The sequence below is a fragment of the Primulina tabacum genome, chromosome 9 (assembly GCF_025594145.1).
Source record: "Primulina tabacum isolate GXHZ01 chromosome 9, ASM2559414v2, whole genome shotgun sequence".
Classification (NCBI taxonomy): domain Eukaryota; kingdom Viridiplantae; phylum Streptophyta; class Magnoliopsida; order Lamiales; family Gesneriaceae; genus Primulina; species Primulina tabacum.
In genome coordinates this window covers 6,905,746-6,977,834 of record NC_134558.1, presented here as the reverse complement: position 1 = coordinate 6,977,834, position 72,089 = coordinate 6,905,746, and the positions used below count along the sequence as shown (strand labels likewise).

At 36.0% G+C, this 72,089-nt stretch overlaps 1 protein-coding gene across 3 annotated transcripts; it reads right to left on the bottom strand.

Moving 5' to 3' along the window:
* Window positions 1-51,890: 51,890 nt before the first annotated feature.
* On the bottom strand, window positions 51,891-59,537 carry LOC142504554 (uncharacterized). 3 transcript variants are annotated; one of them, XM_075617401.1, is made up of 11 exons: window positions 58,819-59,537; window positions 57,367-57,631; window positions 56,994-57,165; window positions 56,128-56,869; window positions 55,536-55,962; window positions 55,237-55,418; window positions 54,544-54,703; window positions 54,057-54,281; window positions 53,610-53,960; window positions 53,013-53,114; window positions 51,891-52,467 (listed from the first exon to the last, which is right to left on the bottom strand). In XM_075617401.1, exons 1-11 carry the CDS (start codon window positions 59,328-59,330, stop codon window positions 52,252-52,254), a joined length of 3,354 nt encoding a protein of 1,117 aa, XP_075473516.1. In that variant the 5' UTR covers window positions 59,331-59,537; the 3' UTR covers window positions 51,891-52,251. The 3 variants fall into 3 exon arrangements, with proteins under 3 accessions (XP_075473516.1, XP_075473517.1, XP_075473518.1); XM_075617402.1 differs by having other exon boundaries at window positions 56,994-57,156; XM_075617403.1 differs by having other exon boundaries at window positions 57,027-57,165; window positions 58,819-59,536.
* Window positions 59,538-72,089: the final 12,552 nt, after the last annotated feature.

The following is a 72,089-nucleotide window of genomic DNA, read 5'->3' as shown; positions in this document are numbered from 1 at the left end:
GTCGAGCTCCCACTGGGACCAACACCCTCACGACATCGCCATCATTAACGAATTAGTCACAATCACTTCACTTCCTTCAATATTTTTCATTCACATTACTTTATAAAATCGTGCATAACATATAGTTTTATTTTTGAAACCCAGCATGCAACATGTCTTTTAAGTGTCAACCTTAAATCATAAAAATACCATAGACATTTAAAAATCATAATTTAATCATGAACATTTCATAACCATTTAAAATGACATTTTAACCTCAAATTATTTACAATAACATTTAGACATATTAAATCATAAACACATAAAATTACCTAAACATTTAAAATATCATTTTAACATATAAAATCCCATAAATATTTAAAATATCATTTTAACATAAAAAATTCCATAAACATCCATAACTATAAAAAATAAACATATTAGAACATAAAACAGCATTCAGGGCACTGCCATGACGTTTACTAATTTTTAGGATGTAAAAAGACCGTTTTACCCCTAGACGTAAAATTTCCCGTTTTTGACATTTTCTTGAATCCATTGACTCTAACATGTCCCAAATAATTATTTAAGCCTAAATTAAAATTGCCATATTTTTATTTAGCTTAAAAACTAGGCTTTTTAAATTAATCCTTAATTAATCGTTTTGACGATGTTTTAATCTCGAAAAATCTCAAACTTTAATATAAAATTCCCAAATTAAAATCTTAGACTTCTAATAATTATTTAAGATTAAATCTAATTTTCTATAATTTTATAAAGCTTAAAACTAGGTGTTTCAATTAATTCGTTAATTAGCGTTCCGTGAGGCGATAAAATCCCGATTAAATCTAAAACTCATTATTTTGATCCCAAATTTTAAACATAGCATTTTTATTATTTATTCTATCATTCCACGTCATGAGCCACACCCAGTGGACCCTTGGATCTATTTTTAGCCTTATAATTTTCGAAATTGACACCCTAACGAACCACCCGAGCCATCTCCCAATTTACTCGAGCCACGCCCGAGCCACCTTGAGCCAAAACCTATCCAACCCACCTAGGGACCCTACTGACTAAGCCCAGCCCAAAAACCAACTCTGTCCCTATGAGGCCCGGGGCCGAAGAGGGCGGGGGGTGATCGCCGATGCCATCAGTTGCACGGACAATGAGCTGGCTCCTGGCAGGCTTCTAGGTGGAGGGAACATGAATGAACCGACCCACACCGGAATGAGAGGGATTCCGAGACTGTTCAATGTAATGGACTGCACAGTTGAAGAGGGCTTAAAAGATTTTATTTGTACTACTCATATCACGAAGGTGCATCTTCTTTTCGGTAGCTCATCACATAAGAACTCCAAAGTTAAGTGTGCTTGACTCGGGGTAATTTTGGGATGGGTGACATCCTGGGAACTTTCCCATGGTGCGTGTGAGTGAGGACATAAGCACGCTGGAAAGACTCGTCGTGGTACAGTGAGGACAGTCGTCGAATCTAGGGCGTTACAGTTGGTATCATAGCCGACCTCTCATAGTAAGGTGTGGTTCAGGGACGAACCAAGCGGAAGCTAGTGGGCATGTGAGGCCCGGGGCCGAAGAGGGCGGGGGGTGATCGCCGGTGCCATCAGTTGCACGGACAATGAGCGGCTCCTTGCAGGCTTCTAGGTGGAGAGAACATGAATGAACCGACCCACACCGGAATGAGAGGAGTCCGAGACTGTTCAATGTAATGGACTGCACAGTTAAGAGGGCTTAAAAGATTTGATTTGTACTACTCATATCACGAAGGTGCATCTTCTTTTCGGTAGCTCATCACATAAGAACTCCAAAGTTAAGCGTACTTGACTTGGGGCAATTTTGGGATGGGTGACCTCCTGGGAACTTTCCCATGGTGCGTGTGAGTGAGGACATAAGCACGCTGGAAAGACTCGTCATGGTACAGTGATGACAGTCGTCGAATCTGAAGCGTTACAGGCCATCTCCCAAAACATCCTGGAACTCTACCTAAAATTCTGCACGTGTGTGTTTGTAGTGTTCTTGTTGAAGTGGGTTCCCTAGTTGCCTAGGACTCTTCCAGCCACCTAACCACCGACCCCTCATGAGCCTAATTGACCCTAGACCAGTCCCAGATCCGAGCCACCCCAAGCCCGAGCCCCTGAACCAAGCAGCAAGGTGTTGTACATAGACAGCACCTGCGCATCCCCTTATTTGCGAGAGTCCTACTTGCAGTGGGACTCTTTGCAGCAGCCACCAACGAGCCCTAGCCTCCCTGACCCACTTTGGACCACCCTGAGCCATCACCCGGACCACCCTAGCCTTCGCCAGAACCCGCGCACCAACCTAGGCGCTTGCACCAGCAGCACGCCACTTTCTTCTTCAAGTGGGTCTCGCGCATCTCCCCTACGTGCAGCAGTGCCCAGCCGCCCTTAGGGCTCCTCCTATCCTCTCAACACGACCCTAGCCAAGCCCCTACCAGCCCTGGCCGAGCCCAGCTGTGACCCAAGCTAGGCCAAGCATCGATATTCCCTTAAACCGAGCCCCATGATCAAAACGTTTCGATTTCGGTCCCGACTTGTTTTTATTATCAGTTGCGGCTTGTTTCTTTGGTGATTGCCGTGAGTCTAGTGAGTGTTTTAGGACCTTAAATCATGCATAAACACTACTAGTTCATACCTAATACCATGGCAGCCCCTTTACATGATAAAAACATGAGTTTGCATAAAAAATCTTAAGTTTTCCCCCATGTGCATGTCATATTCCGAAAATACAGAAAAATAAATCATGTTCTTCATGCATACAATATTTAAACAATATTATGATATGATGGATGAGAAAAGGAGATGTATGGCGTGCCTTTGCGTTATATACGCTCGAATATACGTTGACGACGAAGAACGGGAGACGACTTTGGCTTGTTCTTGCTAACTACCTTCGAAAACTCTTCCCAAAATCCTTCAAAGTGATGTGTATGTGTGCTGCCGTGTGTGGTGGGGGTTGGGGAGAGTTTTCATAATTGCAAAGTGGGTGGCCAATTTTGTGATGCTAGGTGTAGGGTTTTTTAACATATTATATACTACATAATTCAACTAATTAAGGCTTAGGCCTATTAAGCCTTCTAATTAAGCCCATTAGTTTAATTAGGATTTAAATAAAATATAAACAAAGTTTTTGTTTAAATAAAGTTGTGAATTTATTAGCCGGGTTGCCAAAAAGCTCGTATTTTTTGTTGAAAATCCAACACCGATAAAAATTACGTCCCGGCGTATAAAATCACCTCAAAATCTCTTATTTTCAAAAATATTAAAGAGCATCACCCATATTTTAAATAATTAAAAACAATTGTTGAATAAAAACATTTTCTATTTTTTTCAGCTCTCGATCTCCGTTCCTCGATTGCAACCTGATTAACTTATAAAAATACATTTTAATGCAACAATGTCGAAAAAATATTTTACACATGCAAATATTCACAACATAAATAATTAATAAAATCAAAATAATTAATTAAAATACAAAATAATTTAATAATTGCATGCATGTGGTTTGCGTGGACCTTTAAATTTTCGGGACGTTACAATCTCCCCCCCTTAAATTGAATTTCGTTCCTCGAAATTCGCTTATCCTTAATAACCCAAAGTTTAGACTTAGTTCTTAGTATCCCAAAAATCCACGCTTCCGCTGCGCTACTCTGATAAAATTTAAATTCTAGAATGTCCTTACGTCTCCTTGATCCCAATTAATTTTCCTTCTAAATCCTTATTTTTGAATTGCAACTTAAGGAAACCCATAATGACTTAATGCTGTTACTATTATAACCTCGAATTTCAACTTTTCTTACAATTCTCAATATTAAAAGATGGATGACCATACTTATCGTATATTACTTTCCTTATTTTATACCCAAAATATTCATCAACTTATCATATTTTAACCTTAAAATCCCAAACGCATCCGTTAACGCTTAGATTTTTCAAGCTTAGTATTGATTCATCCTTAAAAACCCATAATCAACATTCCTTATAACACTATAACCAAGATATCCCAAGATTCCAAATATTCTTAAAAGTCTAAATCCTCAAAATTCTTATCATTTAAACCATTTAATTATCGCTTATTGCTAAACTAGTCCCCAAATTCCTTAGCAATTGCAAAATAAATTCTTAAGTTCCTCAAAAATTATCTTAATTGGTCCTTAATTTCGAAAATCCTACGATTAACCCATAAGTTTTTATCATTCTTAATTTCCTTCTACGGGTTTCACATAACATAATTTCGATAAATTTAAACTTATTTATCCAAAAATCAATTCCTATAACTAATATTACATTTCATCAAAACTTAAAATCCCAAATTATACATTTTCTTAGAAAATCTACGTGTCCCAAAACATTCATAATATTAATGATTAACTTATAGCCCAAAAAGTAGAACGTCAATACTAAAACCCAAAAATTAACATCGTCCAATTCCACCACAAAGCCAACATGCGTTGAAATCAAATAATTTCTTATTTCATATCATATCACGTATAAAAATTCTAAAGCATATAAAACATATATTATCATAAAACTATTAAACATTAGACGTAAACATATAAGTCATGTACTTATGTAGGTAACATCATAAAATCATCTAAAGCATGTAAACTTACAAATTGAAGCTTGACGACTGATCTTCCCGGCGCTGATGGTGGCACAACCCTTTACAGGACCTTTGCTCTGATACCAACTGAAACGTTTGCCTTTTTTATTGCTTTAAAAGTATTAGAAATTTTTTTATTTTTTAGCACTCAATTTTTGGCCATGACAAATAACACATGAAAATATTAAAATATTTTCCCCTTTAAAATAAAATATCAACCAACTAGCATTTTAAAAATCAAGTGCAATAGTCATAAAATGAAATCGTCACCTGTTTTACCCAACCTAAATAAAGCAATAAGTTTGAAAAGTATAGCCCATACTAAACCTCTCAAAAATCTCTCCAAAAAGCATAAATAAATGGTCTTAAAATCTTTAACATAAATCATGAGTCATAAATCATAATGCGGAAAAAATAGAAGCGCTGGTCCTCGGGTTGTGTGCGCCTTCAGTCCAGTCAAATCATCCGTCAAGTCCTCCCTCAAACTCACCTGCATCCATCACACCTAGTGAGTCTAAAGACTCAACACACCATCATCTTTATAGCAAGTAATACGTAATACAGTCAACATATAACAATGAAAAATATTTGTACTTAAAATATCATTTTCATGAAGATGCATAAACTTCAAATATGAATATTTTCGTAAATTTTTTATGATGCATGAACTTTAAATAGAAACAATTTCATAATGATGCATCAACCTTAAGCATAAACATTTTCATGACATGTATAACATAAATCTTAACCTTTTCCTTTTTCCTCAACATGACATGACATAAAACCTTTTTAACATGATCATAAACATTTTTCATTTTCCTTTTCTTTTTCCTTTGTTGAATTCAGATCGTTAATTGTGACTTTCCTCAACATGACATGACATGAAAATCGATGGATCCATCTACATGAAACCGCAGTACTGGGCGGCGGGGACATCAGCGACACTCTCACCGGTCAACTGAGCCTTGGCCTATCATGATCGAATAGAAATACGATCGTCGGGGCTCCCTCTGGGGCTTCTCCCATAAATGGGCTCCCTCTGGGGCCTTCTCCCCTCACGATATTCTCATTCTTCCTCAAACCTGATAACCTCATAACCTCATATTCGCAATAATGGAGACACGATCGTCGGGCTCCTACTGGAACCAACACCCTCACGACATCGCCATCATTAACGAATTAGTCACAATCACTTCACTTCCTTCAACATTTTTCATTCACATCACTTTATAAATCGTGCATAACATATATTTTTATTTTTGAAACCAAGCATGCAACATATCTTTTAAGTGTCAACCTTAAATCATAAAAATCCCATAGACATTTAAAAATCATAATTTAATTATGAACATTTCATAACCATTTAAAATAACATTTTAACCTCAAAACATTTACAATAACATTTAGACATATTAAATCATAAACATATAAAATTCCCTAAAGATTTAAAATATCATTTTAACATATAAAATCCCATAAACATTTAAAATATCATTTTAACATAAAAAAATTACATAAACATCCATAACTATAGAAAATAATCATATTAGCACATAAAACAGCATTCAGGGCACTGCCATGACGTTTACTAATTTTTAGGTGTAAAAAGACTGTTTTACCCCTAGACGTAAAATTTTCCGTTTTTGACATTTTCTCGAATTCATTGACTCTAACATGTCCCAAATAATTATTTAAGCCTAAATTAAAATTTCCATAATTTTATTTAGCTTAAAAACTAGGCTTTTTAAATTAATCCTTAATTAATCGTTTTGACGGTGTTTTAATCTCGAAAAATCTCAAACTTTAATATAAAATTTCCAAATTAAAAACTTAGACTTCTAATAATTATTTAAGCTTAAATCTAATTTTATATAATTTTATAAAGCTTAAAACTATGCGTTTCAATTAATTCGTTAATTAGCGTTCCGTGAGGCGATAAAATCCCGATTAAATCTAAAACTCATTATTTTGATCCCAAATTTTAAACATAGCATTTTTATTATTTATTCTACCCTTCCACATCATGAGCCACACCCGTGGACCCTTGGATCTATTTTTAGCCTTATAATTTTTGAAATTGACACCCTAACGAACCACCCGAGCCATCTCCCAATTTACTCGAGCCACGCCCGAGCCACCTTGAGCCAAAACCTAGCCAACCCACCTAGGGACCCTACTGACAAAGCCCAGCCCAAAAACCAGCCTTGGCCCGCTCCCAAAACATCCTGGAACTCTACCTAAAATTCTGCACGTGTGTGTTTGTAGTGTTCTTGTTGAAGTGGGTTCCCTAGTTGCCTAGGACTCTTCCAGCCACCTAACTACCGACCCCTCATGAGCCTAACTGACCCTAGACCAGTCCCAGACCCGAGCCACCCAAAGCCCGAGCTCCTGAACAAAGCAGCAAGGTGCTGTACATAGACAGCACCTGCGCATCCCCTTATTTGCGAGAGTCCTACTTGCGTGGGACTCTTTGCAGCAGCCACCAACGAGCCCTAGCCTCCCTGACCCACTTTGGACCACCCTGAGCCATCACCTGGACCACCCTAGCCTTCGCCTGAACCCGCGCACCAGCCTAGGCGCTTGCACCAGCAGCACGCCACTTTCTTCTTCAACTGGGTCTCGCGCATCTCCCTTCTCCCCTACGTGCAGCAGTGCCCAACCGCCCTAGGGCTCCTCCTATCCTCTCAACACGACCCTAGCCAAGCCCCTACCAGCCCTGGCCGAGCCCAGCTGTGACCCAAGCTAGGCCAAGCATCGATATTCCCTTAAATCGAGCCCCATGATCAAAACGTTTCGATTTTGGTCCCGACTTGTTTTTATTATCAGTTGCGGATTGTTTCTTTGGTGATTGCCGTGAGTCTAGTGAGTGTTTTAGGACCTTAAATCATGCATAAACACTACTAGTTCATACCTAAGACCATGGCAGCCCCTTTACATGATAAAAACATGAGTTTGCATCAAAAATCTTAAGTTTTCCCCCATGTGCATGTCAAATTCCGAAAATACAGAAAAATAAATCATGTTCTTCATGCATACAATATTTAAACAATATTATGATATGATGGATGAGAAAAGGAGATGTATGGCGTGCCTTTGCGTTATATACGCTCGAATATACGTTGACGACGAAGAACGAGAGACGACTTTGGCTTGTTCTTGCTAACTACCTTCGAAAACCCTTCCCAAAATCCTTCAAAGTGATGTGTATGTGTGCTGCCGTGTGTAGTGGGGGTTGGGGACAGTTTTCAGAATTGCAAAGTGGGTGGCCGATTTTGTGATGCTAGGTGTAGGGTTTTTTAACATATTATATACTACATAATTCAACTAATTAAGGCTTAGGCCTATTAAGCCTTCTAATTAAGCCCTTTAATTAAGATTTAAATAAAATATAAACAAAGTTTTTGTTTAAATAAATTTGTGAATTTATTATCCGGGTTGCCAAAAAGCTCGTATTTTTTGTTGAAAATCCAACACCGATAAAAATTACGTCCCGGCGTATAAAATCACCTCAAAATATCTTATTTTCAAAAATATTAAAAAGCATCACACATATTTTAAATAATTAAAAACAATTGTTGAATAAAAACATTTTCTATTTTTTTCAGCCCTCGGTCTCCGTTCCTCGATCGCAACCTGAATAACTTTTAAAAATACATTTTAATTGCAACAATGTCGAAAAATATATTTTACACATGCAAATATTCACAACATAAATAATTAATGCAATCAAAATAATTAATTAAAATACAAAAGAATTTAATAATTGCATGCATGTGGTTTGCGTGGACCTTTAAATTTTCGGGGCGTTACATATTGTGTTGAGATACTAAGAGTTTCAGTAGAAAAAGGATAAGCCCTGCTGAAGTGGGTGTGTACAAGTGTGTACTATAAAATCCAAAGTCTTTTAGTGATACCTTTCAGAAACAGAAGAAGGGGAGACGTAGAAGATTTCATTTTCGAACTTCCATAAACAACCATTGTGTACTGTCTACTGTTTTACTATTTTCACCTTACTCCATCGGATCGTTTCCGCATTTATTATTGTGATCTGCTGAACTTACATTCGAACAAGATTAGCTACAATCTCTAACATGATTCTAGCACCCTTTGCAAAAACTATTAGTAAAGGAAAAAGTTTATTCACCCCCCTCTAAACTCTATATCGATCACCAACATGATCGAAGGCTGAGGGATATTTCAAATAAAGCATTTAGTCTCCGTGATCCAATGTCAAACGAAAGACTGGTCAGCAAGGTCTTAAGATCTCTGCCAGAACGATTCAACATAAAGATCTGTGAAATTGATGAGTCTAAAGACACTTCCACGCTCAGTCTGGAGGATTTCATAAGCTTTCTTAGAACATTTGAGATGAATCTGGATTTACAGAAGAAAGACAAAGGGAAAAAATTGCATTTCAAGTTTCTGATGATTCATATAACGATTTGTTTCAACTGTCTCAGGAAGTCAACGAGTCTGATTTATGTGAAGACTCCATCTCGTTGATTATATTATGAAGAAATTTGGTGATTATCTAAAGAGGATATGAGACAAAAAAAATCAGTACAACCTCCAAAATTGCCAACTTTGGTGTTCCTGAGAAAAATAAAAGGTGTACACTTACTCAAGGACAATTTAGACCAAAGAATGAATTGATGATTCAAACATAAGTAAAAAAATTAGAATCGATTCAATACAGAGAATGTTCTGGATTTGATCATTATGCCAATGAATGTGCAAACAGACTCTAAAGGAACAAAAGTATGACAGTCTCCTTATGTGACGAAGATTATGAAAAAGAGCATGAACAATTAAATGATAAGATCACACCTCTTTTTCTGCTGTTTTGAAAGAAAAAAGATGGCTGCAAGTCAATCCGCTAGGTTTTGTCTATGGTGTTGCAAAACCGGGTCGCAACATCTGTTAAAAATCAGTATACCTCAATGCAAAAACTATATGTGATTCAAGTAATCTAGAAGTCCAGGAAGTTGATCAAGATGAACTCACTCTAAAGAATAGGCTGACAATTTATGAAGAATTGTACGAGGAATGGATCAAAAGAAACAAGCTAAATTCGACCTTCTTAAAAGAAAATTCTGATTTGAAAGAATGTGTGTCACCATTTGAAGTTCTCTTGAGTAAGACGGACCTTGAATTGTGCAAAGTCAAGGATGATCTTGAAAAGGCTACAATAACTCTTTCCAAATTTAACTCGAGTTCGGAAAAACTTTAATCAATGTAGATTATGGGAAAAGACAACAAAGCTGGTCTTAGATACATCAACAACGTGTTTGAGTATAAAGAATCTTCTACTTTGGATCACAATCAACTGTTTTTGTGAAGAAAATTAAGTTACTTCAAACTCTGCAAGAACAACTCCTTTTGTCAAAACATTACCGACCAAGAAACAAGTTTTACTCAAAGACCAAAGCAAAGAAAGCGAAATTTCATTTGCCACTACTGCTGAAAGCCACGGCACATCAAGCCTTTATGCTTTAAGCTGAGAGATGATTTTAAGTGCTGGAAAGCAGACCGGAAGTTGCACAAGGTGTTGCCCAACGCTAAGCGCAACACTATCAATAGGAAACCTCCAACACTAAGGGCGAAATTCGATTCTATGTTATTTATACATCCTTGAAAACTAACATAGCGGGTAGTTTATATTTCGATAGTGGGCGCTCACGACACATGAAAGGGTCAAAAGATCACCTCATTGACTACGTTGAAATAAAAAGTGGACATGTGACCTATGGAGGTGGTGCAAAATAGAGAATTGTTAGTAAATGGACCTTAAATGTGGATGGACTATCAGAACTCCACAATGTGTTACATGTTGAGGGACTCAACTCAAACTAATAAGCATTAGTCAACTTTATGACGATGATATGCATGTTAAGTTTGATAAGAATAATTGTGAATTTTTTGACAAAGATAATGTTTTTGTCATGTCAGGTACAATATCTGCAGATAATTGGTACCAAATGGATGAAGATCATGCTTGCAGACATACCAAAGTAAGTGAACTGAATTTATGACATAAAAAACTAGGACATGCGAACTTCAAGACATTGAAGAACCTTTGTAAATATGATGTTATACGAAATATGCCAAATTTAAGCTCATGAACTGCATATGTTTGTGGATCGTTCCAGAAAGGTAAGAAAACCTGTGTTCCACACCAAGTGAAGCAACACTTTGGGACAACACGGTGTCTAGAATTTTTACACATGGATCTTATTGGCCAATGAAAGTAGAAAGCCTGGATGGTAAAAATATTCATTTGTTTGTGTTGATGATTTATCACGTTTTACATGGGTAAGCTTTCTTAGAGAGAAATCAGGCACACCTGATGTTTTTAAGAGACTATATGCTATGATTACTAATCTGCATAACTTGAGGGTTGGTAAGATCAGAACCGACCGTGGTAAGGAGTTTGAGAATTCACTTTTTGCATCTCCGTGTGATAAAAAAAAGGCATAATTAATGAATTTTCAGCTCCAAAAACTCCTCAACATAATGGAATAGCCGAGAGAAAGAATCAAACCATGCAAGATATGGCTCGGGTCATGTGAAGTTCTAAAAATATTATAAAATGAATTTGGGGTCAGGCCTTAAACACAACATGTTATATCTCAAATCATGTGTATTGAAGGAGTATTTCCATTATGACCTCTTATGAGATTCTCATGAGAAAGAAACCAAACCTTAAGTATTTTCATGTCTTTGGGTGTGTGTGCTATGTGTTGAACGACCGAGATCATCTTGCTAAGTTTTATTCTGAAAGTGACAAATGTCTGTTTCTTGGATATTCTACCAATAGTCGTGCTTATCAAATATTTAATTTAAGAACTAGGATGACTATGGAATCCATTAATGTTGTGTTTGATGATCTTGCAGATCTAGCTGGTAAGACAATCGAGGATGACATAGATGGATTGCTGGATATATTTGAGTCACTGGGCAGAACATATGTTGAGTCGGATGTTGCAACATCCAGCTCAACACTGCATCTGATTGAGACAGAAATAGAGGAAGATGAACAAGATGATGATATTGTGATCAGTCATGGGAAATATATCCCCATTAAAATTCAGAAGAATCATCCATAATCACAGATCATTCGAGAAGTACATGAGGACATGCAAAATAGAAGAAAGGAGAAAGTTGACTTCTGAAAAATTATTGGTTTAGTATGTATGAGTTCCGTATACTGTCAGGTAAGACACTCTTGCTTTATGTTACACATTGAACCAAAAAAATATTAATGATGTATTAAAAGATGCATTTTGAGTCAATGCTATGCATGAAGAACTTGAGAAGTTTTTCTGCAATGATGTGTGAGATTTAGTTCAAAAACATGAATGTAATTGGAACTAAATGAATTTTTAAGAACAAAACTGATGAATCAAGGAATGTAGTTAGAAACAAAGCACGGTTGGTTGCTCAAGGGTATACATTGAGAGGGTGGATTTTGATAAAACTTTTTCTCATGTAGCCTGAATTGAGTCTGTCTGACTGTTACTTGCCATTGCATATCATATGAGAATTAGATTGTATCAAATGAACATGAAGAATGCATTTTTAAATGGAATTTTGAATGAAAAAGCTTATGTAAGTCAACCAAAAAGATTTGAGGATCCACATCACTTGGACCATGTTTACAAGTTGAATAAAGCATTGTATGGACTGAAACAGGCTGCACGGGCATGCTATGACATGTTGTCAGAATACTTGCTTAATATTGGCTTCAAAAGAGGTGTGGTTGATAAAACCCTTTTTATTCAAAGGTCAAAACAAGATATTCTAATTTTTCAAGTCTATGTGGATGACATAATCTCTTGGTGTTTCTTCAATGAACATGCTAGGCGAATAAGTTTCTTTCTTGGATTGCAAATAAAACAATTGCATGATGGTATCTTTCTATGTCAATCGAAGTATGCAAAGAAATTGGTCAAGAAATTTTCAAGTGAGAACACTGAGCACATGAAAACTCCCATGAGGTCTAGTGAAAAACTGTCCATAGATGATGTTGCCGAAGGTGTTGACAACACTCTGTATCGCAACATCATTGGTAGTCTTCTAAACATAAGTGCTAGAGGCCCTGATGTAATGTTCAGTATATGTTTATGTGCTAGATATCAGCGAATCATAAGATCACTCATATAAAGTTTCTCAAGCGAATTCTAAGATATATTGCAGGGACCATTGAACTAGGTTTATGGTACACCAAAGAAACAAATACCAATTTGGTGAGATTTAGTGACGCTGACTGGGCTAGTGACCTAGATGATGGGGAAGAGTACAAGTGTGGGTTGTTTCTACCTAGGAAATAATCTGGTGTTGTGGTACAGCAGAAAAAAAAATTGTGTCCTTATCTACTACTGAATATGAATATGTTGCAGCTGGTAGTTGTTTTTCACAACGTTTATGGATGATTACGAGTTTTTTTTGGAAGTCTTGATTCACTCCTTTACTGCACAAAAAGAGGAGATTGAAATAAATATTTTATTCTTTAATAAATTCTTTCCTTGTTGATAATATTGATATATTTAAATATGAAATTTTGTCTTTTTAAACTGATTAGTTTTTCCTTAATTGTTTGTTCTTGCTCGATAATATTGTGATGATATTATTGATGTTAATGATAAGTTCTCTGGATATTTTATTACAATTCAAAAGAATATTTTCCTAATGAAATTCTTTGTTTCCTAATTGTGTAGGACTCTACACAAGTATGGATGGCAATGGGGTGGGGCTAGGGCGGGTTTGCCGTCCTAATCTCCATCTCCGTCCCCGAATTCCATCCACAACCACATACCCGTCCGATCCCCGCTTTTTCCCGAACCCACTATCGTCTTGCCATATTAATATTTTTGGGATATGGATGGGGGTAGGAATGGGAAGTTTATCCCTGAAGTTTTGACCTCGGGGTCGAAAGTTCGAGGTTCAACCGAGGTCGAAACTTCGAGGATCAACTTCCCATCCCCATTCCAAAAATATTATTATTGCAAGACGATAGCGGGTTCGGATATTTTCTCAAACCAAAACTTATTATTATCTATTATTATTAATCATAATATTATATTAATATTATTTTAAAAAATAATAATAATATTATATTATTAATACTAAAAATACTATTATTTTATTATTGATATTATTTTCGGGGCAGGTTCGAGGATGAGGATAGTAATCTCATACCCGTCCTGAATAAGAACCCAAACCCGAAAAATTTGGGGATCCCCATCCCCGTTTCGGGTTTTTTTTCGCGGGCCCCAAATTCGTGGGGAAAGTTTCCATCCTTATACACAAGGAATTAAATCTAGGGAAAATGTGAAATATATAAGAGAGAACAACAGTGCAGTTGAGGGAGACACAGATAGATAGAGAAAGATGTGCGTAACTTTCTTTATTGATTGTCGAAGCGTTCAGAGAAAATGAGAAGTAAAGATTTCGCATGATTAACTCACACTGGTTTTGTTGAGTTGCCGTAAAGTGTCGAAGACACTCACCGGAAACATTCGTGCAATGTGTTGGTCGAAGAGTTACGTGTGGCTCCGAGTTTTCGACAATACAATCAGTGTATAGGTGGTTTTGTAATTGTTTATTTGGGATGCACTTTACTTCCTTGACCTGTTAAGGTATATTGTTTTCCATAGTTTCATTAGTATTAGTTTTGTAAACTATTTATAATTTTCTAAAGAATATTTTGTCATGAAACACCGCACAAGTTTTATATTTATGCATAATTTATTCTGTCTTGTTTTAATCTTAAAACTTTATTTTTATGATTAACTAATTTATTTTGTTGTATGCTATGGATATGTGTTACAACATCGACATACAACACCTAAAATCTAATACACACAATCTATTTAGTTTATGCACTTTTATATTAAACAAATTAACAATCAATTCTTATCTATCTTTGTATAATCTTTAGCGGAAAAATCGATGGCGGTTATGTCCAATTTAATTCATTCCATTTAAGTCAAATTTAATTATTTCACGTAGTTTGCACATTAGTTAAATAATAATGTGATTTGATGCAGACGTCAATGCTGAAAATGACATATGAGCTTTAATTTATTTTTTACAATTAATTATGAAATTTAATTATTTCTCATAGCTACAACTAGGATAGCAGGTGCAATCAAGATTTATGCTAGTGAGCCTCCCTAGAATAATTGTTGCTTTAAAGTTCCTACAAAAAAAAAATTTTGATTAATTCGGCTGCCATCTTTTATTACAAGAGCTATTTTTCATATCTTACTGTTTATATACGAGTTTTTTCAATGTGTTTATGTACTTATTAAAACATACTTTAAAAAACTCAAGAAGACAATCATCTCAGAATTACCGCAAGTCAAACAAACAAACTTTGTACGTAGTTCTTATATGATGAACTCCGAAAAAAAAAATGCATCTTCTTGATATTGAATAGTACATATCAAATTTTTTAAACACTTACGTTCTGCACATTTTTTACTGGTTTTAGATCATTGCATTCATATTCCTTCATCTAGGAGCATTCTAGGTCAATTAACCTCATAACACTAGCGATCACCTCCGTCCTCTTTGACTCTGAGCGTCACAAGTATTGAATCATATCTAACTTAAAACAAATAAAATTTTGAGAAATAATTTAATATCTACGAAAAAATTGATTACATAACGTTAGATCGGGTGTTATTAGACAGATATATATAATCGAAAATAAGAATGAATGCGTTCTCGCGTATAAGTTGATCAGAAATTAGTCGATAAATTGTTCAGACCTTAACTTCCTGAAAGAAGTCGTGTGGTTCGCTGAATCAGAGATTTATTGGTTTTTTTGTCAGCAAAATTGTTGCAAAAAACGAGTTCGACCATGTAAACTATTTCATACCTCCAATAAATCGTAGAGTAACAAGTTGAGCTGCCCGTTGGTCCCTCAATTTATAAATATTGACATTTTTGCAAGGGCGGCCAAATTAGTCTTCGTTTGCTGCCTCCAAAATGGAAGCATTTAATAATATTATAACTAATTATTTACATGTTTTGTCTGTATAAATGAAATATATATGAAACAGTTGAAATAAGTCATGATCGTATGTGTATGCATATGTATGCATACTTATTAATTTACAATAATCAAGAATTCAAATTATATGAAATTATGAAATATTTTTGGGACATAATTATGAAGAAAATTATAATACTGGTTATGTAACTTGATCTCCTTTTTCTTTTTTCTTTTTTTTAAAGTCTCGTAAGTCTCCTTAGTTTGTTCAATCTTAATCAAATAAATTGTCTTTGTTTTCAATTTACTATTTTTTTGGAGGACCGATTGATGTCATAAATTAAATTAATGATGTGATATCTGAAAATTGTTATGTAACACCCGGACATTAATTATTGGGCTAATGAATTTTGATCTTACAGTTTGTAGTGTGATTGCTAGAGTTTTTAAATATCATTTTATTAAAATAAATATAAAATTCTTTCGAGACAATTTTAGGAATCCATGTTATGAGATAAATTTTTATTTGAATTATTTTTTAAAAAATATTATTTTTATGTCAAAAATACTATTTTTTATTATAAATATGAATAAAATTTACCCATCTAAAAAATACATGAGTAGGTCTCTTGTGAGACGATCTCACGAATCTTTATCTATGAAACGGGTCAACCCTACCGATATTCACAATAAAATGTAATACTCTTAGCGTAAAAGGTAATATTTTTTCATAGATGACCTAAATAAGAGATCTGTCTCTCAAAATAAGACCCGTGAGACCGTCTCACACAATTTTTTATCAAAATAAATATACGTGAAACCGTCTCACGAAAAACTTAACCTAAAATAATTAAGTACTAAGAATAATATCTCTTTTTACAAAACTAAACTTTGCCTCTAACATCGCATGTATAATGAAGTGCATGCGACACTTCATAATTGAGCCTTTACGTCAAGATTCATCACAGAGATCGGAGGATATATATATATATATATATATATATATATATAGATAGATAGACAGACAGAGATCGGAGGATATATATATATATATATATAGATAGACAGACAGAGATCGGAGGAGGGGATCGTTAGTGATGAATCTTGACGTATACCCAACTTCACCATGCCAACCCATAATATATAATAATTTTTAAAAAATAACATAATAATATTAATAATATTAGTAATCAGCATCATCATATATAATAATGATAATAAAAGTGAAAATTGCACTTATTAAAATAAAATAATAAAAGTCGACGGCGGCGCTACACGATTCAATCTGTACTTGAAGTTATATTTGATGATTTTGTGATATTATGCTTCAACTGCGAAGATACTATAAAATAGGGAAAGTTAGAATAATACACACTACTCGACCTCGATCAATAATTTATTTACTGATTCTTATTATAATTATAATATAACATTAATGCGGCTGAAATATAAGAAAAAATCCAGAAAACAAAATAAATTTGAAAATTTTACATTTTTCGTCTTACAAATTGTGCGTTTTTTTCATTTTTTTTGTCACGTTTATGGTAAATTCATAGTTTTAATCCAATAATTTGTACTTTTTGAATTTAATATTATTTTTTCGATGATACATTAGCAATCCAATAAAAAAGTAATAGATTATTCTCTTAAATTGACCGACAAACATAATAAAAAAATGAAAAAAATGCAATTTATATTACCAAAATTTAAACAAACAAACAAAAATGTTGTTGAAAGCATGTGTTGTGTCGTTGGATTTGTCTGGATTTTATTTCTCAATAATAAAATTTTAATATCGTTTGTTTCAAAATTAGGATATTAAAAATTTTCATAATCAATAATTTTATTTTTAAACTTAAACGGAGATATTGTGTGTGTATGCGTAACGAATTTCATCATTTTCGATCGTATGGACAAATTCGAGTTCCATATTTTATCAACATTATATTAATATTTTCTAGATATATTATATCCTTATTTAAAGCAATATTTGTTGCAATTATTATTTTTTCATTTCATTGCTCGAAAATATAATTTTTAGAAGGCAAAACAATATTCGCCCCTAAAATTCGTTCATTAAATTCTAGCAGCGTAACGAAACTAATGTTGGGATATCAATTACTCCATGACTTTCCAATTTTATCCATTTTCACTTCAAGAATAAATTATTATACAAAAATCTTTCTCTTTTTTTTTCCTTGCAAAAAATATGTCGCATATCGAAATTTATTGCAACATTAATTTACTAGTTTTGGTTAATGAATTTCATATCTAATTAAAATTTATTAAATCTTTTTATTGCTCCGAAATTTCCAATTTTGTCTATCCAAAAACAGGAGAACAATGACATAAGTGGTGGAACAAAAGAAGCGTCGTTAGATCAAGCCGACCACAAACATGATGATAATGGAAGTAATCGAAATTGTGGTATAATCGCGAGGGCAAAGGAAACCGGCTCACCACGAAAGATAGGGCGTACATATTTGGAAAGGGTAATTTTAAGCTTTAAAAGAAGTCGATTCCACCTAATAAATCCAGATAATGACGAGTCAAATGACAAAACCATAACATACCCAATTTTTGTTTATCGATGGTTCATATCCACAAAAAATATAGGGAAAAAAATGGATTGATGTGATCCGAGTGAATTAGGTGAGCATGGTCAGGGCAATCCACCGGATCTGTTAAGAGTTGTGTTTAAGGAAAATGAGCAAAGAATATGGCTTCAAATATAACCCGCAAACAAGGAAGTGACCTCGTGAATTAGCGTCGGAAGGGTGTCCGGCTTGGCCACTCAGATGCTTAAGTCAGCAGGTGAAGGATGAAGAAGAAAAGCTTTATATCCTCCAAATGAAATACATATCTGCTATTTATAAGAGGAAATCCAATGATTATCTTGTTTTCAAAGTTCACCCGCAAATTAGGGTAAGGTGGCTGCCCAGACCTTACCTCTGATAACTTTTCTGACAAGCCAAACTCATGTAGTTCTGACAGTAATGATTGTCAACCATAAGGTAACTTATACTAATGCACTCGAGCGAAGTGTTTTTTTCGAGGTAGCCCGGGTAGAAATCATCCGGAACTTGTATGAAAACCCGAGCTTCTGGTAGCCCAGGGAGAAAATGTCTCGGGCATTCACCTGCCTGGTTACTGAAGAACTCCTCCTGCAAAATTACCCTCATTTGGGTATTCGTTTAATATCTTGAATCATTCATGACTCGGGTTCTTATTGGGTATCATGGATAAATAATATAATTAAGAAGAAAACAAATTAATTGTATACCACAAACTTTCAACTAACCCTAGCAAAGAACCAAACTAAACGATCAATTTTATTCTATATTTGTTTATCTTTCTCGCATGCTGGTTGCTGATCATCACATGTGACCTGCAATTTATTAAAGTTAATCCCATAACTAATCGAGTCACAAAAGATTCAAACACACACACACACACATATATATACGTATAAAGTTAAATGTGTGTAATCATGTTCACCCTATAACACGGATAGAAAACCCTAATATATAGCCTATATATATATATATATATACAAAAAAATCGTGGTCCTTGAAAACAGTAACAGGGTGGCAGAAAGGGATACGCAGCCAGCTACCTAGCTAGTAGCTACGCTAATTTATTATTATAATTATAAATGTTATATTGTAGCTTGTACAGTGGTCCTCTGCACGTTATATGTTGATGTGCGAGCTCTGGTTTGATGTACAAATTAATACTTTTTTTCAAACGGTATCATGTATATGTTTGATTAATTGGTTTGTAAATGTCATTACTTAGAAAAACATTGGTTTAGTATATGTTATTTACTCGTTTTGCTACAAAATTTAGTTATGTTGAGTGGTCAAAATTCGATATTCTGGCTGTGGGTTATCATTTTTTTTTTTTTGGGGATTGACGTAATCTCGGACAATTGATTTTCGATTTGAAGCTGCCAAATATTGTTCACCACCTACCTTTCCGTGGGCTATATTAGGCTCTGTAATAATCTTAAATATAAAACAGATAAGTTTGAGAATTTTTGTATCTATTAACCAATAATCATTTAGAAGCAATATATACGACTAAGTTAACGTAAAGTTATGCTCCTAAGTATTACAATTGATTATACCATAAAAGGAAACTTGTCCTAAATTGATCTTGTCCAATTATACAATATACTATATGAAAACCGCATCTCATCAAATCAATTGTGTCAATCAAATATAATTTTTCCTTTTAACACTCCTCTTCAAATTGGAGTTTGAATGTCGAGAACAGCTAACTTGCCGACAAGTGTTTGAAATTAAGATAGGCCGAGCGTCTTGGTGAATATATCAGCAATTTGATATTCACTTGGCACATAAGCCGTCTTAATTTTCCCTTTTATCAATTTTTTCTCGCACCACGTGACAATATATTTCAATGTGTTTTGTTCTTTCAGGAAAAACTGGGTTGGCAGCAATGTGCATAGCTGCTTGATTTTCATAATGTAAAGTGACCGGTAGCTGATGATCAATTCCTAAATCTCATAAGAAGTATATTAACCAAGTTGCTTCGTAGGTGGTGGAGGCCATGGATCTATACTCTGCTTCGGCAGAAGACTTAGATATTGTGATTTGTTTGTGACTTGTTTCTTACTTTTCTAGAAAATAAGAGATTTTCCAAGAAAAATAAAATAACTAGTAACTGATCTTCGTGCTGTATTATCTCCATTAAAATCTGGGTCGCAAAACCCAACTAAATGCAAATCACCTTTGTAAGGAAAGAATAATCCTTTTCGTGGTGTACTTTTTAGATATCGAAGCACTCGATGAATTGCATCAAGGTAGGCCGTCTAGGTTCTTGCATGAATTGACTAAGAGTATTAACTGAGAAAGAAATTTTTGGTCTTGTAATTGTTAAGTAGATCAAATTTCCTACTAATCGTCGATAATGTGTCAGGTCCTTAAGTAAGTCACCATTGGTTGGAGTGAGTTTCAAAAGTTGCTCCATGGGAAATTTAGCAGGCTTCGCACCTAGTAATCCTGATTCTTGAAGGAGATCAAGTGTGTATTTGCGTTGATTAATGGAGTTGCCCATTTTAGATCGAGCCACTTCAATTCCAAGGAAATTCTTTAACATACCAAGATCCTTCAGTTTGAAGCAAGTTGCCATGAATGTCTTCACATTATCGATGGCTCTTTGATAATTCCCTGTTATAATCATGTCATCAACATATAATAGAATGGCTGTGAAACAGCTTCCACTCACTTGTGTGGAAAGATGTTAATCAGCTCGTGACTGTTGGAAACCAAACTTGATGATAGCAGAAAGGAACTTTTGAAACCAAGTCCGTGACATTTGTTTTAAACCGTATATAGATTTTTGGAGTCGACATACAAGTGGCTCCCCCTGTCAACGTAAACTAAGGGAAGGTTGCATGTAAACTTCTTTGGTAAGATTACATTTAAGAATGCATTCTAAACATCCATTTGGTGAAGAGCCCAACCGCGAATAGAGGCAACGACAAGAATGCATCGAAGAGTAGTAAGTTTCACGACGGGAGTTAATGTTTTGTTTTAATCAATGCCTTCTCGTTGGGTGTACCTTTTTGCAACCAAACGAGCTTTGTATCTTTCAACAGTACCATCAGAGTTGTACTTGATCCTCTATACCCACTTGCATCCAATAGGACGATGTCTTATGGGAAGCGGAACGAGAGACCAAATTTTTTTTGCTTCTAATGCATTAATTTCAGTATCCATTGCCGCATTCCACTTCGGGTCCTTACAAGCCTGCTTATATGTTTAGGTGAATGTACAATGAAAGGGAGAAAGATTACAATATGACACATACCTTGATATTGGGTGTTTGTGAGATTTAACCAAAAGAGATGAGTAAGTGGCAGACAGAGTGTGGTTGATTTGATAATTTTGAAGATGGGATGGTATGCGGCTTGGTCGTGTGGATCTCTGAGGTTCCAACAAAGTTTTGCTTGATCTATTATGTGGTTCTTCCTCTATGTCTAAAGTTATGATTTGAGGTGGAATATTCGTGAGAGAGTTGTCGTTTTGTGTGAATGGGATGATTGAGGGTGTTCCTACGTTGCCATCAATGGGACTTCGTAATACTGTTATATTGCTTAGGTCATCATGGGGTATCATTGAGTATGAGAATATATTTTCATGAAAGATGACGTCTCGAGAAATGATAATATTTTTGTTAGTCAAATCATATAGAAGATACCATTTTTGTCCCGATGGATACCCAAGAAAAACACAACGTCGTGCACGGATGTCAAACTTGTGAGTGGGTTGGACGTTTGTGGCAAAACAAAGACAACCATAGACGTGTAAGTGTGAATAAGAGGAGATCTTATCATGTAATCGTTCATATGGTGTTGTATTTGACAAGAGTGGTGTAGGTAAACGATTAACAAGGTAGCATGGTGTTTTGATGTGTTACCCCCAAAATTTCAATGGAAGATTAGCTTGAAAACGAATGGCACGAGCTACATTGAAAAGGTGACCATGCTTGCGTTCAACTACCCTCTCTAGACCATTGTCGGATCTTAAAGTTTTAATCGTGCTATTATGTTGAGTTTTGACCCAAGAAAAAAAATTCTTTATGATGGATTGGGTTTCATATTTGTGACGCATAATATGAACCCATTTATAATGAGAATAATCATCAACAATTGTCAAAAAATATCGTGCTCCATGATCAGAGTAAATTCTATGAGGTCCCCAAATACCACCATATAGTAAATAAAAAGGTTTGATACTAGAAATATTACTAACAGAAAAGGGTAAACGAGATTGTTTTGCCAGATGAAAAATATCACAAACATTATTTGAATCTAAGAAATTTTTGAAATAGTTTTAGATAATAACTGAAGTGGATGGATAGAGAGATGAACAAGACGTTTATACCAAATGTCGGATGTCTATTTCGCTGCGTTCAAAGACGAAGAATTTGGTTTTCCATAAGATAATACAAGCCATTATTATGTCTGCCTCATCCAATCATCTTCTTCGTATTTAAATCCTGCATTACACAAAAATCAGGATAAAATGTCATTTGAAAAAAGGGCTTGTGTGAGTTTGCTAGTGGAAATCAAATTTAACCGAAAATTTGGCACATTAAAAACATTGTCAATAATTATATCATTGCTCGATTTCCTAGACCCAATAGATTTTATTTATGCGTGTCCTCGATTCGGTAGTTGTACAGTAGTATGTTTAGAGGCAAGTTTATTTGGGCTCGATGAATTTTTAGACATATGATCAATGGCTCCACTATCCAAAATACATGTGTTGTTCGTATAATAGAACTGATATCTGAAGTGTTGGTAAGAGGTTCAATGTTACCAGTGTCTTTGCGAAGGAGAGCCATGATTTAATCATATTCTTTCGTTTTCAACTGTTTGGTTCACTCATATGCACATTGGAAGCAATGGACGAGTTTGCAGATTTTCTTCCCTTTGGTTGGACATCCTTTCCATGATATCTATGTCTGGAGGAAATCCATGAATGTAAAAACAGTTATCGATGGTGTGTCCATCCATCTCGCAATTGGTACAGTAGATCTTCTTGCCACCAGCTGGCCGACGGAATTCTGCATTAGTTATATGTCTACTAGTCGTTTGATTGTGTGTCTTTGGTCTTGCAAAATTTGCAGCATGTCCTAAGTTATCACGATTTGCAGCCACTTCAGTTTGCCTCTCATGTTGTAAGACAAGGGCATGAGTCTTTCGAATGTCGGGAATATGATTCATCAAAAGTATGGATCCGCGGATTTTGGAAAATGAATAATTCAAACCCATAAGAAATTGCATGACTCTTTATTTTTCTTCTCTTTCGGCAAGACCCTTGAGGCAACCACAATTGCAACTGATTGGATCATGATGAGATGTCAATTCATCACAAAGGGCTTTCATCTTGGTATAATAAATTGACAAAGATTGTTGTCCATGTCGGAGTTCTGAAATTTCATAACTTATTTCAAAAATCCGAGTATCGTTCCCTTGCGAGGATCTTTCTTGTAAGTCATTCCATACATCGGCTGCTGATTCTGTGTAGATGATGCTTCCAGCAATTTCAGATTCAACAGAATTAACAATCCAGGAAAGCACCATGTGACACTACAAAAAAATACTCTTACAGAAGCGATTTTTTTCAATTTTAAGAGCGATTTTTAACCGCTTCAACAATTTTACCACCGGTTGCAAAAATTTTTCCGCTTGTTGATGCCCTTATATCTTATAGAAGCGGTTTTTTCAACCGGTGGTACAAGTTGAAGAACCGCTTCTATTGTTCATTTTATGTGCGGTTTGATAATGCTCGTACCCGTCACGTGTATTTACAACTGTTTCGAACCGTTATTGATGTTGGCAATTAAGTGCGGTTTGAAACCAATTGTACATATAGTAAATATTACAACGGTTTTGGACCGCTCCCATAGCTGTGCATTTAGGAGCCGCTTCAAAGCGTTTTAAAAGGAGTGAGGTGTAAGAAAGGTCACACCGATCCTACACGCCATCAATATAAGAGTGCATTGCAACCGCTATTGATGGTAGCAACTGAAGAGCGGTTTGACACCGATCATACACGTCGTGCATATCACAACTTTAAGAGCGGTTGCAAATCACTTCTATATGTCATCGATCTAGGAGCAAGAAATATAGGACCTGTGTCAAACCGCTTTGGGAACAGTTGGCAATAAGAATGGTTTTCCTCCGTTCCTACACGTTGTCGATACAAGAGTAATTTTCAACCATTTCTAAATATATGAATTTACGAGCAGTTGTAAACCACTATTGAAAAGATACTGGATGCAGAAACTTCTTTGAACTGTTCCTCAAGCCAAGGATATTAGAACGATTTCCAATCATTCTTGAAATTAATAATTTTAAAAACACTTCCAAACCAATCATGTGGCGATAAACTTGGAGCAATTTAGGACCGTTTTCAACCAGTGATTTTAAGAGTTGTTTCAAATCGTTCGTAAAAAAAAAGATATAGAAGCAATGTTTGAGCCGATAATTTAAAATAATTTTAATAAAATTATTTGGAATTGCTCCTAAATCCAATTTATCAATAATTTACTATTTTACTATATTTTATTTAAAACAAATATACATTATTTCGAAACAATTCATCAAGCAATAAAATAGATAAATAAATATTCATCAAATAAACAATAAAAAACTTCATATTTAATATTTCAATCCATTAAATGAATGCTACCATTAATTAATAAAGCACTGTTATCCACACAAAATATCAATAATATTCCAATTTCTAATATAAAATAACCCAAAATATTTCAAATTCAATGGATAAAATAAACATGTTTTCCAAATTTCTTCTAATCACTGTCCGACTCTGACATTGATTGAGATCTTCGTCTTTCATGTGCATTTTTTGTAGTATTTGTCTGTTGCTGCATAATATCTGTCATGATAGCTGCCATCTAGAAAATAAATTAATTTAATACTATGCATTTATATAAGTACTTTAGAATCAATTCATTAGTATTCAATATGTGGTTACCTGTGTTGGTAATAATTCTGGCTCGCGAGATCCTCCAGCACTTCTAGTTATCATACATTGAATGACTCTTGTAAAATTTTAGAGTTGATGTTCATGTTCTGTCTCATCCGCTCCATTTCTCAACGCTCCCATATTTGGAATTTGTCATCATTTTCGATGGCTTCTTGACGGTCCCGTTGATAAAACCAATTTTGTTCTTGGCACCTAGAGCTATTCGCATCGCGGGCCTCCATTGCCCATAATATATTATTTCCATCAATTAGTTTTTGAGATAAGAACTAAACCTGGGTGATCAAAGTGGTGCAAGATGAAAGAATTTGATTGGTTGGTTCCTTTCTCCTTCATCGAAACTTCATCTCCCATCTCCCATTGTTGCAGCAGAAATTTATTTTATTCAAAATTCTTGCCCTGATACCATGTAAAAATCTTAAATATAAAAGAGATAAGTTTGGGAATTTTAGTATGTATTAACCAATAACCATTTACAAGCAATATATACAACGAAGTTAACGTAAAGATATGCGCCTAATTATTACAATTGATAACATCATAAAAAGGAAACTAGTCCTAAATTGATCTTGTCCAGTTATAAAATCTATATGGAAACCACATATAATCAAATCAATTGTGTCAATCAAATATAATTTTTTCCTTTAACAAGCTCCAACCTCTCTAACATGTGGAGAAAGATATTACTGGTCAGGATCTTTGGTAGGAGAATATGGATTTTTCTATGTTATACGAGTGAGATAGTAGCCTTTGGATATCCATGATATGTGTTAGAGTATGTTCTCATCGAGTTAACTTGTTGTTTGAGTTTTAATGTAAAACGATCTTTATTTTAATAATATTTTATTGTTTTATTTAATTATGACATTTAATTTATATGTATACTCATGCAAGTTGCATATATAAATTCCTTGAATATATAATGTGCACCATGAGGTCTGCCTCTCAAAGTAAGATCGTGAAACTCATTATTAAATGTACCATATATTTTAAACATGTTCTTAGTCGAATCAACCGCATAAAATTAGGATAAAAGTTGATTGAGCTTAAAACTAGCATATGTGATATAAACGTCATGTTTCATTGGTAAAGACATGGATATATCTATTCATACATATGAGTTATCATTTGATGATTCACTGAACAACCCACATTCAAACTGTCCAATTGATTATCATTTATCGAGTGGAATATTTCGCGATTATAATTATACACGATTAGTCCTTAAATTCGGGACAACATAGAAGCTCTACGTACTAGCATGCACGTTGATTCGTTTACCGACTCCATTGAATGTCATCAGATGGCGAGGTTGGGTGATTTTGAAATATGTATGAGCAAATGCATTGAAGTCAGGAATTCACCGTTTGCCTATGGGTGAAGATACCATATGTGATGTGATGAGTTTATAGTGCGATGAATCTCTGGCCAAAATAAGACATGTGCATTTTGGAAAGATGTTTCTTTAGTAGAACATACAATGTCACTATTATTACTCAAATATACATCACATCTTATCAAATTCATATACAACTCTTGATATACCAATGGTTGAAAATTCAATCAGGATATATGAGTTGAAGGGACAATACTATACTCTAACCATAACTTAATGTTCTTGCAGACACTATCAGTGATACTTATTGGATCGTGGGTGAAGCTACTAGACGCTATTATGATGATCCGATGGGTGCAATAAAAAATGAGTTCTGACATTCTAGATCAAGGTGTTTATGAAAAAATTAAGCTAATTAGGGTTAACCCGAATAAGAATAAATGTTATTTTGAATCATATGGATATGTGAAAGATGTATCTTTGAACCATTGAGGGTCACACACGTATTGTATTATGTGTTTCTGCTAAGATAGTCAAAGTTTAAGTAGTTGTATTTGCCGACTGTAGTTTGATGAAGATCAAACAGAATGCCTATAAAAGAGTTTTATAATTTGATTCCATAGAATGGAAGAAATGGAAGTTAACTTAACTGCTAATTGAGTAAAGAGATTGGAACTGCCTGTTTTGGTGAAGGAGTTTACAAAACTAGCCGCAGCCAAAAAATGGATCATTTGAATTTTTTATCGTTGAAATTTTTAATTTTCATTATGTTGGAATATAATAGATTTCAGAATTTGACAAATTAATCTGTAACAAGAACTGAAGAATATAACTGATCGAACAGTCAAATAAACATAAAGGAAGTCTTCGGTTGAACTAAACTGGAAAAACCCTATCAAACTAAAGTATTCATAACTGATAGGAAATCAGTTACAAATGATAATGCCCAACGGAACTGATCAGTCTTGACCGATCAATTGATCTCTAATTAGTTGGCCACATCATCAGTTTAAGAAGCAGCAGACCGCTGACAGGTTGTACCAAAGCAGAACAGTTGTATCAGAACATAACAGTATGAATACCTCGTACTACTTTCAGATAAAGTAACTACACGACGATTCAAGGAATATTTGTCATTAAATGTTCATTATGCATTCGATACGACCGTTGAGATCGAAAACTATATATAGCTGATCGAATCAGCTGAAGAAGGTTGGTGACTGAAATGCAAGTAAAAACACACAGAACAATCAAACCACGACCTTCAATCATTTTTGCGATACACTTCACGAGTATATTCTCAAGTTTACAGATCGCACATTTAAGCTCTACATTATTGTATTTCTCAGTAGCATTCAGGCTACTAATTTAGAGCCTTTCAGTTACTACTTTACACGAGTTGTTAATTTAAGAGTTTCAGTTTGGCAGTGTGTAAAACCAGCTGAAGTGGAGTAAGATCAGCTGAAGTGGAGTATTAAAATCTATTGTAATATATTTAAGTCTTTTTGTAAAATCATATCCTTGATATAGAAGGGGGTGACGTAGGAGCATTTGAATTTTCTGAACATCCATAAAAATCTATGTGTTCAGCTCAGTTATCATTTCAGTTTTACACTATTTTTACCATAAGTATTCAATCTATATTTTCAGTCTGATTCTGCACTTTTAACAGTTGACTGATATATATTGACAAACAAGATTTAAGATCAGTTTCTCACAGAACTGGTTCACTCAACAGAAAAGAGCTCAAAATTCCTAAGTGTAAATTCAACCCCCTTTCTAAACACTTATATTTCCTTAACCGATCATATCAAGTGGTATCAGAGCGGTTTTTCTTGTAACTGAATACTCATAAACGCTCAAACTGATACAGATCATCATGTTTTATTTCAACAAGATTCATATGTTCTCCAGATAAGAATTCGATGATTGGAAGATAAGAATGCAGACTCATCTAACTGCTCAAGATGATGACATGTGGTGTGTCGTCACAGATGGACCAATAAAAATCATGAAAGCTAATACAACTATTGCTTTTATTGATGGAGCACCACACCGAATAAAGAAGCCATGAGATGAGTGGACTTCATAAGACAAACAAAAACAAACTTGGACAATGTGGTCAAGGATATTCTGTATAAAACTTTGGATAAAAACACATTTATCAAAATCAAAATATGTAAATCGGCTAAAGAATCTGGGAGAAGATGATTCGGTTATGCGAAAGAAACGAGAAGACAAAAGAAAACAGGCTGTCAGTTGCTGTTCATAAATTTGACAGTGTCAAAATGAAAACTGGAGAGTCAATGAGTGACTTCGATGAAAGAGTCAGTAGTATAGTAAATGAACTGAATGCACTTGGAAGAGTGCACTCAAATAAAGAGATTGTCCTGAAAGTTATGCGTGGTCTTCTCGGGGGAATGTGATGTTAAAACCATGGTCATGAGAGAATCTAAGGATTTGAACATAGTGGAATTGCATAATCTATTTGCAGATCTGAAAGCCTACGAGTTTGAAATGCAAACCAGAGAAGGAGAACCAATTGTTCCACGAGTTACAACTGCCTTAAGTGCATTAAAACTAGAACCATCAGTTTCAACTAAAAGGTCTGCATAACAGTTAAGCAATGATGCAATGCCATTGTTTGTAAGAAAATTTGGAAAGTTCATGAGGAAGAATCAAGGTTCCTAACAAAAAAACTATCAAAGGAACGAACCCAAGGAGAAACCTAATGTGTGCTTAAATTGTGGAAAGATCGGCCAATTTATTGCTGACTGTCCAAAGCCCAAAAAGAATGGCAGGAGATCAGTTGAGAAGGGTAAAAAGCCCTTCGAGCATAGAAGAAGGTTCAAGGATGAGAAAAAAATCATTTAACAAGAAGCATGAAGCCCTAGGAACAGAAGAAAACAAGTCAAAGTGGGCTGACTCTGACAGTGAAGCATCAGAGACTGAGAGCTCAAGCAGCTCAATCAATGAAGAGGAGGTGAAATGCCTCATGGCTGGTGATGCTGAACTGGAGTCCAGCAGTGATAAGGTATTTGATTTTAGCTCAACCAATTTTACACGATAAGAGTTGATCTCTACACTGCATGACATGGTAAATGAGTACCGCAAACTAGCTATCTCCTTTGAGGAAGCTAAAGCAAAGCAAAATGATCCCTCAACTGACACAACTGATAGTCTTAAATCAGTTGAAAGCTTAAATGTCGAAGAGGATATTGCTAAGATGAAAGCTAAAAGGGATGAAAGTGATGTGTTAATTCAGCAATTGAGAACTGAAAACTATAAATTGACTAAAGTAATTCAGGCTTAGAACAAGTCGTCAATTATACTGACTGAAATGCAGGGTTGCAAAAACCAGTTAGAGATAAAACTGGTCTGGGCTTTGATAGCCAAGATGAACCCTCAACCATTGGTACAATGCCAAATCTGAATACAAGCAAAGAAAAATACATTCACTTTGTCAAATCAGTCATGGTATATGAGAATACTGAGTTCAAAAATTCGGTAGAAAAACAAACTGAAAAATCAGTTGAAATATGAACAGGACAAGACGACATGGAATTGGGTACAGTCCCAAAAGTTCAGCTGAATCAAACAACTGGTCTCCCAAGAAGTCCAGTTATGCTAAACGAAAGTCAGCCAGAAGCTATTATTACAATTATCATAATATCAAGCATATTCAAAAGCGATACCGGATGAACAACAAGGATAAAAGAGAACAATCATATGTTATATCAACTTCATCACACTCACAAGTCACACATAATTCAAGAAAGGTTATTTGGAACACAAAAACTGGTCGATCAGTTTGACTGATCCAAATCTGGGTTCCCAAAGGACTATTCAATTCTAGACACAACTGAGCAAACATGAGATGTAACTGGTCCCCAAAAATGTGATTTTTCAAAGATAAAATTTGTTCAGCTTGTCAGTTTGGGAAACAAGTTAGATCGTCTTTTAAAAATAACAAAAGTAAATCTTCTTCCCGATGCTTAGAACTGATGCATATGGACTTATTTGGTCCAATACCAGTCATGAGCTTAAGGAAAATGAAATAAACTCTTGTGATTATTGATTTCTCAATATTTACTTGGGTCATTTTTCTAAAATCAAAGGATTAAACTACTTAAAAACTGATCAAAACTCTTTAAAAGACTTCTAAATGAAAAATCAGTCGGGATTGACAGAATAAGATCCGACAGAGGAACTGAATCTTCAATCAGAATTTGTCTCAATATCTTGAAAGTTAGGAATCAAGCATGAGTTCTCTACTGCAAGAACACCACAACAGAATGGTGTGGCTGAACGGAGAAATCGAACTCCTAAGGAGGCAGCGAGAACAATGATAGCTGATTCTGGTATTTCTCAAAGATTTTAGGCATAGGCAGTTAACACCGCGTGTTATACTCAAAACAGATCAATGATTAACAAAAATCATTTGAAAACGCCATATGAGATCTGGCATAGCAAGAAAAGTGTGGTTTCTTATTTTAAAATTTTAGGGTGCAAGTGCTTCATTCATAACAATTGCAAAAATAACTTAACTACATTCGATGTTAAATCGGATGAAGGACTATTCTTAGGATATTCATCTGTTAGCAAAGCATATAGAATTTTTAATAAACGCACTCTCAATGTTGAAGAATCTATACATGTTTTGTTTGATGAGAATGTGAAAAATGATAAGCCAACTGATCCAGTTGAGTTGAGTAGTCGCTCGACAGATATAAGTTTGGAGGATGACAATGAATATTAAAATCAAATTGTCGAAAATTCCTTTCAAACACCAGAGCCATAGGTGGTGGAGCCACCAGTTGGACATGATACAGTTCCTCATAAACAGTTTGATAATCAGCTAGAAAATATTCAACCTCAAACTGATGTTGTTCCAACTGAAGTAAAAGGAACTGGTCAGTTACAAACTGAACCAGACTTGCAAATGAATCAAGCAGATCCTAATTACATATGGAACATGAACCATCCTCAGGATTTTGTATTAGGTAACCCATCTGATCCAATGAAAACCAGAAATCAGATATTAAATTTATTTATTCATTCTGCCTTTTTATCGCAATTGGAACCAAAGAAAACTGAAGAAGCTCTAGCTGATCCCAGTTGGATAATTTCTATGCAAGAAGAGCTAAATCAGTTTTCACATAACAATGTCTGGACATTAGTTCCAAGACCTTCTTCAAAATCTATTATAAATACCAAGTGGGTATATCGGAACAAACTTAACAAAGATGGTTCAGTTGTGTGCAATAAAGCAAGACTGATCACACAAGGATACATACAAGAGGAAGGAATATATTATAACAAGACCTATGGTCCAATTGCTAGAATGGAAGCAATCAGGATATTAATAGCCTATACATCATACAAAAACTTCAAAGTGTACCATATGAATGTTAAAAACGTATTTCTGAACGATCGGTTGCAAGAAGAGGTGTATGTAGAACAACCTCCAGGTTTTGTTAATCGCTTACTTTCTAATCATGTTTATCATCTGAACAAAGCTTTATATGGTCTAAAACAAGCCTCTCAAGCTTGGTATGAGCCCCTATAAAAATTCTTAATTGATCATGAATTTACAGTGGGAAGAGTTGATAAAACACTGTTTAAATTTACCAAGAAAGGTCATTCATTATTTGTTGAAATTTATGTTGATGATATCATATTTGGGTCAACTAACCCCAAATTATGTGATAAGTTTTCTAAGCTGATGAAGGAAAAATTCGAGATGAGTATGATGGGTGAACTAACATTCTTCTTAGGCTTGCAAGTGAAACAACTGGAGACTGATATTTTTATCAGTCAGACCAAATACACGAAAGAATATATGAAGAAATTTGGTATGAAAATATGTTCAGCTGCATTCACTCTCATGAGCTTATCAGTTAAACTAGACAAAGATGAAGTTGGAATATCAGTCGAGATGACTCTATATATAGGTTTAATAGGTTCTTTATTATACCTAACTGCTATCCGTCCTGATGTTATGTTTGCTGTCTGTTTATGTGCTAGATTTCAAGTTAATCCTGAACAATCGCATTTTCTAGCTTCCAAACATATATTGAAATATCTAAAAGGCACACAGAATGTGAACTTATGGTATGCTAAGGACTCATATTTCAATTTAGTTTGTTATTCAGATGCTGACTATGTAGGATGTAAGCTTGATCGCAAAAGTACAAGTGGATCATGTCAGTTTCTATGAGACAAACTGATCTTATGGTTCAGCAAAAAGTAAACATCAATTGCTACTTCCACAACTGAAGCTGAGTATTTAGCTGGTGGAAGTTGATGTGTTCAACTGTTCTGGATTCAACAACAACTGAAAAATTATGGAGAAGTAGCTGAAGAGTCACCGGATCTTCTGTGACAACACCAGTTCCATTGTGATTACCTACAATACAGTCCTTCACTCTAGAACCAAGCACGTTGATGTCAGACATCTCTTCATCAGAGACCATGCTCTCAAAAAAGACATCAGACTGAAATATATTTCAACTGATCAACAAGCAGCTGATATCTTCACTGAGACTCTACCAGAGGCTAAGTTTTTTCTTACTTTAGAAATATCTTATGACTTACTGATTTATATTAAATGTTCAATTTAAGGGAAATATTGAATTTCAGTAAGTCAATCGATAAGACAACAGTTAGTTGTTCATAAAGTGAACTGAATCAGTTTCAAACTGATCAGTTATTATCTGAATAAACTGACCTTATCCCATATGTTGACTAACTTTAATTCGTGTTTAAGTTCCTCAATTAAAATCGTGACCAAGTTCAAATTGTCTATTTAAATTTTGATTTCATACGTCTTTCCGTTTTTATCTAACTGCACAAACCAGTTATTAAATTTAAATGTCCAACAGTGATAAATATTATTTATTTGGTCAAAACATCTCACGAACAACTAAATGTCCAAAATTTGAACTGTCACGGATATAAATAGAAATCACCTCTTAAGAAGTGTCTCAACATTTCCAAAGCTTTTAACTTTCGTATTTTCAGAAAAATCACTTGTGTTTTTCTATCTTTTCAGCAAAAATCAATCAAATGGCATCTCAGACACCTGCTTATCTCTCCAACACTGTTGCAATCGACTTCGAATCGATATTTGCACACTCCGAAAAATCAGTTCGCAGCATGTTTGAAAAGATTGAAGCATATGGGCTTCGTACCTTTCTAGGGTTGGCAACCCAATAAATCTTTTCTGTTGAAATCCTCTCTATTTATGAATCTAGCTCAGTCACTGATGATGGAAAGATTCAAATGAAGGTGAATGACTACATTCTGATCGTGGATGAAGAATTTTTCAGGAGCTTGTTTCAGCTCCCAACTAAAGGCTTCTCAAGCTTCTCAGAATTTTCTACTGCTGCTATTGAAGAGTTGTAGACCTCTTTGTCTGCAACTAGGGAAAAGATCAAAGTGTCTGACCCCAAGAAAGAACTGAAGCCAGAATACCACCAACTAGCTGACAACTTTGCCAAGAGCCTTTTAGTAAAGGCAGGATCCTTGGCTGCCCTCAATCTCGAAAAATTTCAGGTTATGACTGCTTGTCAAGGGGATAAAGATGAACTGGTCATCAATCCTCTTCACAATCTTGAAAAACATGGTGCAGACTTCGAAAGTATAAAGGATTTGCACTTCAGCTGAGCAGACTCGTTGAGGACTCATGAATACTTCCATTACCCTCGTCCTTAGTTATCAAATTCAAGATCTTCACAGCCTCCAAGGTGCAGCTAAAGAAGATAGGGGCTGACAAGTCAGCAGCTAAGGTTAAGAAAACTGAGAAGATCAAACCAGCTGCTGCCCCCAAGTCTAAGAGAAAATTAGTTCTTTCTACCAGTGATTCGGAGAAGGCTCCTTCTCCTGTTTTGTTGAAGAAACCAAGATCGTAGAAGACCAAACCAACTGCTACTCCTGGAGCTCTTCCTGAGCTCATACTGTTGCCCTCATTAGCTGACCAACCTCTACAAGCTGTTCCAATTCAGTCGGTTCAGCCAGCTGCCCTACCAAAGCAGAAGACTAGAGCTGACTACCCTTCCACAATCATAACTGATTTCGAATTGAAGCTAAAACTGACAGCAATCCTAACTCCTCTCACAACTGTTGTCCGCCCCACAGTTTTACCTCCAGCACGCTCAAAAGGCATAATCATCAGAGAAGCTGTGGACACAACTAGTTCAGCACTAAACTTGCCTCATGCCCTAACTGATCCGAAGGGCAAGGCAAATATGATTGAGGAACCAAGACCCAGCAATTCCATTCAAAAGCATATTGATCTAATTATGCAAGCTATAAATGAGCATGTTGAACTGAAGCTGTAATACTATGATGAACGGATGAACTTCCGGACAGTAACTCTTGCCAAGAAGCTGAAGAAGAAGAAAAAAGTCCTGGAGAAGTTCATCTATTTGGAATCAGCTGTCATGAAGACTGTCAAAGCCACTACAGTCGCCCAAGCCATGGAGAGAAGATCATATTTCTTTGATCTTATGAGAATCAAGAGGTTGGTTGTGGTGACAGTTGAACTAAAATCCAACTATGATCCAGCTAGTCCTACTACCTATTAAGACAGAGTAGTTTTTCAACAACTGGACTCTGATCTCATCTCCCTTCAGATGAAAGTAAAGATTTGGGAGATGGACCAACAATTACACATTCCAGTACGAGCCAATGGTTCAAAATCAGCTGAGAAATAGATTCCAACTAAGTCAGCTATGAAGGATCTTCCAAATGAAACAACAAAGGAGCAGCTCATGGCTCCTGCTGAAACATATTCAGATATGGTTCAACCAGTTGAACTAGTTTTAGAAGTCCCTTCTTGTCTCTCAACTGATGAACAAACATCATTATCTACAGTATTGATTATCCTATCTATCTCTGAACCAGTAGTGCAGCCATCTACATATTCTGAAGAAGATCTGACACTGGAAAATGTAGATGATCTACTGCAATCAGTTACCGAGGATATTCAAATGGAATTCAAAGATGATTAAGATATTGATGTTGTTGAACCTGTTGAAGATCAAGTTATGATATCAACAACAGAAGCACAAGTACCAACTGAAGTTGTTCAGTTACCAACTGAACAAATAATCATTCCCTCAGTCTAGGGATCAACAGATGCAACTACCCTGCCATCAATCAACCAGTTGCTTCCTGAGATTTTCTTCATGTCAGAAGCCACTCTTCAGTTATTTTCTGCTCAAAAGAATGCCAAGGCATCCAACTCTTCAACTGATCATCAGGATCAGCCTCGCAGTCAGTCAGTTCAAGAAGCGACAGTAGAAGAACTTGCAGCTGATATTGACCAAGATGTGGCACCAGGTCAGCTTGCTTTTGTGGAAATTTCTCAGAAAGGAAAAGGTAAAGAAAAAGTACTTACTGAGGCTTTATCCCCTGAATTGCCACTAGAAGCTGATATAATGCTGGACACCATCATTTCAGAAATGAACAATCTTGCTTCACATATTATTCATATCAAATCTACTCAGCTGCTACATTCTTTGAGTCTGGACACCTTGAAAGAGCATACCATAAAGGACTTGAAGAAACTGACCAAGGACGGAGTTGCTCTTTTCGATTAGGTCGAAAATATCAAAAGAGAATCAGTTACAATTCCTACTATGTTTTCCTCCCAAGAACAACTCAGCAACTGGATTGATTTTGTTCATAGCAGTCTGTCTAAAACGATTGACATAATGCAGAATCAGCTGGCTGAGGTATCTGCTCAAGTTAATTCAGCATTCCTCTTCTTTACAAAAGTAGCGGGTGTTGACAAAAAAAAGGAAAGAACAGAAGACAGAGGCAGCAGGAGAAAGCAAGAAGAGAACTGAACCAGACAAGACAACTGATAAAGGACCAGCTGAGAAGAAGTCAAAGAAATAATTTTCCAACTGTCCATAAATCAGTTGTTAGTCTGAAGGCTTATTTTACAAAATGAAATGTTTGTACGAATCTGTACTTACCTCTTTCAAAATAAATTAAAATTTTATTTCTGATAATATACGAATCTGTACATTATTTTATCTACAATAAGCCTACTATCAGTTTTATTCTCTATCATCAATTCAAGAAATCTAAGTTTTTTCAAACACCGAAAAGGATAATTGTTGAAATATTATAGATTTCAGAGTTTGACAAATTAATCCGTAAGTAAAACTGAAGAATATAACTGATCGAACAGTCAAATAAACGTAATGAAGTCTTCGGTTGAACTAAACTGGAAAAAAACCTATCAAACTAAAGTATTCATAACTAATAGGACAAGTTACAACTGATAATGCCCAGCTGAACTGATCGATCGATCAGTTGACCTCTAATCAGTTGGCCACGTCATCAGTTGAAGAACCAACAGACAGGCTGACAGGTCGTACCAAAGCAAAACAATTACTAACTGTACACGAGTTATTAATCTAAGAGTTTCAGTTTAACAGTGTGTAAGACCAGCTGAAGTGGAGTATTATAATCTATTGTAATATATTTAAGTCTTTTTGTAAAATCATATCCTTGAGATAGAAGGGGGTGACGTAGGAGCATCTGAATTCTCCGAACATCCATAAAAATCTGTGTGTTCAGCTCAGTTATCATTTCAGTTTTACACTATGTTTACCATAAATATTCAATCTATATTTCAGTCTAATTCCACACTTTTAACTGCTGACTGATCTATATAGACAAACAAGATTTTAGGATCAGTTTCTCACATAACTAATTTTTAAAATCCTAAGTGTTTATTCATCCCCTTCTAAACACTTTTACTTCCTCAACCGAACCTATCATTTTACATGAACAAGATTTATATCATTGATATATCAGGGATGTCAGAACGTCAATCAAAGTTATAATGAGTTAAAAATTATTTATTTAGTAAATTTAGAATTTACTAATTAAATAATAATATTAGTATTAATGACTACTAATATGTACAAATTTATCATAAAAGTTTCTAGAAGAGTCTAGATTTAATTAGTTAATAAGTTAATCAAGCAAATTAAATAATAGTTATTTAATTTTAAATTATATAACTATGCGTATAGTATATGTGCATGTGTGGATGCATTAATGTATATACATAAATATAATTTATATGGAGATATAAAGATGTATATATAAAAATATAGCATGCATTATCAAAAGTTGATTAACATATGATATATTAATATAATAATTTTATTATTGAAAATTAAGAGTCCTCAAAACACTATAATACTTGTTTATTTTAAATTCATACTATGCTCAAAGAACATCTTAAACGTCGGAACAAAAAATTTTAAACTTCTAATGTATCTTAGATGCGAGAAAATGATATTCTAACAATATGATGTGAAATAAGACCACGTTATCAGATGATGAAAAAAGATGAGGATAGGAGAAAAATGGCATTTGATTCATTGTAACTCTCGCTCGTGTACAATACAAATTCTGTTGGATCTCGGTTTTTGCGTGCCCAAAACGCAACAAAAATTTAAAAATTTTTATTTTATTTTGACAATCAAAATAATTGTTTGAGCACTCGTATGGTTTTTATAATTAAACATACATAGGATGTTTAAAAATTTTACCTTTGGTGAATGATTCACAAGGCTCCAACTACTCCAGGATTAGCGGAGATAGCTCTTGATGTATTTCCTACGAAATTTCTTCAAGAACTCCTTCCTTCAATCTTCGAATCAGGTCTACGACTAGAAGATTTGTTCCTCTTCCAAATAGCACTAGAATATTTGGAATAAGTTTCAACGTTGGAGATTAAAAATCGAGAGGCAGCTCGACCCCTTTTCCAAGAGAGGATGGCCGAAATATTTGAGAGAGAGGAGAGAAATTTTCGAAAATTTGGTGTCAAGTGGAGACTAGGGTTATGGCTTGCTAACTCTTTTTTATAAACAAGTCATGACCTAATATTCATAATTAACATTAATGGACTTGATTAATTAATTGGGCTAGTCCAACTAGTTTAATAAATTAATCAAAGTCCATTAAGAACTTTAATTATTTAGTATTTTAGACTTGTAATCCTACAAGCCCATTAAACACACTTCCCACTATATTTAATAAACTCAATTTTAGAGTTTAATAAATTAAATCCTCAAATTTTATAAATTCAACTCCTTGAATTTATTCTCTCCAAATTTTATAAATTCATAAATTCAATTTCTTGAATTTACTATCTCATAAATTCAACTCCTTGAATTTATTTTCTCAAAATTTAATTATCATAAATTCAACTCCTTGAATTTACTATATCATAATATAAATTCAACTTCTTGAATTTATTCTCTCGACGGGAACAAGTGATCCAGTGTTTGTGTGACCCTCAATGGTTCAGGGATACAACTAGCCGTGGGTTCACAACTCTTTATGATTCAGGACATAATCCTTTATTCGGGGTTATCCTAATTTGCCTCATTCTATGTATCAACAATTGATCATGAGAATGACAGAAATCATATTTCTATTTAAACCCATCGAATCATGGTAAGAGCGTCTAGTAGCATCGCCTCATAATTCCCTAGGTATCACTGATAGTGCCGGCAAGAACCAGTCGGTTATGATTAACGTACAGTACGGTCCCTTCATCTCATATATCCCGATCGAATATGCAAACATTTGTTTATCAAGGGTTTCATAAGAATTCGATAACTATGTGACACATATAAATAGTGGCATCGCATGTACTATTGGAGAACTCCTTCTCCAACGTACGTCTCATACTCTGGCCAGAGATTCCATGCACTATTATTTCATCAGATCACATAGGATATCCATACCCGTAGGTGAGCGGTGAATTCTCAACTACAATGCACTGGTTCCTACATGTGTCGCAACTTTACCCAATCTCACCATCTGATGATTCTCATGGAGCCGATAAACGAGTCAAAGTACAGCCCTAGCATATAAAGCCTCAGTGTTGTCCCGGGTCGTAAGGACTAATGGTGTACAATCATAACCACAGACTTATCCTCTCGATGAATGATAACCACTTGGAAAGTCCGATGGAGGGTTGTTCGGTATAATTATCCAATGACTACCCATTTGCGTGTTTGAGCATCTCTATACCCTTACCAAGAAACATGGTACACAGCATTACAGATGCTAGTCTCGAGCTCAAGTGACCTTTATCCATGTTTTAGGTGGCTGAATCGACTAGAAACGAATTTAGATCATACAGTGTTTACAAATGAGTTTCAACATCGAATTACGATTTATTTGTATTAAATTATAATCAAGGTCTTTATCTATGTTGTTCACATGCGTATACAGATAAAGAAATAACAAACCATGAAATAATGAATTATATTAAAATAAAGATTGTTTATTACAACTGAGTCAATAAATTCTCTAGCCAACAGTTGGCTTACAGGGCATCTACTCTAACAATCTCCCATTTGCCCTAGAGCCAAATACCCATAAACTTTAATCCCATTGCTTCGCGATGTTTCTCAAACAATGGTTTTGACAATGGCTTCGTAAGTGGATCAGCAACATTATCTGCAGAGGGGACTCTTCCGACTGATATATCTTCTCTTCCCACAATTTCCCGGATGATGTGGAATTTCCTCAGTACATGTTTGGATCGCTGTTGAGACCTTGGTTCCTTTGCTTGCGTAACGGCACTAGTGTTGTCGCAGTACACCGGGAATGGATCAACTCCATTAGGAATGACGTTGAACTCTTGGACAAAATTCCTCACCCAAACTGCCTCTTTGGCTGCAGCAGATGCAGCAATGTATTCAGCTTCAGTGGTGGAATCCACAACGGTGTCTTGCTTGGAACTTTTCCTAGAGACAGCCACACCATTTAGCATGAATACAAAACCAGAGGTCGATTTCGAATCATCTATGTCACATTGGAAGCTAGAATCAGTGTAGCCTTCCAATTTCAATTCTCCACCCCCATAGACCATGAACAAGTTCTTAGTCCTTCTCAAGTACTTAAGATATCTTTCACGGCCTTCCAATGCATTGGACCAGGGTTCGCCTGATATCTGCTTGTAATACTCAGAGGGTAAGTAAAATCAGGACCTGTCGATATCATACCATATATGATACTACCAATGGCTGACACATATGGAATGTGTGTCATCATCTCTATTTCTTCATCAGTTTTGGGACACATAGCTCTAGATAGAGTAACACCATGACACATTGGTAAGTATCCTCTCTTGGACTCTTCCATAGAGAATCGCTTCAGAATGGTATCGATATAAGTGACTTGGGTGAGTCCCAGCATCCTTTTTTATCTATATCTATATATTTGTATTCCCAATACATAGGATGCTTCAATTGCTAACCATACTTTAGTTGATTGTAGTAATCATATATCATTTCCAATGAGTAGGATGTCATCAACATAAAGTACTAGGAATGTCACTGCACTCCCACTAACTTTTTTGTACACGCATGGTTCTCAGGATTCTTAGCAAAACAAAATTCTTTGATAGTGCTATCAAATCTAAGGTTCCAATTTCTTGACGTCTGCTTGAGACCATATATTGATCTCTGAAGTTTGCATACCTTATCCCTCAGGTTGAGACATATAAATTTCTTCTTTGATGTCTTCATTGAGGAATGCAGTCTTTACATCCATTTGCCATATCTCATAGTCACACCATGCTGCTATGGCTATTAGTATTCTGATGGACTTAAACATAGCAACTGGTGAAAAATTTTCCTCAGAGTCAATTCCTTGCCTTTGAGTATAACATTTTGCAACCAGTCTTGCTTTGAAGGTCAATACCTTCCCATCCGCCCCAAACTTTCTTTTGTAGATCCATTTGCATCATATGAGAACGATTCCCTCAGGTAGATCCACCAATTTCCAGACTTGGTTTCAATACATAGAGTCCATTTCAGACTGAATGGCTTCAAGCCATTTGGTTGAATCAGTATTATATATTGCTTCTTTGAACTTCATTGGATTACATCCAACACAAGCCTCATCATGGCTTCGTTCATGAAGAAGCGTATATCTTGTAGGTGGTCTAATAACTCTATCAGACCTTCTAGGAGCTTGTACTTCAACTACTGGTTGTTGGGAATTGGGTTCAACTTCTATAGTTGAGCGAGTATCTTGAATTTTTTCAAGTTCTATCATCTTGCCTTTTCTATCTAATAAAAATTCTTTTTCCAAAAAGTTGGCATTTCTTGAAACAAACACTTTTACTTCATTGGGATGATAGAAATAATATCTAACAGAATTCTTTGGATATACTACAAAGTAGCACAAAGTGGATCTACTATCCAATTTATCTCCCATTGTCTGCTTCACGTAAGCAGGACATCCCCATATTCTCATGTAAGAATATTTGGGAGTTTTTCTCATCCATATCTCATATGTTGTTTTATCCACTGCATTAGTATAGGCATTATTCAACAACATTGCCGCAGTTTCACGCGCAAATCCCCAAAACGATGTATGCAATTCAGTTAATCCCATCATGGATCGAACCATGTTCATCAAGGTTCGATTTTGACGTTCAGAAACACCATTCAATTGTGGTGTTGCTGGTGGAGTTCACTGTGAGAGAATCTTATTCTCTTTTAGATAACCCAAAACTTCAGCACTCAAGTATTCTCCACCTCGATCAGATCGAAGTGCCTTAATACTTTATTCTAGCTGGTTTTCTACTTCAGATCTGAATTCTTTGAACTTTTCAAATGCTTCATATTTGTGTTTCATCAAATAAACGTACCCATAATTCGAATGGTCATCAGTAAAGGTAATGAAGTAGGAATGCCCAAATTTTGTGCTAACACTTAGCGGGCCACAAACGTCTGTGTGGATCAAATCCAGTAGACCATGCGCACGTTCCACGTTTCCATTGAATATAGTCTTAGTCATTTTTCTTTTTAGACGGGACTCACAAGTAGGTAGATAATTTATGTCTGACAAGTCAAACATGCCTTCTCCCACTAGCTTGTGCATTCTTCTTTGGGAAATATGACATAGTCTAGCGTGTCATATTTGTGCGGGATTTGGATCTTATATTTTTGTTTTGTTTGTTGTTGTTTTCGTATGCGCCTGAATATTGTTTAATGGAATATCTTTTAATTTTAAGTTATAGAGATCGTTTGTTAATTCGTCGGTTCCAATCAAACATTCATTCTTGTATAAATTGCAAACATCTTTAGCAAAAACACAAGAATAATAATCTCTATCAAGCATAGAAATAGAAATAATGTTTTTAACCAATTCAAGAACATATAAAATGTCTCTCAAAAATAACTTAAAATCATTGTCCAAAATTAAATTAACGTCTCCAATGGCACTGGCAGCAATCCTTGCTCTATTTACTAGTCTTAGAAATGTCTCACCATCTCTCAGCCTCTCGCTTCTTCCCATCACCTACAAATCATTGCATAGATGAGAACCACGTCCGGTATCCAATACCCAAGAAGAGGAATTAATAGAAACATTAACTTCAATATAAAACATACCATGATCAGAGCGCTTCTGGGCAAGATACTCCATGCAACTTCGCCTCCAATGTCCAGGCTTGTTGTAGTGGAAACAGACTTGTTCTGACTTGTCAGGCTTTGTGGGCCCCGAAGTTGGTTTCTTTTGTGGCTTCTTGTTTGGATTGTTCTTCTTCAGAGGGGCAGAACGCTTCTTGCCTTTATTTGGGGCACTCTTTTTCGTACCGGACGAATAACCCACTAGAAGAACATGCTTTTCCTTTTCAATCGTGGCCTCATAATTAGTAAGCATATTGACCAACTCTTCAAGGGTGGCCTCAAGCTTGTTCATATTAAAATTAACCACAAATCCATCGAACGAGGCAGGCAAAGACAGCAAGAGAATATCAGTCGAGAGCTCACTAGGAATAACCATGTCGAGTCCCACCAACTTCTCGATGAGCCCAATCATCCTAACACCATGCTCATGGACCGAAGCCCCGTCTCGCAAGCGTGTAGTCATGAGTTCTTTCACAGTATCATGTCTCTCTAAACAATTTTGTACAGCATACAATTCTTTCAGATGAAGGTGAATGTCAGCAGCATTCACCGCCTCCTCGAACCTCCTCTGAAGTTCATTCGACATAGAAGCCAACATGTAGCTCTTAGCTTGAAGACCATGGTCCCACAATTTCTCAAGCTTAGCTAACTCAGTCTAACTGACATTATCAGTTGCTTCCTTCGGTGGCTTCTTATTAATCACATACACAATCTTTTCCGAGTTAAGTACAATCTTTAATTTTTGAAACCAGTCATTATATTTAGGGCTAGTCAATTTGTTTTGATCGAGAATGATTGAAAGCGGGTTACGAGCAGTCATCGTAAATATACTGAAAATGAAAAACAGATAATGGTTACTGATAATTTTAAAATAATTCTAAGATACAAAATATCGATTTTTATTTTATAAATTTTCCTCCCGCTATTTTGATATTTCCACCACCCTCTGATGAAAAAGAGAAATCGTATTTTCTTAGTAGGCACGTAGAGTCCAATTAGCCAATTATAATCCCGAATAATATTAAACAATTATAATTTCTAAAAGTTAGAATCCAATTACATCCCTATGCAACATCCGCCTGTTCCGCCTCACGTTTAATAATGACCTTATAATATGACACCGTTTATTTTCACGGGTCAAACCGACCCATCAATATTGAATTGTAGTGGACGGTCGCCATAAGTTCCCCCATAATATGAGCTGAAGTCATGGGAGTTCCACTCAATTCACATCATATGTCCGGTGGAAGTCACAGTTTTCCGGCGTCTAGGCCTTCCCCAATAATATGAGCCAGACACTGTCCGAGGGTAGCGATCAACATGCAACCACGGTTGATGGAAGGCAAGAATAAATTAAACTCTTTTAATTTTTAATTTTGTGGTTTGATATAAATTTTGAATCTTATTCAAAATGAAGGATTTTAATTTAAAATTGTCTCATTCTTAATTTAAAATCGCGTGCCACGAGTTTGTATGTTTGCTGGATTCATGCAACTATATTATTTAATAATATACATACATGCATACTACTATATATCGCATATATATCATAAATATGACATTCAACAATAAATAAGGATGATCAATCACCAACACTATTAGATCCATGTGAGCCATACATGGATCCAGGCCCAAAAACCTAGGTGAATGCAGGGATGCAAATGCAACTTATTACAAGATCTTTCAATATTTTACATGTCTTCATCTTGTGCATCGGGCCCACCATCTTCCAGTCTTGATCTCCCACTATTTCTAATAATTACATTTAAATAGTCATGACACATAAGGGATATATGTCATGGGGTGGGAACAAGTCATAAACCAGACCCACTTTAATAATATCAAATATTAACAAAATGAATAAAACAGCAAAATATCCTAACATACACCTAATACATTGGTCAAGGATCTCGATCATCCTTCATGCATTTAATATCAAATATTAACATCAATTAATTAAAAAATTTTAATTAACTGATAAATCATGTATCTAATAATTTTATTACTAATCAGCACAATTATTAAAGAATTTAATAAATTAAATAAACACCTTTATTTAATTTCCAATTAGTTCAATAATAATTGATTTATTGTAAAACTCACTTTTACCATAAATAATTAAAATCATATTCTAATTATTTATTTTACAAGAAAATTATTAATTTTCCAAAAATTAATTTTTCAAAAGATAAATTGAACTAATTTTCATAAAATAACAATTTAATCCAAAGTTTTGAAAAATCAGAAAATCGCACCCTAGGCCTAAACATTTCAAGCTCATTACCCAGCACGGTGCACGAGACACTCCCGGGAAGCCGCCCGCTGCCTGAATGTTTCGAGCAGTGGCAGGACTCCTGTGCGCGCTGGGCATGCACAGGTGCGCACGGCGCGCCGCGCAACGTGCGGACGCGCGGTCTGCCCAAAACAGTTCCAAGCAGATTCAAATTTTTTTTTGTTTTCTGATAAAAGTAAAAATTTTATGGTGCTACAATTTTCTGAAAAAAATTTCTTGAGTGGTTATGTAACGCCCCGAAAATTTAAAGGTCCACGCGAACCACATGCATATGATTTATTAAATTCTCTTGTATTTTAATTAATTGTTTTAATTGCATTAAATTAATTATGTTGTGCATATTTGCATATTTAAAATATATTTTTCTACATGGTTGCATTAAAATTTATTTTTAAAAGGTTATTCGAGTTGCGATCGAGGAACGGAGACCGATGGCTGAAAAATAGAAAATGTTTTTATTAAATAATTGATTTTAATTATTTAAAATATGGATGATGCCTTTTTAGTATTTTTGAAAATAAGGGGTTTTGAGGTGATTTTATACGCCGGGACGTAAATTTTATCGGTGATGGTTTTTCAACAAAAATATAGATGTTTTGGCAGCCCGGCTAATAAATTCACAAACTTTATAAAACAAAAATTATTTTTAATATTTTAATTAAACACTAAGGAGCTTAATGGGCCTAAACTTTTCTTATTAGGCCTAAGCCTTAATTGGTGAGTTAATTAGTGTATAAATATATGGAACCCTCCCCAACCTATACCATACTCACGGCCACACACTCCAACCAACTCAAAACACTCCCCATCAGCCATATACACGACACACACACCACAATTTTGAAGAAAAAAATTGAAAGTTTGCAAGGGTTTCAAGCCGTCGTTTTCTCGTCGCCGTTTCTTCGCAATCGTCAACGTTTATTCGTGCGTAAATTACGCAAAGGCACGCCATATTCTCCTTTTACTCATCATCACACCATATTATTTATTTTTGTTTGAAATTGCATGAAAATAAGTTGCACCTTTGAAGATTTTCGTACATGCACCTTATATGATTTTAAAAACATGTATTTTGATCCAAAAACCATGAATTACATGTACCTAAGGGGCTGCCATGATTAGGGATTGGTAAAGGATGGTTTTACACAAGTTTAAGGAGTCCTAGAACACTAGAGATATGCTGCACACGTTCATGAACCAAGATGGAACAAACTTTCTGTCATGTTAATCAAGGGGCTCGGTTGATGGGGAGTTTGTGGCTTGGCTTGGCTTGGCAGGGGCTGGACCAGGCTGGGCTAGGGTCATGTGTGAGTCAGGGGAAGAGTCCTAGCCATGCTAGGACTCGAGATAAGTGGGCTGGGAGGAGTCCTATCCAAGAAGGACTCCCACCCGTGAGTTACAGCAAGGTGGCGCAGGTTGGCAGCTTGTGCAGGGAAGAGAGGGCTCGGCCTGGGGGCTCTGGGCTTGGTTAGGTCAAGTGGTTAGGGTCCTAGGAGAGTGCTTGAGAGGCTGGTTCAAGGGGTGGCTCGGTGGTTGGGGCCCTAGCAACAAAAACGTGAGTTACGGCAGCAAGCTAGCTAGGGAGCGCGATGGTTGCTGCCACTGGATTCAGAAGCTTCGCTGCTGGGTTCCAGGATTTGGGATGGTCTGGACGTGGTCCAGGGAAGGTTAGGGACAGGTGGGCTCGGTGGTGTCTTTGCTGGGAGAGTCCTAGTTGGGTTAGGAGTCCAAGACACACAAGGAGAGACACACACACACCCACATGCAATCGGGTTCAATGACAGCAGGATTTTCGAGGGTTTAAGTGGCTGTTCAGGGGCTTGGGCTTGGTCAGGAGGGTCCCTAGATGGATTTGCTAGGTTTTGGTTCAAGGTGGCTCGGGCGCGGCTCGAGTAAATTGGGAGATGGCTCGGTGTGTTCGTCGAAGGGTCAAAAACGAAAATTAAAGAACTAAAATTGATTCCATGGGTCCACGGGGGTGGCTCATGACTTGGAAGGGTAGAATAAATCATAAAAAGGTTATGGTAAAAATTTGGGATCAAAATAATGAGTTTTGGATTTATTCGGGATTTAATCGTCGCACGAAACGCTAATTAACGAGTTAATTGAAACGCATAGTTTTAAGCCTTATAAAATTATGAAAAATTAGGGTTAAGCTTAAATAATTATTATAAGTCTAAGTTTTTAATTTGGGAATTTTATATTAAGGTTTGGTTTAATTCAGGATTAAAACGCATTAATACGTTATATTTAAAGATTAATTTAAAAGTCATCGAATTAAGCTAAATAAAAATATAAGAAAATTCCTATAGGCTTAAATAATTATTTGTGACATGTTAGAGTCAATGAATTCAAGAAAATATTAAAAAACTAGAAATTATACGTCCAGGGGTAAAACGCTCTTTTTACACCTAGAAATTAGTAAACGTCATGGCAGTGCCCTATTTGCTGTTTTATATGTTAATATGATTATGTAACATGTTTATGAATTTTTATATGTTGAAATATGATTTTTAAATGTCCATGGATTATTAAGGGTTAAATTGGTCATTTAAAAGATATGTTGCATGCTTGGTTTCAAAATAAAAATGATATTATATGCATATTTTATAAGTGATGGAAATACGACATGTTGAAGGATGTGAAGGGATTGTGACTACTGAATATGTTGGAAATATCGTGAGAGTTATGGTCCCAGTGGGAGCCCGACGATCGTGTTTCCTTGGATACGGATACGAATACGTGATACGAATACGAATATGTTAATACGTTGGCCAAGGTCCAGTTGACCGGTGAGAGTGTTGCTGGTGTTCCCGCCGCCCAGTACTGTGGTTTCTTTAGATGGATCCATCGTCCAATACGTTTAAGAATACGAGTCGCAATCACGATCTGAATTCAACAAACACGAACATGAACATGAATATGAATATGAATATGGACACGAATATGGATATGAATATGAATATGTTTATGGGATATGTGTATGTTTATATGAAAACGTTTTTATGAAACTGTTTTTATGCATCATGAAAATGTTTACGAAAATATTTATGTTTATGCATCTTCATGAAAATGATATTTTAAGTACAAGTATTTTTCACTGTTATATGTTAACTGTATTACGTATTACTCGTTATCAAGAATATGACGTGTTGAGTCTTTAGACTCACTAGGTGTGATTGATGCAGGTTATATTGATTATGAATATGACAATGGAGGTCTTGATGGTTGATCTGACTGGATTGAAGGTGCACATAACCCGAGAACCGACGCTAGTTTTCCGCACTAGTTATGATTTATGATTTTAAGTAATGTTAAAGATATTTTTACGATGTTTTATTTGCGAGTGGTTTTTGAGAGGTTATAGTATGGGCTATACTTTTCAAATGTGAGTTGGTTGATTTATTTTAAAATGATGTCAAAAATATTTTATGGTTCGGCCGATGCTATGTGAGATTTAAAAAAAAAAATTCTAGTACTTTTTAAGTAAACGAATAAGTAGACGTTTCAGGTTAGATAAAAATTATTCAATATAAAAAACCGTACGATTTAGAAAAAACACTTGGCTCTGATACCACTATTGGATCTCGGTTTTCTCGTGCCCAAAACGCAGCGGAAGTTTTAAATTTTTTATTTTATTTTGACAATCAAAATAATTGTTTGAACACTCGTATGATTTTAATAATTAAACATACATAGGATGGTTAAAAATTTTACCTTTGGTGAATGATTCACAAGGCTCCAACTATTTCGAGATTAGCGGAGATAGGTCTTGATGTATTTCCTACGATCTTTCTTCAAGAACTCCTTCCTTCAATATTCGAATCAGGTCCACGACTAGAAGATTTGTTCCTCTTCCAAATAGCACTAGAATATTTGGAAGAAGTTTCAACGTTGGAGATTAAAAATCGAGAGGCGGCCCAACCACTTTTCCAAGAGAGGATGGCCGAAATATTTGAGAGAGAGAGGAGAGGAATTTTCGAAAATTTGTTGTCAAGTGGAGACTATGGTTATGGCTTGCTTACTCCCTTTTATAAACAAGTCATGACCTAATATTCATAATTAGCATTAATGGGCTTGATTAATTAATTGAGCTAGTCTCACTTAATTAATTAATCAAAGTCCATTAATAATTTTAATTATTTAGTATGTTGGATTAGTGCTCCTACAAACCAATTAAACACACTTCCTACTATATTTAATTTAATGTTTAATAAACTCAACTTTTGAGCTTAATAAATTAAATCCGCAAATTTTATAAATTCAATTCCTTGAATTTATTCTCTCCAAATTTTATAAATTCATAAATTCAATTTCTTGAATTTACTATCTCATAAATTCAACTCCTTGAATTTATTTTCTCAAATTTTAATTATTATAAATTCAACTTCTTGAATTTACCATACCATAATATAAATTCAACTTCTTGAATTTATTCTCTTAACGGGAACAAATGATCCAGTGCTTGTGTGACCCTCAATGGTTCAGGGATAGAGCTAGCCGTGGGTTCACAACTCTTTGTGATTCAAGACATAATCATTTATTCGGGCTTACCCTAATTTGCCTCATTCTATGTATCAACAATTGATCATGAGAATGACAGAAATCATATTTCTGTTTAAACCCATCGAATCATGGTAAGAGCGTCTAGTAGCATCGCCTCATGATTCCCAAGGTATCACTGATAGTGCCTGCAAGAACCAGTTGGTTATGATTAACGTACAGTACGGTCCCTTCATCTCATATATTCTGATCGAATCTGCAAACATTGGTTCATCGAGGGTTGCATAAGAATTCGATAACTATGTGACACATATAAATAGTGGCATCACATGTACTATTAGAGAACTCCTTCTCCAACGTACGTCTCATACTCTGGCCAGAGATTCCATGCACTATTATTTCATCAAATCACATAGGATATCCACACCGTGAGCGGTGAATTCTCGACTACAATGCACTGGCTCCTACATGTGTCGCAACTGTACTCAATCTCGCCACCTGATGACTTACCTGGAGCCGGTAAACGAGTCAAAGAACAGCCCTAGCATATAAAGCCTCAGTGTTGTCCCGAGTCGTAAGGACTAATAGTGTACAATCATAACCACGAACTTATCCTCTCGATGCATGATAACCACTTGGAAAGTCCGATGGAGGGTTGTTCGGTATAATTATCAAATGACTACCCATTTGCGTGTTTGAACATCTCTATGCCCTTACCAAAAAACACGGTACACAGCATCACAGATGCTAGTCTCGAGCTCAAGTGACATTTATCCATGTTTTAGGTGGCTGAATCGACTAGGAACGAATTTAGATTAAAATAATAAATTATATTAAAATAAAGATTGTTTATTACAATTGAGTCAATAAATTACCTAGCCAACAGTTGGCTTACAGAGCATCTACTCTAACAAATTCAATATTTCTACAACTAAAATTTATAAAACCCATCAAATAATCAAACACTTTATCTTGACTTTGATGTTAGTGGATCATATGGCTGGTCATTTTAACAAAATATAACATTAGCAATAACGATTCAAGTTTTTTTAAAAAAAATTTAAAAATTGTATCAGTCTACCTTTTCGGATGGCCTGGCAAATAGCTCTTTGATATAGATTTATCTTTGACATTGATTATTTGCAAATAAAAACAATTTCTTGATAATTTTGGCAGTTAGAATTAAGCCTAAAACACTTTTAGGTTGCCCATAGATTGATTTATTCAAATGTATTTATGTAGTTTTAGGCAAAGCAAGAACATAAATTTCAAATTCACTTCTTCCACGTTTATATAAGATTTCATATTAAAATGAAGGCATTTGAAATTCATTATACTTTATGTAACTAATGTGTAAATAAGTATGTTATAAATTTAAGATTACATATATTATTTCATTGTTAACAATAAAAATATAATCAAAATCTATTTATTTTCAAATTCATTCATCCAAACACAACATCCGCGGTCTTCTATGTGTCGGGTGAAGGTAAGGGCATCGATATTATGCATACCTACCAAGCTTCTTAATTTATGTTCCACCGTATACATACGGTTATGATACGTAGAAATGTAGGATATGTAGACCTCATGAATTCTTGAAGTTTAATTTTGTCTCCATTTCCATGTTAAAAATGTGCCAACTATGATTTCGACAGCTAAAGAGAGCGATAGGCCACCTTGATGATCATGACCAGTCTCGTTTTTCTCGTACGAATTCCCACGTCAACCCCTAATTTCAACTTTTATTTCAAAAAACAGATATTATTTGTGTGAAGGGTTTTTTAAAACTGAAGATAATTTGCTGAATGGGAAAAATAGAGAGATTTGAGGTAACGTCCGTTTTAACATGTTCGAGATTTATATGTCTTCAACGCACTACTTTTTTCCCAACACTTTTTAAACTGGTTTCAACATGTAGAAAGTTGGATTTTTATAAGAAAATATCCTATGGGGAATAGAACCATTTTTAAAACTCATTTATTGCGAAAGACCCACAAAGCCTGCAATGTTGAACAACCAATTTTCAAATCCATAGAAGAATTTCTTTAATCCAAATGTTTGTCATAAATCAGAGCTCGTCCGGTTGCTGGCTCAAGCACCTGATGAGACCAAAGATACGACAGAATGAATTGAAACCCCAATCTAATTAGTTCGTATTTTAACGTTCTTACTTCAAGAATAAATTACATCACCACAGAATTGCATAGTACAAAACATTCAGACACCTAACCCTGTACAAGAATGAAGTCGCGAATTCTTGTACTCCGTATTTTGTAGAAAAATAAATCATCTATCGGCTTCATGGATCCAATCCTCTCTTTTACGGGAAATTACGGGAAATTCTTGTACTCCGTATTCTGTGATCAGGCTAAAAAACTCAAGTCATTGCTCTATAGGGATCTATACTAATGCTGATGTAACAATAAAAACATTCAAATGTCCCTAAATTCTTGAATCAGGTATATAAATACCAGCAGGAAATAATGTTAGTCTTGTTCAGGGCTTCTCGAACTAATTGAGCTTATGTGATCGAGTAACAAATTATAGATGTTATCAGCTGATGGACGATCGTCTGGATCCTTTTCGGTGCATTGACGGTACAGTTTCACGAGAAACCGGAGGGTTTCAGACTTGGTCTCGAGTTCCTTACCAGAATGAGCCAATTCCTCGAGTTCATCGGTTAATATAGGCCGCTCTCCCATCTGCACATAAAACCGATTTCGTCAGTCATGACAAACTGGTGCTGGAAAGAAATGAGCAACGGTCTCGTAGATATATAATGGAGGCACAGCCTACGTCCACAGATATAAAACCAAAAGAATTGGAAAAAAATGTACACTATATTTGTTTAACTGCCAAAAATATTTTCATTTCCATGGAACATATCCAAGAATGACCAAATTATTTTTTAAATCTTTTTCCAAAATAATTCATAACTCACCTTTCGTACTACCTACACCCTCGTGCAATCATCATTCCAATTTTAACTTTTCTCTCACTCAAAAAACAAATATAAAGATGTCTATAAGAACAGTTAAGTTTTAAATGAAAAGATTTAAAACGTTTCCATATTCATCGAGTAGGTTTCAAGAACAGGTTAAATATTAGGACTAAGCATAAAAAATTTGTAGCTTTGTAATGGTACTTGACAAATTTACGAAATCAGGTGGAAGCAAGTTCAGTTATCACCACAATTTTCATACCCTTAAATATATACGCATCAACTGGGCATAACATAGCAATTTACCTGCAGAAAATTATGAATTTCAGATTCTGATGATCCAGAATACGGGACCTGTAATGTTAACAATTCCAGAAGCAGACATCCAAACGACCAGATATCCACCTCCTGTCAAGGTACAAGTGGGGGAAAAATTGTAAGACACAACAAAACCTGAGTGTCTGATTGGAGATAACAAGAGACATTCAGAAAACAAGGTACTCTTATCAATTGATCAGGCTAAATAACATGCAATGGGTGTGAAGGACTGCAGTGAGAAACAGCAATATTAATGTTCCAACTTGCGGGAAACCAAAGAGCACAGGAATAAATTATAGTGGTAAGCAACTATGTTTTTAGTGATACAATTGTGCATCTGAAAAGAAGTTCTGATGAATGTTCCAGCATCCTCCTACCAAACAGACTAACCAAACAACATAGATATTTCCTATGTGCAAATAATTTATGAAAACCAATTCAACCTATTCAAATATATTTTCATAACACTACACAGCACACCCAACTGAAAATTCAATAAAGCAAGAATTACAACTTATATATACTTAACAATTCAATTATCACCACAAGTCAGTTACCGAAACCCTGTCATGAACAGTAACTCACCAATCCATACGTGTTATGTTCATGCATTGAGCGAAACACCTCAGGAGCCATCCACCGAGGAGTGCCGACACAGATATTAGGTGGAGGTACTCCAACATGAGCAATGCAGCATGTATGCAAGTAAGAATGAAGAGGGATTGCCCTATCAAAATCACAGATCTTCACAATAGGCGAACCATCATGCTTTCTTTCCTCCAGATCAATCAATACATTCTCGCTTTTTATGTCACGGTGAATTATGTACTTAGAATGAAGTTCAGTCAATGCAAAGGAGACATCCCTGGCAATAGACAATGCCAAGTCTAGATCAACATGCTTCTCACGAGAACTTGATAGTTTTTCCACGTAGCTCTGTGGATTTCAGACGGCATAGAAGATTAGGCATAAAAACTACTTGGAAGTTGAGGAACGACCGTGCAAAATGCTTCGACTTAAAAAAACAGTCACCTTTAAGGAGCCTCCTTTTATGTACTCCATCAATATAGCAGACTGTAATGAACGGTCTCCAGAATTTTCTGCTGTCGCAGACCACTTGGAAGATATCTGATGACCGTAAAATTCTACTATGCAAGAATGTTTCAAGACACGCAACAATCTGACTTCCCCTAAACAAGATAACTCAAATTTTCTGACTTCATCAGCAGGAGCCCCACTTACTTCCATTGTCCGTACCTGCATAATGATAAATTAAGAAATGCTACACGCCCAATAGACATTTGTTTTATAAATCAGGTCATGTGGTCACAGCCAAATGCGTATTGAAGATATTCAGATCAAGCAAACGGCTACAGTCAAGTGCAAAACCTGATAGAAGTCACTAGAAAAAAGGGCAATCCGCTAAAATGTAATAGATTAATAAATACATATAAAGACCAAAAAGATAAAGATTCTGAAATGTATGTAGTCCGTCATTAGAACAAATAGGAAAATATACCTTCATTGCAGCCTCAAGGGATCCAAAATTACAGCGCATCAAAGTAGTCGATGCGAGTCTCCCGATTTCATCAGATTCAGATACAGATGGAAATGAACTACTAGGGCTAGCACCTTCGTCAGTAACAAGAGGTTTATAGACATGGCTTAAAGGAATATACCTAAAACAAAAAGCATGTCCATTCTAACTTAAAATACTAAGTCAACAGAGCAATTTGAATACTTTAAAAAGTATAATGCCACAAAAATCATAGTCCTTCATGTATACCAAATACTACAAATAGATAATTCGACATGGATCACCAAACTGTTCAAACATGTCATGGAAGACTGAAACATTTGAAACAAAATAAAGCATATGAAAAACATCTGAACTACTCAGAATAAGTGACAAGCTAAAAGATCATTTAAAGTTGGCTTCAGAATTAGAGTTGGCTTCAAAAAAAGTATTATCTTCTAAAAGTATGAGACCAGTAGTATTTCAAGGTGAAACATTCATCTAGTGACAAAGTTCCACGTCGCTAAGACTTTATTCAAATCAACAAAATAACATGACTAGAATCTCAACGAACATATTCAATCATATCTAAAACAAAGATGTCATATTAGGTAAGCATGCCGATAACTACCACACAAATATACATATACATGTAACTTTTAGGGTGATAAATCTGTAGAAGACTCAATTTCATACCTGCAGGCATACTCTGGGTCACTTTCTCTCCGGATGTCATGTGGATGGCATGCATCGACTATCATGCGAACCAGTGACTGACCCTTTTTTATGACAACTACATTCCAGGCATGCGGTAAAAAATCCAAGTAGCCCCTGACAAGTTCACAAGGGATCTGAGGCTTCATCCGATCACATAGATACTACAGCAGACAACAATGACATCCTTTCAGTAATACTTCGAAACTGTTGACTTGACACATACATTTGATTTTTAAATATATATATATATATAGACATATACAAGAGCCAAAAAGTACCTTCAACAGCAACGCCCTATGTCTACAAACACCAAATTGTAGATCCCCAATAGGAATTACAGTGGAATCACGTCTTTCTTTTATAAATCGAAGAGATTTTTCACAGATATCATGGAAAACAATATCATCTACAGATTCCACACCCTGCCTGGAGGTTTTATTATTGGCTTCACTCATTCCAGTTGCACAGGTACAAATAAAAGGTTTCTTGCAGTTTGAACCAGAAACAGCTTTTCGTGTCGTCTGAACAACACATTTGTCACTTCCACCAAAATGATCGGATACAAAAAGAGCAAGCAACGAAGCAATTTGCAAATTATCAATTACTACTCCTCTATGTCCGTCGATAGAATGCTTCATCTGATTAAATTGATACACCAATTGTCGAGCACGCAACAATATGGAATCTAACTCCTCATCCCTTCCCCTGGATCAGCAATTTAAGATTATTACAACCTTTACAGCTACTAACCTAATAAAAATCTGCTTTAAATCTGATTAGATGAGAACATCCAATAGGTGACAGGCTAATATTATTTAAAACAAAGCACAATTATAGAGGAAAGAAATAAAAACTAAGCTCAATAACTACCTATCAAGAAGAATCACTTCCCGAGAATTTATATGCAGTTTTTTTTCATAGCCATCAAGCGGCATAAATGGCCGATCTCGCCCTGCATCGTAAAATCCATCAGGTAGGTAGTCCCCAACCCCACAAAACGATCTTTCACTATATTGGCAAGACAAGAAAGAGGGATCATCGGTTGGTCTCCGTGATTTAGTGGGCTTTGGGTTGTCAATATCCTTCTCATAATGCCTTTTTGACTTTTGTCCACTATTAGATGTTTCAGAAGAGGAACCTTCACCCACAACCTTAGAAGAATCTGAAACAGAGTCCAAAACTGCATCATATCCAGAACCATCAGGCTCTGCCTCCTTATGCATCTCATCGGAGTCAATTGCTGAACATAAACATCCATCTACAGATTCTTTTGTAACACTTAAATCATCATCCCCAGGAATAAAAGGTGAACCTACATGCATCTCACCTTCTATAATTAGATCTTTGCAATCAAGCTCTGCATCTGCAACAACAGATAAATCTTTTGACAAGGCATCATCACTATGAACAGAGACTTTGCACATCATGCATTTCTCTGACGAGCTTTGAATTGTTGCATCAACTTTCCACTTCTTGCAGTTATCCAATCTCTCTTGTCGAGCTTTTGTTCGTAAATTATACCTACGCTTCCATCCCTTGGACCTTCGTGCAGCTAAACATCGATTATTAGGAGATAATCCAACTAATTGACTTGATGGCACAGTAGAAGAGCCTGCAACATGTCGAACCAATAGCATTAACCCAATGCAAGATTAAAAAGAAAAAACAACATACAGTCACAGTTTTTGTGTGTGTGTTTGAGGGCGGGCATAGGGGCAGCACACAAGCACCCATACAATCAGAGAGAGATAGAGATGCCTCTTCATTACAAGGACTATCATGAATCTCCTGGATGACACCTTCATATACATCCATCTCAGCAGATTCATCAGTGGATAGGTCTTTGCTATTCCCTTCCAAATTGCAGCATATCCATGAAGGTATTCGACAATCATATAGCTGATTGTGCTTCAAAGAGTATTGAGAAAAAAATTACCCAATTTTCTAAAACATTCCGAACAAAGGCTAAAAAGATAGGCAGTTTAACATTTGAAAAATGAAAAGGAATTTTCCACGGAAGAAAGAGATCATGACGAGGATTTCTCCACGGAAGATAGAGATCACATCAAGAAAATATTTGTATCCACCGTTATCCTTATGGGTACGCACCTGAAGATTTAGACTTTTAAGGGTACGCATTGATTCAAGTTCAAGAGACCCCAAAGATGTCAACCGGTTACTTGATAGGTCAAGGTTTTCCAATCTATTCAGATATGAAAGTCTTGATGGAAGCTGGTTTAATTTATTTTTAGCGACTTTAAGTGATACCAATAGGTTCAAGGAAGCAATTTCATCCGGTAAATTCCTCATCTTGTTAAACGAGATATCCAAGAACTCTAAATTCTCAAGGTAGCCAATTTCTGGAGGAAGGTATCTGCAGGAAAATAACATGCACATGAAATATAAAGCATCACCAGCATAAGCACAACTGATGGCACAGTTTACATAACTGTTGATGCATAATGATGAAATAACATTTATAACACACCATCGTCAAACTACATAAATAGAAACTATATAGATAACGTTGCATATATCGACCAACTACATATGGAGCAAATCTATCCATACGAGGTTTAAAGGTTCCACCTATTGAAAACTATTTACCGACAAAAGCTCAATCAACAGTTTTGTCGCATGCTAACTAGTTTTGTAGTATGTTGCATAGACCTTAAGATTCAGTTGATGCACTGATATTGGGCAGTCATTATGGGCCAACAAAGATGTGGTTCTTCTCTTGGTCCAATGTTTGAAAAATGAAAATACAGTCACAGAAGAAAAAGGGGAGGAGTAGAGGGATTAATGGGAAAAAGGGTCAATACGAAGAGAACTCGGAGTTTTTTGGAACAGTGTGTAAATCACCCAAATTATCGATGTCTAAAACCTTGAAAATTATGCAATTCGTGTTTGATGCTTCAAGTATTGTGAAAAATGAAAAATATATATTGATACTCCTCAATCAGATATTATAAAATTGAATACATTACAACACTTGGATACCTACCCCTACCCCTGTCCAAGCCTCCCATGCTTTTCCCAACAACAAAATATAAAATTTACATTAGTCATCGTACCGCGTAAATCTCCACATTTGTGTTTGATTGATTAAACATGGTTGTAAGCCACCTACAGTGGTTACACAGAGCTAAAATTCAAATGCAGCATAGGTGATCTTAAGTTCTCAACTAACAGAAACTAATCCTAAGATTTTTTTCAAGTATTTCAGTACTCTGCATAGCTTTCATTAACTTGCCTTAGAGTTCATAGCACCTATTGGAGGCAAAATCGCTCACTTTGTCTAGTAAGTGACTTTATAATTGCTTTTCAAAGAACTAACAGGTATTAATCACAAAGTTCTGTCACACAACTTTCGATTCAAATCAAAATGACTTTTACAGGCATACTGAACATAACTTAGTCACTCATATGGAATACAGTTGGCAACGTATAACATACATAAAAATTGAAACTGGCAGGAAAATAACATACAGTTCACATACAACAGCAATCTTTGACAGGCGTACGAACATTATTCTCAACGGTGATGAGCATCTTTATTACCTGATCGAAAAATGACAGACAGACAGCCTGGTTAAGCACTTAAGCCCGGCAATCTCACTCAAAATTGGATAAGCTGATTGCCTAGGTGGCACTCTAGAAAGCTCCAATTCTTTCAAGTTCTTCAATTTACTCAACTCCAACCCACTCAATCCGGGAATAGAAACTTTCACTTGCAAACGTTCCAGCTCAACCAAGTTCTTAAACTCCCGGGGAAACAAATTCATCTCATTCGCGAAAAACTTCAGGGTCTTCAACCCCTGAAGCCTCCCCACAACTCTAGGTATTAAATTCAACTCATTCTTATACAAATACACCTCCTCCACCTCATTATGGCGGACATTAATCAAGGGAAAATCCAAGATTTCCCCAGAAACATCTATAGTTGAGTCCAAATTCAAATCACTCTGGCCACAATCTTCTTCCGGAGTCTCCGTTACCTTGACTAGTCGGGAATTCTCACGCTCCTTCAAAGCGGGAGTTTCTATCGTCTCTAATTCATGAACCTGCGTCATTCCTTTCCACAAAAACTAGACACTAAGCTTGGAAAGGAAGATAAGGGTCGGATTTTGAAATCAGTTAAGACTGATACACGCATACATGTAAGTATAGGCGCTTGTATAAACCGCAGGAGTATAAAATTTCCGTAGTTCGGGAAGGAGCGGGAAGGGGAAGATTACAGATGAAAACCCTAGAATCTAGACGAAGGATGGCGCTGGAAAGGAGAGATATTTAAATGTGGTGGTTGATTTGAAATTTTGGGGTAATATGGGGGGCGTATTTGAATTGTCTATCATTATCGCCAAATTTAAATTAATATGGGATTGTCGTGAGCCGAATTTCCCTAATTCGGACCTGTCGAGTCAAGAGAAAATTAGACTCCGATCTGTTCGGACCCAAAATTCGATGGATTCAATCTAGGTTTGATTTTCAAACCCATTAAATATTAGACATGTTTTTAATTTTGTAAAATACGTATAAAAAAGTCTAAAAATTAATACATTCATCAAAATGAGATCCAAACTATAAAATTTTAAGAATAAATAATCAACAAAGAACATCAGTTATGTAAATTAAGGTTAAGAATTGTGATCTTCATTGCTTAATATAAAATTTAAATATAATATTAGTATTATGTATATATCAAGATAGGTTCATTAAACTCGTTACTCATCCCGACACGTGATACTATATCGGTTAATTGCGTTTGGACTCACATTCAACCTATTTACGGGGTCGAATTTAAACCCGGCTTATTGTCATCGTTGATCACATATGAGATTCCGGAAGGATCACATTGATATACTTCGAAAATAAACAATGGTGAATAACACATTTTAGAAATACTATATTACCAGTAAATCAATTTATTTATTAAAAATTATAAAAATTTATATGAGACCGGCTGTCTCAATAATTAATTTTGTAAGACGTACTTTTTACAGACCTGAATCACTCAAAGTATTAATTTTTACGCCAAATTATTATTTCACTTCATGTATGGAACTTGTCGATCTATCTGACGGATAAAAATCTATGAGATCGGAGAACTACCGAACAAATTTTATAACAACAATAATGAAATAACCCACATAAAACTTATTTTATTGTTGATTTGATTTCAGACTAAATAATATATGTTTGATTTTGCGATGTATTCTATTCGATCAAGTTGAAATTCAAATTCATGATCACATTATTAAAATATCTTTAGTTTTTAGGGTTTAGAAGCTGCTTGGTTCACAGTGATTCTCTATCTGACTGATAGTTTCTTCTGTTTGATACTTTTTGTGAGTTTCATATCATTTAGATATATTCATCATGTTTCAGTTTGTCAATTGTTGATGATTTTCTCATATCTTGTTTTCGGGTTAATTAATTTTATATTGATTTTCAATGATGGTGTTGATTTTGTATGGAACACAGATTTTCATTGGATTTAGTGTTTGCTTGATATGGTTAATAAACTGAAACTACCGAGTTAAGATTTCCAATAGAAATAAATTAGTTGGACTCTTGTCAGTGTATATTTTGATTTTAAGCTCATGGTTAATTATGCATGCGATATATGATGATAAATGCTCTAGAATTTTCAGCTAAATCAAGCACCAATTAATACACGGCTTCCGTATATTAGCTATGGGTTATAGATAGTGAAAGAGTACGATCGGGAAGTCTTGTTTTACTTTTCCACAGTATACTGAGAAATTGTTTTTATTCACATTGAATTTAAATTCTTCCAATAGCTACACGAATCTGTGAGGGCAAGGATATTCTTCGACAATGTTACTGTCGGAAAAGGAATGTAGTAGACATATGACAGACAAAGATATTAATGAGGCAAGTGTATGAAATTTCAAAAGAAAGACGTGTTTTAATGGTTGTCTATGCATCGGAAATTTCTCGAAAATTTCAGATAGAAGACGGAAGATGCGTATTATACGCGTCTTCACACGGACAAAGGGCTCTATAAATAGAGCTCCCCCCTTCATTCTGAAATCATCCCTTCTTCGAGTTTTCTCTCATCTTATAATCATTTGAGTGCTTATTTCTATAATATTTGTGAGGTGTTTTATTTTCCTGTATTAAGAGAGTGAGTGTTCTATTTGGAAACAGAGTGAGTGAGTTGTACACCACAAAATATTATAGTGGAAATTCTTTTCATCTGGTCCGTGGTTTTTACCCTAATAATTTTTAGGAGTTTTCCACGTAAATCCCGGTATCCAGTTTATTGGGTTTTATTATCTCAAATTCCGCACGTGAGACCAACAAGTGATATCACAGCCTTGGTTTAAAATTTATTAAAATTCTGAGTATGCTCTGTGGTTGCAGCCTAGACTGATCTTCCACATCAGAAAAGTTTTTTTTTGAGATTTTTTGTTAAGGCAGGATTATTTTGTCCAGTCTACTAAAACTGTTGTAGACATAATGACGGGCATGTACGATATAGCAAAGTTCAACGGAAGCAATTTTATGCCGTGGAAAATAAAGATACAAGCAGTTTTAAGAAAGGAGAATTGTTTTGCGGCTATTGGAGATAGACCGGTGGAGTTTACGGATGATGGAAAGTGGAATGAGATGAATGATAATGTTGTTGCCAATTTACACTTGGCTATAGCAGACGTAGTTTTGTCAAGTATCTCTAAATAAAAATAGCTAAAGCTATCTGGGATACCCTGACAAAGATGTACGAGGTCAAGTTGTTGCACAACATGATTTTCCTAAAGAGAAGACTTTATACTCTTCGGATGGCGGAATCCTCATCGATGACCGACCATATCGACACACTAAATACTCTATTTGCCCAACTCACTTCCATGGGACATAAAATATGGGAAAATGAACGTGCGGAGCTTCTACTTCAAAGTCTACCAGATTCATATGATCAACTTATCATCAACATTACCAACAATATTCTTATGGGCTTTGTAAATTCGACGATGTCTTAACTGCGGTTCTCAGAAAAGAAAGCCGGCGCAAGAATAAAGAAGATAGGTTGGTAACTTCGAAGCAGGCAGAGGCTTTACCGATGATAAGATGAAGATTTATGGACCGTGACTGCAGTGGGAGCCAAAGACGAGGTAGATCAAAGTCGAGAAGTAAAAAAAAAAATATTTACTGCTTTAAATGTGGCGGTAAAGGGCACTTCAAGAAAGAGTGTACGAGTATCGATAAAAGCTCTCAAGGAAATGTGGCCAGTAATTCAGGCAGTGATGAAATATTATTCAGCGAAGCAGCAACTGTAGTAGAAGGCATGCACAAATTTTGTGACACATGGATTATGGATTCAGGAGCGACATGGGATATGACGTCTCGGAGAGAATGGTTTGATCATTATGAATCAATCTCAGGATGATCTGTATTCATGGGAAATAATCATGCCTTGGAAATCGCTGGGGTCGGTACTATCAAAATTAAAATGTTTGATGACACCATTCGCACCATACATGAGGTACGACATGTGAAGGACTGACGAAGAATCTTTTGTCCTTGGGGCAATTGGATGACATTGGGTGCAAAACCCGTATCGAGAATGAGATCATGAAAATTGTGAAAGGAAGCGCTTGTGGTTATGAAGGCGGAAAAGGTTGCTACAAATCTGTATGTACTTTTGAGAGAAACACACAAAGAGGCAGAACTAGCTGTTGCATCAATTGATTCAGGAGAAGAATTAACAGTGTTATGGAATAGAAAGCTCGGGCATATGTCAGAACGAGGGTTGAAAATTTTCTAAGAACGGAAGCTGCTGCCGGGACTCACAAAAGTGTCACTACCCTTTTGTGAGCATTGTTTTACCAGTAAAGAAAACATATTAAAATTTGGCACTTCTACTGCAGGAGCAAAAGCATATTGGAGCTGATTCATTCGGATGTTTGGCAAGCACCGGTTGTATCCCTAGGAGATACGAGATACTTTGTCTCGTTCATCAAAGATTTCTCTAGGAGATGTTGGGTGTATCCAATCAAGTAGAAATCAGATGTTTTCCAAGTCTTCAAAGATTTCAAAACGCGGGTTGAACTTGATTCAGAAAAGAAGATCAAGTGTCTAAGGACTGACAATGGAGGAGAATATACCAGTGACGAATTTGGCGCATATTGTCAACATGAGGGTATCAAGAGACATTTCACGACGACTTACACACCTCAACAGAATGGAGTGGCGAAGCGGATGAACAGGACCTTGTTGGATAGAACAAGAGCTATGTTGAGGACTGCATGTCTATAAAAGTTATTTTGGGCCGAAGCAGTCAAAAACGCTTGTTATATTATCAATCGTTCTCCTTTAGTGGCGATTGATCTGAAGACTCTGATGGAGATGTGGACTGGGAAGCCGACAGATTATTCTCATTTGCATACATTTGGAAGTCATGTGTATGTTCTGTACAATGAGCAAGAAAGATAGAAGTTGAATTCGAAATCCAGAAAATGTATCTTCTTGGGCTATGCTGATGGAGTTAAGGGGTTTCGCTTGTGGGATCCTACTGTCCACAAGCTTGTCATCAGCAGAGATGTTATCTTCGAGGAAGATAAATTAGAGGGAGACAAAGGCACATCGAATTCAGAAACTACTATTTTTTAGGTGGAAAATAAGACGGACGAAGGTCAAGTTTCTTGTGAAGCAGTACCAGAGCACGAAGAACAAGAACATGTTGAGTCTGAAGTTTTCAATGTGAGGCAGTCAACTCGAGACAGAAGACCATCAGGTTGGCTTTCAGATTATGTCAATGAAAGCAATATTACATATTATCTATTATTAGAGGATGGTGAGCCATCGAGTTTCCACGAGGCTACTCAAAGCTCGGATATATCCTTGTGGATGATAGCAATACAAGAAGAATTGGAGGCATTAGACAAGAATAAAACTTGGGATCTTGTTACACTACCACGAGGGAGGAAAGCCATTGGAAACAGATGGGTCTATAAGATCAAGCGTGATGGTAATAATCAAGTGAAGCGGTATCGTGCTATATTGGTGGTAAAAGAGTATACTCAGAAAGAAGGTATTGACTTCAATGAGATATTTTCTCCTGTGGTTCGGCTTACAACAGTCAGAGTAGTGTTGGCATTATGTGCGGTGTTTGACCTACATCTAGAACAACTAGATGTGAAAACGACATTTCTTCATGGAGATCTTGAAGAAGAAATCTATATGCTCCAGCTAGAAGGTTTTGCGGAAATAGGCAAAGAGAACTTGGTTTGCAGATTGAACAAATATCTGTACGGTCTCAAACAGGCACCGAGTTATTGGTACAAGAGATTTGATTCCTATATCATGAGCCTTGGATACAACAGATTGAGTGCAGATCCTTGTACATATTTCTAGAGGTCTGATGATTATTATATTATTTTGCTGTTGTATGTGGACGACATGTTGGTAGGCCCCAACAAAGATCAGGTCCAAGGATTGAAGGCACGGTTGACTAGGGAATTTGATATGAAGGACTTGGGACCAGCAAACAAGATTCTAGGGATGCAAGTTCATCGAGACAGAAGTAACATAAAGATTTGGCTTTCCCAGAAAAATTATTTGAAGAAAGTCTTGCAACCCTTCAACATGCAAGATAGTAAGCTAATTTCGACCCCTCTTCCTGTTAACTTCAAGTTATCCTCCGAGATGTGTCCTAGCAGTGAAGCAGAGAGGATGGAGATGTCTCGAGTACCATATGCATCAGAAGTGGGAAGTTTGATGTTTGCCATGATATGTACAAGACCGGAGATTGCTCAAGCAGTGGGAGCAGTTAGTCGGTATATGGCAAATCCTGGACGAGAGCAATGGAGTACAGTTAAGAGGATCCTTAGATACATTAAGGGTACCTCGAATGCTGTATTATGTTATGGAGGATCAGATTTTACACTCAAGGGCTATGTCGATTCAGATTATGCAGGTGATCCTGATAAGAGGAAATCTACTACTGGTTATGTGTTTACACTTGCAGGGGGAGCAGTAAGCTGGGTTTCAAAACTGCAGACAGTTGTGGCATTAGCTACAACAGAGGCAGAATACATGGCAGCTACTCAAGCTTGAAAAGAGGCAATATGGATTAAAAGGTTATTGGAGGATATCGGACACAAACAAGAGAATGTTCCTTTGTTTTGTGACAGTCAGAGTGCCTTACTGATAAGTGCAATTTATTGTACTTTTATTACTTGTTTTTAACTTAGAATTTTGTGATTCTTGAGCAGGTTTTATGTGATTTGTTGTTTTAGTTTGGAAGCTTAGAATGAGAGTTTGGAGTAGTAAAGTGTTGAATTGGAAAGTGCAAAAGATAAAAATTGCCGAAGCTCCAGCGCACCCGGGCTAACAAAGAGAGCGCACCCGCGGTCAATGAAAATTGAATTTCAGAAAATCTGCCGAAGCTATACCGCACCCGCGGTCCTTGTTCTACCGCACTCGCGGTCACTGAAGTTCGAAAATGAAAGTTTTCCCCGAAACAGCAGCGCACCCGCGGTCTATATAGCAACGCACCCGCGGTCTTCGAAAAATAGAGTCTGAAAAATCTGTAACTTTGTGGGCTGCGCATGAAAGTCTATGAAAATGGTGTGCTACGATTTGAGACTTGTCTGGACTATAAAAAGGCATCATTTACTTACCATCTAGGGTATTGGGGATCAAAATAAGGAGTGGAGGCTGCTAGAAATTATTGAAGACTCAAGTTCTTCTAGTTCTTGAGAAATCTTTTGCACAAATCCGGGGACGGAAACAACACTTCAAAATCTTGGTCTAAGATCTTCTTTCTTTTATTTTTCATTTGATATGTCTTGTTTTAGAACTATGTTTTATTGTTTTGCTTGTGTTATTATGAACTAATTTTTATTTCTAGAGGAATGATGGAACATAACTAGAAACCATGTGTTGGAACCTATGAACTAAGTTATTTAAGTTCTTCATCTTGTTCATTTGTATTATTCCAATCTTAATGCTTTCAATTTATTGGCCATAAGTTGAATGATTTATATGTTTACAGTTTATCACTTGGAAAAGGAAATTATAAACAAGAAAAGAGAAAAATACATCAATGGTATTTATAGAGTTTGGGAGAGCCTATATTGCTATTGAAGCCTATAGAGAATCTAGTGCTTGATGTGTTATTTATTTGTAGATTGTTGATGGGAACATTGCAATCAAATTTTAGATAACCAATATCTATTTAACACTCGGGAGAGAGAGTAGATAACTAAAGGATTCTTGGCTAATAAATAAGAAGGATTTTTATAACATAGCCACAAGAAATTACACATGGTGGATAGTTAAGTGAAATCGGACCTCTAGATTTTTTATTCCATTGTTATTTGCTAAAGTTTGGTGTTATATTTTATTTAAAAATCCATTTTCAATTTAGTTATTCTTGCAAACAAATCTTTTAATCGATTTTTCTAAATAAAATCGAGACTATTTTAATTACAAGCATTAATATACATTTATATACATACTCCTCGTGGGATCGACACTTGTACTCGAAAATACATTTTATTACAACTTGACGTTGTGCACTTGCAAGCAATTAAGAAAACACGCAACAAGTTTTTGGCGCCGTTGCCGGGGAGTGTTTATTATAAATTTATATTAGTATTGTTACCAATTAGTCTTGATTTTAATTTAGAGCTGTTTCTATTGGATTACATTAAACATTGATTTGTTTCTTTTCTTTGTTTGACAGTGCATGCGAAGATCGCAAAATCTTGACTTGCTTATCTTTGATCCTGAGATCGAAAGAACCGCAAGAAGATTAAGAAAGGCAAGAAGAGAAGAGATTCAAGCAATGGCTGACAACAGAGATAATGAAAATCCACCCCCTGCAATACCTATCAGAGATCATTTTAGGCCGGTACTAAATGCTCATTACTCGAGCATAGCACGAGGGACTATTAATGCAAACAACTTTGAGCTCAAACCCGCATTGATAAACATGGTTCAACAGAATCAGTTTGGGGGAGCCGCTACAGCAGATCCTCATCTACATCTCAGAACATTCATTGAAATCACTGACACAGTAAAGATAAATGGTGTTTCTGATGATATAATTCGATTGCGCTTGTTTCCTTTTTCTCTTAGGGACCAAGCAAGAGGATGGCTCCAATCGCTTCCTTTGAGGAGTATCACTACATGGCAGGAATTAGCAACCAAGTTTCTTGCTAAATATTTTCCACCTGCGAAGTCTGCATAGTTGAAAATTGAGATAAGTACTTTTAGGCAGACTGACTTTGAGCAATTATATGAGGCATGGGAACGGTATAAGGAGTTGTTGAGGAGGTGTCCAAACCATGGTTTTGAAGATTGGATACAGATTGAATTGTTTTACATTGGTTTGAATGGACAAACAAGAGGCACTGGGGATGCAGCAGCTGGTGGCACGATATTTGCAAAATCACCTGATCAAGCATATGATTTGCTTGAACAGATGACCATTAACAGTTATCAGTGGCCGTCTGAGAGGTCAGGAGTAAAGAAGCCAGCTGGGATGTATGCCATAGATCCTATTACATCACTCACCGCACAAGTTTCAGCTTTAACAACTCAAATTGCAGCTATGAATAAAGCTAGTACAACAGAGGTTGAAAATGCATCGGTTGTTACTGAAGAACCACACATTCCTGATGAGGCTCCTTATATCAACAATAGGAATTTTGGTGGCTACGGAGGATATCGAGGTAACCCTCCCCCTAACACTTATCATCCTGGTTTGAGAAATCATGAGAATTTTTCATATGGTAATAATAAGAATGTGTTGAATCCTCCACCGGGGTTCAATATATCAAAGGGGGAAGGAAAACCTTCACTTGAGGATCTAGTTGGGACATTTGTTGCTGAATCTAGTAAAAGGATGGCTAGGACTGAATCTCGTCTTGATGACATGGAAACTCACATGGGAAATATGGGTGCCACAATGAAATCATTGGAGACACAGATTGGACAATTGGCTAATGCATTGAGAGATCAAAATAGAGGTCAATTTCCAAGTAATACTGAAGTGAATCCAAAGGAGCAATGCAAAGCTGTAACTTTGAGAAGTGGAAGAGAACTAGAGGTGCAAATTTCCAAGGAGAGAATTGACAAGGAGAAGACAGTTGAAAAAGAGGAAACTGAGGGATCCAAAGCTGAAGTTGAACAACCTCCGGTATTTAAGCCAACTCTTCCATATCCGCAGAGGTTCAAAAAGAAGAAATTGGATGATCAATTTGCAAAATTTTTGGAGATTTTCAAGAAGATTCACATCAACATTCCATTTGCTGATGCTTTAGAGCAAATGCCAAACTATGCAAAGTTCATCAAAGATGTGATGTCAAAGAAGAGAAAGTTGCAAGATTTCGAGACAGTGAAGTTGACCGAAGAGTGTAGCGCCATTCTCCAAAAGAAGCTACCACAAAAACTAAAAGATCCAGGGATTTTTACTTTACCTTGCATTATTGGTGGTACTCAAGTTAATAAAGCTTTATGTGATCTTGGAGCAAGTATTAATCTTATACCATTTTCTACTTATAAGGACTTGAAGCTAGGGGAGGTAAAACCAACCACTATAACTTTGCAACTTGCAGATAGGTCACTCACCTATCCTCGTGGAATTGTTGAAGATGTTTTGGTAAAAGTTGACAAGTTTATCTTCCCTGCTAATTTTGTAATACTTGATATGGAAGAAGATCAAGATGCTCCATTGATTTTTGGGCGACCCTTCTTAGCCACTGGAAAAGCATTAATAGATGTACACAAAGGAGAACTCACCTTGAGAGTTGGTGGAGAAGCTGTCATTTTTAATATATATCACGCCATGAAGGAGTCAGATGAGGTAAGCACTTGTAAAAGCATTGATGTTTTAGACTCATGTATGTCCTTTGATTGTGCAGGAACCAGGGATCCCTTGGAGAGCTGTTTGATAGGTGCTGCTGGAACTGTTGATGAAGAAAATTGGGAAGTGAAAGAGCAACGGGTGGCTCTTGAAGCACTGCAAAAAGAAAGGAGAAAAGATGCACCGCCTGAAGAGTTTAATGTAAATGAGAAAATTGAGGTAAAAGCACCTTCTCCTGAATTAAAGGAACTGCCAAGCCACCTTTGTTATGCATTTTTAGGTGAAAATTCAACATATCCGGTAATCATCTCTTCCTTTCTTACTTGTACTGAAAAAGAGAAATTGTTGAGAGTGTTGAGGAAATTTAAAACTGCATTTGGTTGGTCTATTTCTGATATCAAGGGGATTAGTCCCACTATGCATGCATAAAATTTTGATGGAGGAGTCGTATACTCCTTATGTGGGGATCACCAGAGGAGGCTAAATCCAGCCATGAAAGAGGTAGTGAAAAATGAAGTGTTGAAATTGTTAAATGCTGGAGTTATATATGCTATTTCTGACAGCAGTTGGGTATCTCCTGTGCAAGTAGTGCCTAAAAAGGGTGGAATGACTGTGGTAAAGAATGAAAATGATGAACTAATATCTACTCGTACTGTGACTGGATGGCGAGTATGTATTGATTATAGGAAGTTGAACAATGCCACACGTAAAGATCATTTTCCATTACCTTTTATTGATCAAATGCTTGATAGACTTGCTGGTTATTGTCACTACTGTTTTTTAGATGGTTATTCAGGTTATAACCAGATTGCTATAGCACCGGAGGATCAAGAGAAGACAACTTTCACGTGTCCCTATGGCACGTTTGCTTTTAGGAGAATGCCGTTTGGGTTATGCAATGCACCTGCCACTTTCCAAAGGTGCATGATGGCCAGTTTTGCAGATATGGTGGAGGAAATAATGGAAGTCTTCATGGACGACTTTTCGGTATTTGGTTCGTCGTTTGATCACTGTTTACATAACCTTTCCCTTGTTTTGCAGAGATGTCAAGAAAAGAACTTAGTTCTTAATTGGGAAAGTGTCATTTTATGGTCCAAGAGGGTATTGTTCTTGGACATAAAGTGTCTTCAAAGGGATTAGAGGTAGATAGAGCCAAAGTGGTTGCAATTGAAAAGCTTCCACCACCGAAGAACATCAAAGGGATAAGGAGTTTCTTAGGACACGCCGGGTTTTATCGTAGATTTATCAAAGATTTTTCTAAGATTTCTAAACCTCTATGTAACTTGCTTGAAAAAGAGTCGACTTTTATATTTGATGATGATTGTTTGCAGGCATTCGAGAAGATCAAAATGGCATTGGTAACTGCACCGATTTTGATAGTGCCGGACTGGAAGGAATCCTTTGAGCTAATGTGTGATGCAAGTGATTATGCAGTGGGTGTTGTATTAGGCCAAAGAAGGGAGAAGATGTTTAGGGCAATTTACTACGCAAGCCGCACGATGGATGCTGCACAGCAAAATTACACTACAACCGAGAAGGAGATGCTTGCAGTAGTATTTGCTTTCGACAAATTCAGACCTTATTTGATTGGCACAAAGGTAATCGTTTTCACTGACCATGCAGCTATTCGCTACCTAATCGCCAAGAAGGATGCAAAACCACGCTTGATAAGGTGGATTTTGCTATTACAAGAATTTGACTTTGAGGTCAAGGATAAAAAAGGTAGTGAAAATCAGGTAGCTGATCATTTGTCAAGGCTTGAGCTGGAGGAGAAGAAAGAAGAGGGAGTTATACAAGAAACATTCCCTGATGAGCAACTCTTCAAGGTAAATTCTATACTTCCTTGGTTTGCTGATATTGCTAATTTTTTGTCTTGTGGCACCCTTCCTCCAGATTTGAGCTATCATCAGAAGAAGAAGTTCATCCATGACATCAAGTTCTATTATTGGGATGATCCATTTGTATATAAGAGGTGTGCTGACCAAGTGATTAGGAGATGCGTGGAGGGTATCGAAGCTCAACAAATTTTGGAGAAGTGTCATTCTTCACCATATGGTGGACTATTTCGGAGCATCACGAACAGCAGCTAAGGTATTTGGTTTTTATTGGCCTAGTTTGTTCAAGGATAGTTATACCTTAGTAAAGTCATGTGATAGATGCCAGAGGTTAGGAAACATATCTAAGCGTCATGAATTACCACTGACAAATGTTTTGGAAGTGGAACTTTTTGATGTTTGGGGCATAGATTTCATGGAACCCTTTCCCCCTTCTTTTGGTAATTCTTATATTTTATTAGCTGTTGATAATGTGTCGAAATGGGTGAAAGCAATCGCCACCAATACTAATGACTCTCATGTTGTAGCGAAATTTGTGCATAAGAATATCTTCACTAGGTTTGGAACACCGAGAGCCATCATAAGTGACGAAGGTACGTATTTTTGCAATAGAATTTTCAACTCACTTTTGGCTAAATACAATGTGAAGCACAAAGTGGCACTAGCATATCATCCTCAGTTGAATGGACAAGCTGAAGTATCCAACCGGGAAATTAAGCAAATACTGGAAAAGACTGTCAACACCAACCGGAGAGATTGGGCTATGAAGTTGGATGATGCGTTATGGGCTTATCGGACTGCATTCAAGACGCCTATTGGGATGTCTCCCTATAGGCTAGTGTTTGGGAAAGCATGCCATCTGCCGTTGGAGTTGGAGCATAGAGCATTTTGGGCTGTGAAGAAATTAAATTTTGATTTGAAAGCTTCTGGCGACTTTAGAAAACTACAGTTGAGCGAGATGGATGAATTCCGAAACGACGCATATGAGAATGCCAAGATCTACAAAGAGCAAACTAAGAAGTGGCATGACAAAATCATTGTCCGAAGGGAGCTCAAACCAGGACAACAAGTACTACTGTTCAACTCTCGTCTGAAGTTGTTCCCTGGTAAGCTAAAGTCGCGTTGGTCAGGGCCGTTTGTTGTGGAAATGGTGTCTC

Bases quoted from the DNA above. Each gene is read 5' to 3' on its own strand.
- LOC142504554 (XM_075617401.1), bottom strand. From the start codon at position 59,330: ATGACGCAGGTTCATGAATTAGAGACGATAGAAACTCCCGCTTTGAAG. The intron at 57,632-58,818 runs GTAATAAAGATG...ATTTTCCTGCAG, and splicing joins GTCTGTCATTTTTCGATCAG to ATACCTTCCTCCAGAAATTG. The intron at 52,468-53,012 runs GTAAATTGCTAT...TTTTATGTGCAG, and splicing joins AAATTCATAATTTTCTGCAG to ATGGGAGAGCGGCCTATATT.